The 72,089-nt window shown below is 33.8% G+C and overlaps 2 protein-coding genes and 1 pseudogene across 5 annotated transcripts; 2 read left to right on the top strand and 1 right to left on the bottom strand.

The window, feature by feature from the left end:
- Positions 1 to 27,930: 27,930 nt before the first annotated feature.
- LOC149577475 (putative plant SNARE 13) lies at positions 27,931 to 61,842 on the bottom strand. 4 transcript variants are annotated; one of them, XM_089824011.1, is made up of 11 exons: positions 61,397 to 61,842; positions 55,006 to 55,098; positions 54,576 to 54,669; positions 54,426 to 54,463; positions 49,811 to 49,908; positions 35,610 to 35,689; positions 35,360 to 35,416; positions 30,126 to 30,218; positions 29,945 to 30,019; positions 29,724 to 29,845; positions 27,931 to 28,371 (listed from the first exon to the last, which is right to left on the bottom strand). In XM_089824011.1, exons 1-10 carry the CDS (start codon positions 61,471 to 61,473, stop codon positions 29,744 to 29,746), a joined length of 807 nt encoding a protein of 268 aa, XP_089680137.1. In that variant the 5' UTR covers positions 61,474 to 61,842; the 3' UTR covers positions 27,931 to 28,371; positions 29,724 to 29,743. The 4 variants fall into 4 exon arrangements, with proteins under 4 accessions (XP_089680137.1, XP_089680143.1, XP_089680148.1 ...); XM_089824017.1 differs by lacking the exon at positions 27,931 to 28,371 and adding an exon at positions 28,976 to 29,352; XM_089824022.1 differs by lacking the exon at positions 27,931 to 28,371 and adding an exon at positions 29,483 to 29,556.
- Positions 31,762 to 34,372, top strand: LOC149577476 (uncharacterized). The gene is made up of 2 exons (XM_089815075.1): positions 31,762 to 33,858; positions 33,992 to 34,372. The coding sequence occupies exons 1-2, from the start codon at positions 33,190 to 33,192 to the stop codon at positions 34,370 to 34,372; spliced, it is 1,050 nt and encodes a 349-aa protein (XP_089671201.1). The 5' UTR covers positions 31,762 to 33,189.
- LOC149577474 (delta(8)-fatty-acid desaturase pseudogene) lies at positions 61,482 to 63,402 on the top strand (annotated as a pseudogene).
- The last annotated feature ends 8,687 nt before the right edge of the window (positions 63,403 to 72,089 follow it).

The raw sequence follows: 72,089 nt of genomic DNA, 5'->3' as shown, positions 1-72,089 counted from the left end.
TAGGAGTAACCTTGTGAAAAGATTTAGAACTATATTAATGAACCACCTAGTTAAGGGATTTAGTCTACAAACATGTTAAGATCCCACTCACCCTGCTAGGAATGACTCAGTTAAGGGATTTAGCTTGGAGAACCTATTATGATCCAACAAGGATGATGATTTATAAGTAGAATTTATCTATTTCTTGTACAAATCTAATTCAATATAGAATATGCATTTTCTTGAAAATAATCAAACAACTCCTTGACTCTCATATTGGTACATATTGGATTAACTCATATTTGAATCTAAATTTTGACATCCCCATGGGTTGGAATTAACTAGTTGAGGGTTGAATTCTCTCTTTGGAGTCTCCTCGTGTTATTGTAGCTACTTATTCCTTGGTGTCTCCTCATTCTAATGAGATTTATTTATTTTAAAAATTAGTGGAGGGGATGGAACTTCTCTCAATGGAGCCTTGTTCATTTCCTTTATTTTCAATATTAATGGAGAGGATGTTTCTCCTTAAAAAACTAAGGGTCATGGTCCCTCTCCTCTAGGTTTAGATTTTCTTCATGTTTAATGTGTTTCTTTTGTGGTGGTGTCTCCATAATCTAGTGAGACACAACCTATCCTTTTTCATAGTGTTTCTTCCTTTAAGTACTTTATGGAACCCAATGCTTCTCCTAAGTACTCTATGGAACCTAGTGCTACTGGATCAAGCTTTAGCAATCCTTATGTGGTGAGGCGAGAAGGTCTTTTAGATCTCATGGTTCCTAATTCTATCAATGACCAATTAGTTATTTGGTAGAAAAAATCTATTGTTCAAAGATTGTGGAAATCATCCCAATATCCACATTATAAGCAATCAAATTCTTCAATCTTGCAATCTTAGAAGAAAGGTTGAGGTTTATTGGATGTTGTACAATTCCTTCTCTTTTCTTTTTCCAATGAATAGAATAATTCTAAAATTATTTAAGATAGCCCTTGGTTTTTAGGTGTGAATGGTATTGTAAAATTTTATTTCTAGATTTGATTGTGTGTAATTTTTTGCATCAACATTTCAGATCACACTTTGTGATCCATCATCAGGATGAGAGAATGCAAGACTGAAATAGTAAAATATGCATATCAACCTAGCCAAGGGGGAATAAAAGGAGAGAAGAGGGGGAGCACTAAAAACAAAGAGACAACAAAAAATGAAAAATAAAAAAAATCTAGAAAAGAGTCTAAATGAAAAGAAACTTTAAAAAATATTGTAAACAAAATTTACTACGAATGCTTCTTCAAAACTAACATTGTTCACTTGAGGAGTAATGAAAGTCGCACCAATAGTTGGAGAGATTAAATCTAATCATTTTCAAATTGTAACCTTCCTCTACGTTTGAGAGGAGAAACTCCCTCATATGATAGGGGTATTTGTATTTTTGTGTACTCTTCATCTGAAAGTACAAAAGGGATACAAAAAAAAACTAAAGATAATGATTAACATGAACCCCAAAAGAAGACATATGAAGGCTAGTTGAGATCCATAATGTAGAATGATTACAAAGGGGTATCAACACAAATTATATTTGAATATGCAATAATGAACTAAGGATAAAAAATATCCACATGCAAGGAAAGAAGTTATCTTATCACATTCAAGCCTGAATACCAAGACATGGTTGATCTTCATCAACTACATGTATCATTTGAATAGAGGACTAGTGGATTGCATAAATACACAAAAACATTACCAACTTAACATATGATGATTAATTAATGATATGACATAAAAATACATCTAGAAATACTAATAAATTCATTCTTTATTCTCTTTTTGAATGTATATGAATTCAAAGATATTTTTGTACATAATGTAGATCCAAAAATCTCTAGATAAATTTCTCCATAGTATCCCCTTTGTGCAGAAAATTCTTCTCTTTTACATCACAAATGGCCTTGTATATATAGGATCTTCATGATAACCAACTTGTAACCACTTAGAAAAAACACCTAACCACTTTTCCCAACTACTTAGGATAACTACCGAGAGTAACCACTTAGGATAACTACCCAAAAAAATCACTTAGGATAACTACCCAATTGTAAGTAAGTTAGGATTTACCTAACTTTTACAAGCATATATCCTAAAAACCAACTTTAATTACAATAGATTAAAAAAAGTCACTTATACAAAAGGAAATATTAGGAAGCTCATAACATCAAAAATAAAACTAGATGTTAACCTTATTAAGGTAGCACTAAGTCCTCTTGTAATGGTGAACAACTTGATCTCAAAGGAAGTCAAATTCACTTACATGTTTTTGATAATTCTATGATGATATTTCAAGTAGCATCGACAATCCTCTATGTATCATCATAGATCAAACCAATGAAAAGGGAATTGATTTGTCCCATATGCATAATAGATTTGATGGGATATTACATAGATTATTTTCATATCATTATCATTACTTTCATGTCCATTTTCAATAACATATCATTGACACAACTAGATTAGAAAGCAAGATCATTTCTATTCTAACGAAGGAACACCTCATTTCTTGTATCAAAATTTCCTCATAATATTTCATATAAATTTCACTTCATCTCATTTGCCACAATTATTGAGGTGGTCTAATGATTCTATCTTTTGAATACATGTTTTTTCGAGCATTTATGGTCAAATATTTCTAACAAAACCACATTTTATCTACCATATCTGAACAGATGCCCATTCTATGATTCCTTCATTTTCCATATGTATTTTTCTATCTCTATGCATCTTTGAAAGGGGTCGTAAAATCTAGTTTTCTACTTACAATCCATCAATTTATGAGAAAGCACAAAAATCATTAGGAAGGTGGTGGTCAATCACATAGGTTCACTTTAGTGTTTCTACATGTTGCATATAGTGATATCACTTTATTTTTTAGTTGTTTGTGACAAGTTCCTCAAATGAGGAGTCTGTGCTCCTACACAATGCATGCATATTTACAGGGATTTAATTTTGTAGATAATAAGATGGAAATGATGGCATTTGGGTACCGATTCATTACCAATCCTTTTATTCATCTTTTGTGTCTTTAAACATACCATCATCAAACGGCTTAAACATCACACACTGAGACTTGATTCCTAGGCTAAAAGTGTTAAATAGTCAAAGTTGACTTCTTTGTCCAAGCTTAATTTCTTCATTAGTATGTTATATTAAATTAGTCAAAATTGACTTATTTTTCCAATCTTATAATCGCACTAGAAATCTTTGATAGATGCCCATACATCATCTATAATCACCAGGGAAATGGGCTCACACGAACATGGATTGCATATTTCACACTTTTTGAATTCATTGACATCAACACCTTCCCTATAATCAATCTCTTATTCATAAAGAATATTAATCATCCACTTTCAATAGTTTGAAATTTTGAATGGACACCAATGCATTGTTTGAAGCCTCCCATCAAGTTCACCTTCTAAAACTCTTCTCTTTTATCCCTTGAAGAAACATTTCTTTGATGGCATTCTTATCAACTTGGGAATGTTCATTCTGATAAATACAAGCAAATTGATTATAATATCCAACTTTTCAAAGAATCAACTTTCAAAACGACTTAAAGTCCAATTGTCGGTACTTTGTGCAAGATGACCAACTTGTGATTTTTTATTAAAATTATTGATGAAGATGTGAAGTCACAAGAATAATTCTTTGTAAATATGAGGTAACAATGAAAATGGGGAAAACATCAATTTACATGAACATAATATCATTCAAGCACTTTTTGATTGAACGATTCATCATCCCTTTATTTTCTCTTGAGACTTTAACCTTTGGGATTCCCATATTTGAATACATGTATATTATAATTATATTGATGGCTTGTGAAGATATGAACAATGTTATGATCTTGTCAAAAAGAATTATTATTAAGCTATTTATCATTAAAATCACATAGTTATAACCATAGAAGTATTTATATCAAACACACTAGACTTGGAATTATCTAAACTATGAATTCAATATGAAAGTTCATATTCAAGCTAGTTCAAAAAGGGGCTTAAAAAACCAAAAAAAAAAAAAAGTGTCGAGTTACTAGTCTAGAACAAATCAAAGAATGAAAATTTAAAATGAAGTAAACAAGAACCAAAAAGACAACAAACCTACCTCGAACAACTATAAAAAAACAAAAACTAAAGTCATAAACAAAAAACTACACAAAAAAATTTTAATAAATAAAGTTATTATATATATAACCATATACATGTACACATAAGAATTTATATATATGTATATGTCTCAATAGATCAAAACAATTATATAAATATATGTGTACCTTAAACTAGTGTGTGTTTATGTGTGGGCACATATAGGTGCACGGGTATATCTACTATAACTAAATTTATACCCAAGTGAATGTGTGTGTCTCTCTCTCTATATTTATACAATATAAAAAAAGAATCTAAATATACCTATATTGATACACTTATATCTATATAAGTATAGTCTCATGTATATATATATATATATATATATATATATATGCTCTAGTTCTCGCAAATATTTTTATATAAGTGTATCGATATAGATATATTTATATTAATTATATTTATATTTATATTCATTTACATATGTATATAAACACACACACATGTATATATACACACCAATTCACTTGGGTATAAATATAAATATAGTAAATATATTCTCATATATATTTATCAAAATACATACAAACATGTATGTATATACATATAAATGTATATGTATGTATGTTTATATACTATACATACATACATATATATTTATATATATACATGTTTATATATACACACATACATATATGTGTGTGTGTGTGTGTGTATACATGTGTATGTGTACATTTACATGTATATGTATATGTATTGTCAAAAATATTTAAAATAGATGAGAGGTCAGTTACTCAAGGTCTATATGTACCACTTGAACTATTAAACATTAAACACATCATTGTTGATCCTACTTAACTTGTTGGTCAGTCTGTATTGTAAAACTATCATAAACTTAACATGTATTGCATAATGAAAAACGTCATCACATGAAAAACATTCATAAGACATTCATCACATTTTGACACAAGGATTTTATGTGGAAACCCAATTTGGGAAAAACCACCAGCAACGTGTCACTTTTTTTTCACTATTTCAAAGTGAGCTCTCTTAGGATCCAACCCTATTAAAGGTTTATAATACACATTGTTAAATATGACTTGGTTAGAGGATTTGATCACCCTATTAGGAGTGGCCTTTTAAGAGGACTTTGATCATTACATTTAGAATGCTATCTAGTTAAAGGATTTACATAGATTGTTAAGTCTTCCAATTATTGTTAGGTCAACCTCTGTTAAAAGGATTTCAATACAAACTATTTACAATAATAAAAAATAAAATAGTAGATTTTGATCTATGTGATTACAACTCACTTTTTTTGGTTTAGATCTATGTTCATTCCTTATGTTGGTTTATTGAAAATCCTTTCATTAACATCTCTGATCTTGATTTTCTTGGACACCCTTCAAGCAATCAGTCTACACTTCTCATCAGCACTTGAGCTTCTACTCAAAATCACTTATTAATAATAGTATCACATTTGTAAGATTCTTCTTTAGCTTTGTGTTCACACTCTTGTGTGCTTCTAATCAACCTTGCTATGTATATGAACTTGCTCATACACATTGGCTGGGCTTGGCTAGGCTTGACTAGACATGGCAATTTGTGCTTTACCATTTTCTACATCTACTGTAGATCTTAGGGTTTATGATCTATTTCAACTCAATTCACTATATTTGTACAACTTCCTGATCATCCTCTAGAAACTTCTCTAGAATCCTTCTATTAGGTCTTTACCAAATCATCTCCTTGAATTCAATGATCCAACTCATTAATCTAATCTTCAACATGTTTTACATATCCCAAGAAATCAATTGAGTCAGCTTGATCTTATGATTTCTTTGAGTTTGATCTTATATTGTCACCTCGAAATCACTAAATTATGGCACTCGATCAACACTTAAATACTGAGTCGTTGTTTAAGCTTTCTAGCTTGGCATCAACTACCTTGCTCAGTCGATGCTAATACTCAATCAACATTGAATCTTCTTGGCACTAATTATAGCTCTATTGACACTAGCATTACTCGACACTCCTTAGTGATTTACTCTTTTTCTCGGCTTGACTTAGATTTCTTTACATAAATAATTACTTTGCTTTATCAAAGTTTATCTAATCAAATATTCAATGTAACTTCCTTTTTATAACTTCAACCTTTCCTCTAGGTGCTATAGTTATGAGTAACTCTCAAATTATCTTCATTAATTAAATAGATATGATATTTAGATTAGGTAGCAATATGTCTCATACATAGATTTGACATCAATGACAAAAAAAAATTGTTCTGATTGTATGTTTCCAACAATCTCCCTCTTTGGAATTGATGGCAACATCTCAAATATCCAAAGTACTAATAATAATCTTAGTTACCATACAATCCAAAATATTTCACTTCCCTAAGTGACCACTATCCTTAGTTTAATTTTGATTCTCATCCATTCAAACTGTCAAACTCCCTCTGTCAATTTTCTCTCTTTCATGATTCTCTCCCTCTAAGGTTTATATTTTGGTTCTTAGTAATCTTGAACTTTCTTAGTAATCTCTCCCTCTTTCATCTTAGATCCTTAGTAATTTCTCTCTCTTTGACAAGAATCCCAAAGACATGTAGCTGTCTCAACTTCAAATTCTTCATACTTCTAAATTATGTATATTTTGCATGTCAGGTTGATACTTGTCATTTGACTATGATTGATCTTTGTATGTTGTAATGAAGTATTCTACCTTAGACATGTCCCAAAGTAGAGTTATATTGCACTACTATGTAAAATATATTGTGTAGCATATGTGATGCAATGCACCTTGGCTTCTTAAGTAACCTTAGTTAAGGGAATGACCCCTAATTTACCTCTAAGATATTCATGATTATATTTGGGTAATGGTTTTGTGACTATGTCAGCAATTTGTTCCTTTGTATTTAGATATTCTAGCTTCACTTATTTGTCTTGAACTAGTTCTCTCAAGTAGTGATACTTGATAGTAATATGCTTTTTCTTAGTATGTGTCACTGGATTCTTTGAAATGTTAATAGCACTTGTGTTATCACAATAGATAACGACTAGATTTGCAATCTCTTCTTTCATGCCTTTCAATAATTGCTTAATCCACATTATATTTGAATAGCTAATTTTAGTTTCCACATACACAGATTTAGTTGTTGATTGGGAAATACAATTCTATTTCTTGCTTGTCCATGTGATGCAGGAGCATCTAGAGGTATAAGGGCAATCCTATGTCACCCAAAAAAATGTACTTAGACTTAGTTTTTGTTTCATGTGTTTTTATTTTTGGATACCCATTTGGGTCAAATGAAGGTTCCAACTCTCACAGTTCCACTATTAGTGTTCTAGGATAGAGTATTTGAACACCTTGGGATACGTGTAAATGCCAAAAAATAGGAGTATGTAATTAAGCCATCATTTTGGTGAACTAGAAGGTGTAAATTAGTCAGATCATTTTAATTGTAATTTAGAGCATTCCAAAAAAAGAATCAGGTCAAAAGGCCCCACGGTTTGAAAGTTATTGTAGTTTTTCAGTTTATGGAGACATCCTAAGAATGCTTCAAAGTCAGGTTAGGGGCATTAAATGACCTTGAACAGGGTCAAACAATGGGGTATGAGCAAATCTTATCTGTAGGGCTATAGAGCGCTTTGAGAGCTTTTCGAAAATGTAAACGGTTCGTCAATCAGAGCTACAATTCAAAAGTTATGCCTCCCGGAAGTTCAGTTACCATTTTTGGATTCTTCTAATTTTGTGCCGACTTCTAATGCGACTTCTAGAGCCTTATGTTTGGTCAATGGATGCCAACTAGCACTTTCTAGAATTTATTCCTAATCCTTAACCCTCTGGGGTCTATTTAAGAACATTTCTGGCATTGTAAAAGCAGTTAGGAGTGGAGTTTGAGAGAAGGTACTGGGAGAAGAATTTATCTCCAGATTTATGCTATTGTAAGCCCATAGGGCATGTTTTGGAGTCTATTTCTCTGCACTAAGTGTACTAGCATATCTTTACAGTTAATAAAATTTTCCCTTTCCTATTGTGTCCATTTTGTGCTTGGGTTGTGTCCCCATCAAGTGGTATCAGATCATACCTTTGTCAATGGTAGCAAAGCAGTACTTCATCAGTGGTATCAAAGCTGGTTTTCTTGAGTGTGTAGACAGAGCGCCAATTGTGAGGCAGTTTGCACCAGGACTGTGTGGTTGTGGGTTTGAATTAAGAAGATGCCTCCATGAAGAAAGCATGGTGGAAGGGCAGGAGTTATTAATCCTGAGGAGGTTAGAGCCCTCCTAAGGTAGGTACAAGCATTGCAGGAGGAGCTCTGTAGAGGAACAAATGTCACTGCAGGTGACGAAAGTGAGGACGATAATGAAGAAGAAGAAATTGGACTAGAGGGAGAATTTGAAGGAAAATTTTTGAATCAGGCAGAGGAAAGGCTTTTTAGGGCCATTACTAAGTTTGGGAAAAGACCTACAATTGATGTGGTGTATTTTCAGAAAATCTAAAACCAAATGAGTTGATCGACTGGATTAATGAACTGGAAGAATACTTTGAGTATGAGGATATAAAGGACCCAGATAGGGTTAAGTTTGCAAAGGCCAAACTGAAAGGACATGCCAAAATTTGGTGTCAAGAGGTTCAATTGGAAAGAAATAGAAGACGAAAGGATAAGATCACAAGGTGGGATCGCATGGTGGACAAACTAAAGAAGCAGTTCATTCCTATTGACTATGAGCTTGATTTGTTTAAAAAGATGCATGGATTAAAGCAAGCAAGGAAATCAGTCTAGGAATATATAGAGGAGTTTTATCGACTTCTGATTAGAGTAGGGCATGCAGAGGCAAATAAGGAGAAGGTTTCTCATTATATCAGTGGGTTGCAACCTAGCATCCAGGAGGAATTAAGTCTGGTAAGAATGACCAGTGTTGAAGAGGCATACCAGTTTGACCTATGAGTTGAAGAGAAGCTAAATAAAAGGTTTTAAGGGAGACAAAGAGGGCGTGGTCAACGAGGAAGGGGTAGTGGTAGGTCATATGGAGGCCAAAATGAAACCCAAAAGAAAAATGAAGATGTGGGTACTAGCAGGAACCAGAGGAATGAGGGTTTCAACCGCTCCCGAGATCAAGACTTTGGATATTAGAGAGGAAGAGATAGAGGATGTGGACAAGGAAGAGGAGACTTCCGTGGTACCTATTTCCATTGCAATGAATAAGGTCATTGTGCCTTTGAATGCCCTCAACAACAAGGAAGGATACATAAGCGAGTTGAGGATCAAGCTAGGGTTGCTCATGTGGATGAGGATGCACAATCATCACATTTAGAGGATGCAAAAAGAGGAGAGACTTTAGTAAATGAAAGGGTCCTACTAAGTGGCGAGATTGAACTAGGACAAAGGAGGAGTTTATTCTGTACCAAGTGCAAGTGTGAGGATAAATGTTGTGATGTGATCATTGATGGTGGTAGCACTAATAACTTGGTATCAGAGGAGATGGTCTCTAAGCTGAAGCTCAAGAGGGAGAAACACCCCCAGCCCTATCGGATTGCTTGGGTGAAAGATGATCATAAGGTCCTGGTAAGTGAACAATGTTTAGTGAAGTCCAAAATTGGGAGCTACCATGATGAAGTTCTTTGTGATGTTATTCCAATGGATGTTTGCCATCTATTGTTGGGTAGACAGTGGCATTTTGATAGGCATGCAGTACATGATGGTCATGTAAACACATACTCTCTGACAAAAGATGGAGTTCGCCACAAATTGAAGCCCATGAAAAAGGAAGGCAAAAAGGTATGTAGCAGTGCTAGGATTTGTCTTGTTGATGGAAGGAAGTTTTTAGATGGCATGAAACATCAGCATATGTGTTATGCTTTGATTCCTAGGAAAGATAAAGAAGGTAGTAGTGAAATACCACTTGAAGTTTCAAATTTACTAGGTGAGTTTGGAGATATCATCTCTGATAATGTTCCAAAAGGATTGCCACTGGTAAGGCAAATCAGTCATCAGATAGATTTAATTCCAGGAGCTAGTTTGCTTAACAAGGCTACTCACAAGATGACTCCTACTGAAACTGAGGAGCTAAATAGACAGGTTCAGGAGCTATTGAGGAATGGCTTGATTCAGGAGAGCCTGAGTCCATGTGCAGTACCTGCAGTACTAGCACCAAAGAAGGATGGAGAGTGGAGGATGTGTATAGACTCTCGAGCTATAAATAGGATAACCATCAAGTATCAGTTTCATTTGCCAAGAATGGATGATCTTATGGACTGCTTGAGTGGAGCACAGTACTTCACAAAGATAGATCTCAAGAGTGGCTATCATCATATATTGATGCGAGAAGGAGATGAGTGGAAAATAGCCTTCAAGACCAAGGAGGGTCTTTATGAGTGGTTAGTCATGTCCTTTGGATTGACAAACGCCCCAAGCACCATCATGTGGCTTATGAATGAGGTACTTAAGAATTTTTTGGGAAAATTTGTTATTGTCTATTTGGATGATATTTTAATTTTCAGCAAGACTTTGGAAGAACATTTATTGCATATTCGTAGTGTCCTTGAAAGGTTAAGGAAAGAGAAACTGTTAATTAATCTGAAGAAGTTTATCTTTGCAAAAAAGGAGTTAGTCTACTTAGGATTTGTTATATCACCTGAAGGTCTTAAAATGGATCCAGAGAAGGTAAAAGCCATCTTGGAATGGCCTACTCCAAGGTCTTCTACTGAGGTAAGATCATTTCATGGTCTGGTTAGTTTTTACAAGAAGTTCATTAAGAATTTCAGTGGCATATGTGCACCCCTGACTAACACAATAAGAGGGGATAGAAAAGAGTTCAAATGGACTGCGGCAGCTGCGAGAAGTTTTGAATTGCTGAAGAAGGTGACAGAACAACCTGTGTTGGCACTTCCAGATTTTAGAAAGGTGTTCTAGGTGGATTGTGATGCTAGTGGTAGCGCTATTGCGGCTGTTGCATATTTTAGTGAAAAATTAAATGATGTGAAAAAGAAGTATTATGTTTATGATCAAGAGTTCTATGCAATAGTTCAAACCTTAAAGAAATGGAGACATTATTTATTGCCAAAGGAATTTATTTTGTATACTGATCATCAGGCATTACAGTACCTAAATAGCTAAGGTAAATTGAATCAGAGGCATATAAAGTGGGTGGAGTTCTTGCAGAGCTATACATTTGTGTTGAAGCATAGAAGTGGAAAATCTAACAGGGTTGTAGATGCATTAAGTAGGAGGCAGTTGTTGCTAACAGTAATGCACGTTGAAGTAGTTTGGTTTGATGAACTCAAGAATTTGTACCCTGAGGATCCCGAATTTGCTGAAGTGTGGAAAGCTTGTAAAGAGCTTGTTGTTGTAGATAGAACCAAGTGGATAGACTATTTGATTCAGGATGGTATGTTGTTCAAGGGTAGCCAATTGTGCATTCCAAAGAGTTCCATGAGGGAAAATCTGATTAAGGAGAAACACAGTGGAGGGATGGCAGGACATTTTGGTCGAGATAAGACCATTGCCATTCTTAGAGAACATTATTTTTGGCCTGAGATTTCACAGGATGTGAAGAAGTTTGTACAGAGTTGTCAGATTTGTCAAGTTGCCAAGGGATTTAGTCACAATACTGGACTATATCAGCCATTGCCTGTTCCATCAAAGCCATGGGAGGACATAAGTATGGATTTTTTTCTTGGATTTCCGAGGACACAAAGGGGTAATGACTCAGTATTTGTGGTGGTTGATAGGTTCTCCAAAATGGCACATTTCATTCCATGCCACAAAACTCATGATGTTGTCCATATTGCAGACTTGTTTTTCAGAGAGGTGGTAAGACTACATGGTCTCCCAAGGAGTATAGTTTCTGACAGAGATACTAAATTTGTGGGGTATTTCTGGAGAACATTGTGGAAGAAGTTGAGGACAAACTTAAAATTCAGTTCCACACATCACCCGCAGACTAACGGCCAAACTAATGTGGTAAATAGAATTCTAGGCAATTTGCTGAGATGTTTAGTTGGGGATAGACCCAAGGGATGGGATTTGATTCTACCACAAGCTGAGTTTTCTTACAATAACTCTATAAACAGGAGTACTGGTAGATCACCATTCCAAATTGTATATGGAAGTAGCCCAAGGATTGCACCAGAATTGAGGAAGATAGAACAAGGGGAGAGGACAAGTGCTGAAGCTGAAGAATTTGCTGAACATATCATGCGTCTACATGAGGAGTTTCAGGCACACATTACCAAGATGAATCAAGAGTATAAAGCTAGGGCTGATCAAAGGAGAAGACATAAGGAATTCCAAGTAGGGGATCTAGTCATGGTACACTTAAGAAAAGAAATATTTCTAGCCGGTACTTACAACAAGCTGAAAATGAAGAAATTTGGCCCCTACAAAATTTTGAAGAAACATGAGTCAGGAAATGCATATGAGGTGGAGTTACCAGATGGAATTCACATTTCTCCTATTTTCAACATTGTAGACTTGACAGAGTATCATGATGATGGTGCAGATGAGGAGCTGGCGTTAGAGCCTTGTCCAATTCCTACTTCTAAGAAGGAGGAGATAGAGGAGATTCTGGATAGTTGTGTGGGCAAGAGTACCAGAAATAGGCAGTATGAAGAGTATCTGGTCAAGTGGAAAGGATGGACGATAGAGGACTCAACTTGGATATCAGCAGCTGAGGTTTCCCATTTGGGATTTCCTCTTCCATTCATAAAGTGACAGGGTCACTTTTCAATCTACCCTAGGTGTCTGATGTAGGAGCATCCAGAGGTATAAGGGCAATCTTGTGTCACCCCAAAAAAATGTACTTAGACTTAGTTTCTATTTCATGTGTTTTCATTTTTGGATACCCATTTGGGTCAAATAAAAGTTCCAACTCTCACAGTTCCACTATCAGTGTTCTAGGATAGAGTATTTGAACACCTTGGGATACGTGTAAATGCCAAAAAAAAGGAGTAAGTAATTAAGCCATCATTTTGGTGAACTAGAAGGTGTAAATTGGTCGAATGATTGTAATTGTAATTTAGAGAATTCCTGAAAAAGAATCAGGTCAAAAGGCCCCACGGCTTGAAAGTTATCGTAGTTTTTCAGTTTATGGAGACATCCTAAGAATGCTTCAAAGTCATATTAGGGGCATTAAATGACCTCGAATAGGGCCAAAAAATGGGGGATGATTGAAGCTTTTCCATAGGGCTATAGAGCGCTTCGAGAGCTTTTTGAAAATGTAAACGGTTCGTCAATCGAAGCTACAGTTCAAAAGTTATGCCTCCCGAAAAATCGGTTACCATTTCTGGATTCTTCTAATTTTGTGCCGACTTCTAATGTGACTTCCAGAGCCTTCTATTTGGTTGGTGGATGCCAACTAGCACTTTCTAGAATGTATTCCTAATCCTTAACCCTCCGAGGTCTGTTTAAGAACATTTCTGGCATTGTAAAAGGCAGTTAGGAGTGGAGTTTGAGAGAAGGTACTGGGAGAAGAATTTATCTCCATATTTATGCTATTGTAAGCCCATAGGGCATGTTTTGGAGTCTGTTTCTCTACACTAAGTGTACTAGCATATTTTTATAGTTAATAAAATTTTCTCTTTCCTGTTGTGTCCATTCTGTACTTGGGTTGTGTCCCCATCACCATGACACCCATCCCTTTCCTAGAAAGACTGCACCTCCACTATTGCTTTTGCTCTCATCAATATTTTTTGCCCAATCTAAGTCAGTGAAAACCTTCAGTTCAAATCTATCACTTCTCTTGTAGTATAATCCATAATTTTTTGTACCTTTTAGATATCTCATTAACCTTTTTATAGCCATCATGTGGTTCTCTTTAGGATTTGCTAAAAATATAGCAATAGTCCCAACTGCTAATGCAATATATGGTCTATTGTGAACAACATATTGCAATTTTCCTATCATGGATCTATATAGGGTCTTGTTCACATCAGTAGAATTATCAATCTTAGATAGATTATGTCTTGTACACATAGGTGTACTCACCAGTCTTGAATCTTCCATACCAAAATTCTTCAATCTTTCCTTGATGTATTTGGTTTGTGAAATGAAAATACTAAACTTCATTTGGCACGCTTATAAACCAACCAAGAATTTGATCTCACCAAACATAGACATTTCAAATTCCTTTTTCATTTCATCAACAAATAATTTACATAACACTTCTCTTCCTCCAAATATGATATCATCAACAAATATATAGATAACAATGCTTCATTATTATTTCCATTCTTCAAGTATAGATCATTGTTATCATTTGTTCTCTCAAAACCAATTTTCACTAAATAGTTATGTAACCTTTCATACCATGCTCTTGGTGCTTTATTTAATCCATAAAGAGATTTTTTTAGTTTACATACCATGTTCCTCTTGTCTAGATCTACAAATCCTTTGGGTTGTTTAATGTATACTTCTTTCTCTAGTATACCATTTAGAAATGCAGATTTGACATCCATCTGATATACCTTGAAATTCTTGTAAGCTTAGTATGCAAATAGATTTTTGACTCTTTCAAGTCTTTCCATAGGAGCAAACATTTCTCCATAGTCGACTCCTTCTTCTTGTGCATAACCCTTGCATACCAGTCTTGCTTTTTTTCTTATTACTTCACCATTTTCATTGAGCTTGTTCCTGAAAACCCACTTTGTCCCAATGATATTTTTGTCTTAAGGTCTTAGCACTAAGGTCCAAGTAGTTTTCTTCTTAATCTAGTCAATTTCTTCATTCATAGAATGTATCCAATCTTCATTATCTAAAGATTATTTTATTGATTTAGGATCAAGCTCACATAATAAGCATGTGTCACCTTTGAGTTTTCTCCTTGTCATAACACTTGATTCAACATCTCCAATTATTTGATCAGGTTTATGATGTCTTCTCACATATTTTTCTAATACAAGTATCTTTCTTCTTGGCTCTTCTTTAGGTTCATCTAGAAAAATAATCTCAAGTTTATTTCATCTTCTTTGTTCTAATTCTAGTTCAAGTTTTAAATACTCAGCATTCATTATCTGATGGTTGGCATTTATTTTCTGTGACTCAACATCTATAATCTATTACTTGGCACCCACTCTCTGCTACTTGGGAATTTGTATTTTTACTCCATTATTTCTTGTATGATGGGAACTTGCAGCTTGATTTGTCTATTCATTTTGAGTGTTGGGACCATCATCATCCTCATAGATGAATCTTTTATAGTCTTCAAGTTCTTCAATACATGAAGCATCACTTTTTTTTGCAAACTCATCAATTCTCACATTTGCACTTCCCACAACTTTGTTAGTGTTAGAACTTAAACACATATAAGCTTTGTTTTTTGTGGAATAACCCAAGAATATGCCTTTATCATTGTTTGCATCAATTTTTCCATCTCTATTATCTTTCAATATAAAACATCTACTTCCAAATATTTTAAAATATTTGCATTGGGAGCATAACCATACTATAGTTCATAAGGTGTAGCATTTGTACCTTTCTTGACTTGAACTCTATTCAGGGTATAGACAGCAGTACTAACTACTTCTCTCCAATATTTCTATGATATGCCTTTCTCCATCATTAGTGTTCTAGCACAATTGATAATTGATATGTTCCTTCTTTCAACTATCTCATTCTGAGGATGGGTCCTTGGTGCTGACATTTGTCTTTTGATTCCTCTATCATTGCATAATGTGTTAAACTCATATGTAATGAATTCACCACCTCTATCAGATCTCAAACACTTTAGACTCTTCCCTATTTCCATTTCAACTATGGCTAAATACCACTCAAATGACATCAGATTTAACTTTAAGAAACATTACAGTCATCATTCTAGAGTAATCATCCACAAATAGAATAAAATATTGATCTCCATGGTAACTTTTAAAGCCAATGGGTCCACATAGGTCAGTATGAACCAATTCCAAAATATCACTCGTTGTATATGATTTACTTTTAAAACTAAACTTGGTCGTCTTTCCTAATTGACAATATTTACACATAGTATCATCAGGTTTCTTTAGTTTAGGCAAACCTCTTACTTTCTTCATCTTACTGATATTCACCAAATTGTCAAAATTCACATGACATAATCTTTTTTGCCATAACCAAACATCTTCTAGTTGTGAAAACATACATGTCTCTTTAGATAGGTCTAGATAGAATAAGTTACCTCTTTGTCTACTCACTAGTCCTAATTATCTTACCATCACCATCATGTATCTTGGTCTTCCTATTGTGAAATTCAATTGTGTAACCTAATTTGTTCAGTTGTAAAACACTCAACAAATTGTAGTTACGTCCTTCAACCCAGTAAATATTTTCGCATTTTATCTTGTCAGTCAGTTGAATAGTGCATTTATGTTTTATAACACATCAGATATCATTACCAAATTTAACACATCCACCATTGCATAGACCAATATCTTCAAAAAAAATCTTTATCGCCAATCATATTATTGGAACATCCACTATCAATTATCTATCACTTTTGTTCACATAAGAAATTAATGAAATTTGCTCATCTTCATTAGACTCTTCTTTCATAGCAACATAGACAACTTCATCATCATTACACTCATATTCATTATCAGTCTTTTCTTTATCAATATAACAAGTTTCTTACCTTTTTCATCCTTTCTTCTTCTGTAGTCTTTTTCATCTTTTCTTCCTTTGTACTTTCTTTCCTTCTTTTCATCCATATCTTCTCTGTTAGGATATCTAGCAACAATATGACCAACTTTGTTGCATGAAAAACAATGATAGGTAATTTACCTTTGTATTTACCTCTTGCTCTTCCAAAACTTTTTGCAATGAGGACTTTGTTAGGAATTGATAGATCTGGAACAATATAAGAATAAACAGTTGAATACATAAACAAAAGAAGAAAACCATAAGAACATAGATAACACACAGATTAAATGTGGTTCACCCAAAACTTGGGCCACGTCCACCTACATAGTCGTCCAACCTTGCTTATTATCCATTGATTATAGTACAAACCCTTGCAGCTCAATATTGTCGCAAGAACAACCTATCTCATTATACATTGCATTATAATGATCCCTTACCCTAAGCTATCTTGTATGATATATTCCCTCTTTAGGGTTACAATAAGCCTATCCAAATAAGGCATGACAAAACAGGAGCAAAAAAATTTTTCCCATCAGAATTATGAAGTATGTATAGTACTTCTCTGATCAGTCACCACAAACTAACAAACTTCAAGTTCATCAATCTCATCATCAGAACTATCACTTTCACTCTTCACATGTTTTCCTTTCTTCTTAGTAAGAATTAGTTGTGACTTGAAAGCATATTCAATGGTATCAAGCATGTAGTTATCAAAATTAGACATCTAAAAGTAGAAAGTTTACCAACTACACCGTCTATGGTCAAATTGTTACGTGGTGTGCATCTCAATTCTTGAATTGCAAAGACTCTAATGGCATAGATAGGGAGTAGAGTCCTCAATACCTTTCTTATCATTTTTTCATCTTTAATTGTTCCATTTTCTCCTTGAATAGAATTAACAACCTCTTTAACTCTTGTGCAGTATTGTACTATGTTCTCACCTTCCATCATTCTCATATCATCAAATTTGCCTCACATGCTTTTTACTTTGGCTCTTAGTACATTATCATCACCTCCATATATGGTCTTCAGTCTATCCCACATCTTCTTTGTAGTATTGCAATCTTTTAGGTCATCAAAATCGGCATAGCTTAGGGTTGAGGAAATCTCCAGCATTGCTTGGTTGTGATCTGACTTATGTCTCAATTCTTTAGCAGTCAAAGGAGTAGTTGTTACCTCTACATATTCATTTCTCAAAAAAATTATAGCAGCATCACTAATATTGGATATGTGCAACTTCATCAAGGTGTGCCATGCAAGAAATTTTTCCTTATTCAGCTTGGGTACATCTCTCGTGTTCATCATGATCTTTAGCTTTAAGTACCTTCAAAAAATTCTCTATAAGCACTAACTCTGATACCAATTTTTATAAATATTTAGAATAGTTGGAGGGTGAATCAATTACTCAAGGTCTATATGTACCACTTGAATTATTAAACATCAAACACATCAATGTTCACCAAAGGCTTTTGAGATTTCATTATGATGTTTATTTGACTAGATGGTAGGATGTGTTTTATGATTCAAATTTGAGACTTATGTTTATGAGATTTATTTCATGAGCACTTATGATGACTTTGGTTTTGAGAACCAACTTTTATTTTTGAGTTGCTTGTTAAGGAATTGAATTCGATCATTATGGTTTTTTTGATATGGGACACAATTATGATTTGTGAGTTTTGGGAAGGTAGCCTAGGTGCATCCTTTGGGAGTGGCTTGCAATGGGGGTCGAGGCCCAAAGTGGATGTCAAGGTAACTTATTGTAAGTTGTGTAATAAGTAATAACATAGTAATTAAAATATTTAGACACATTAAAAATATGGTTTAGAGATGTTGTGTTGCCCGTGCCTTGAGTGCTTGTATAGGCTAAGGATGGGATTAGGATGATATCTAGTGAGAGGTATGACTAGTTTATCTTGTCTCCATGAGAGGGTATTATGGTTCCATATTGGTCACGTTGAGGGTCTGGGGTCCAGAGTGACTAGTCTAGGGTAACTCAACACTTGAGGGTTTGGGGTCTACAGTGAGAGACTAGTCCAGGGTAACTCAAGTAGTTTGATCATGTGATGACACTCCCTATCATGTAGCCTAAGTCTCTTCCATGGTTTTTTATATTTTCCTCAAGCGGTATACTTGTTGGATGTTTTATATTATTGATGGTTGACTTTTATTGACAAGTTTCAAATATTCATTGGTGGTGGTGTACTTGTCGATGTTCCTTTTGGTGGTTAATTTATTATGAGTTGTTCTTATCATTGGAGTTTCTATTGGTGATTTTCTCTCATTTATGATAGTTGTTTATTCGTTGGTTTTTATACTTTTTCCATTTGGCATTGGTTCAGAAGTTAGTATTCCTTCAATGATTGAATCACTTTAGTTTTGATTTTTTATGGTATTTGGTACTAGGATGTTGAGTTGGTGTGTGATATTGGTATTGGATGGGTGTTCTTTCAACTTGGTTATCTTTCTGTTGGAGTAGTTGTATTGCCCTTGAGGTAGAATTGGCCATCAAGATTCCTTGCCTATGATTGCTTTTATGATTTGATATTTGTATGTGGATCGTACATTATCTATCCTACATGGTGGGAGTGGAAGCTTGACTAGGTGACCACACAGTCAAGAGGTAGTGACTTCATACCATTTAGGCCCCACTCAGTTTGGCAGATGTTGGATGTTTGTTGATGCAATTATATCATTATCATTCTTGTTCTTGTCTTGGAGACTTCTACTTAGATGTTGCATCTATGTATTTATGTATATTGTATTTTGAGAGCTTATGGGATTGGTGCATTGTATTTGATGTACTTGTGTTTATTATTATATATCCTGTGACATGTGTAGTGGATGTTGTTATCTGGATGTTCTTTATCATATCATCTGTATTGATGTATTTTTATTCATTTATGATCATGGAACATTGTGCTTAAGATTAAAACTAATTAACCAAAATATTCTTAAACGTGACTCAACGTGAAGGAACCCTTGAGGAATGGAAACTGTATCTATAATTTCTTATGTGTACTTGGAATGGAAACATTATAACATATTAGTTTTATTTTTCTTGAGTTCTCAAGTAGGGTGTTACATTTTCAGTTGTTGGTTTGTTCTAGGCTAGTATGTTGGCACTTTTTAATTCTTTTGGTTTTAAAAGTTTCTTTGCATTTAGACTCTTTTCTAGTTTTTTTCATTTTTCTTATTTCTTCTTTTTTTCTTCTCTTTTTTTTCATGCTACCCTTCCCCCTCCTCTCTCCTTTTGTTCCCCCTTGGTTAGGTTAGTCTACATATTTTACTGTTCTATTTTTGCATTCTCTCATCCTCATGATGGATCATGGAGTGTCATCTGAAACATTGATGCAAATAAACACACAATCAAATCTAGAAATAAAATTTTACATTGCAAATGGGTTATGGAAATATGATAAGATTATTTAATGGTATTTGTATTCAAACTTAGTGTCCTAGTTTTAACCTACATTTGGAAACCTTCAAGTTTCCTAGTTAGGTTTGTCTATCAAGGCTACCTCCTTGAAATTTGGGATGGTTAATATTGTGCCATGGATAAGGTTACCAAAAAGTGCTTGTTGCTTGCTAGATTTTGTATTTATGTCAAAAAAGAATAGGTGCTCCCTTCTAATATATTCATAGCCTCTATTTTTATTACATGGGTGTGGCATATTGAATTTGAGGATTCTTTGGTTATTTGTTGTTCCTTTAGTGAAGTGGGGCATGCCTCAAATTTTTTCTCTAGTAATAAGAATTGGTGCTTTCTTTGGGAAAAAAAAAAGATTAAATTATTGTTAAGGAGTCTTTTCCCTCTACTCTAGAGGTTTAGTCCCCTTTGAACAATTCTATTGAGAAGCATCAAACCTCTACCAACATGGAGTTGTCTCCCTCTATTTAGGAGGTTTGAAAAGATTTCAAAATCCCTATTGACTTAATCAAAAACAAAGTGATTGTGTACTCTATTTTTTTAAAGTTTGTCTTCAATTAGTTTATTTTACATTTTTAAATGGGTGATTGATACATTGTTTCACCTCTTAACACAATCGTCTTGAGAAGTTTTTTTAATGTTTCAAGACACAATAGAACATGGTGATTAGTCAAAAATGGTTCATATAAAAGCAAAGCAACATTGAGAGAGCAACAAATATTGAATGGACATTCCTAGAACATTATTCATAAAATTATATGAAATTTATTTTTCATTTCATTTTGAATATAATGTATTATATTGGCATTGGACAAGCCTCACATCAACTAAATGATTGAAAATAAAATAGGAAAAGTCATAAATTCAAAAGAGAAAAATCTTAAAAATCCTTACTAACTTATAAGAACATGTGAAAGACTAAAACCTCAAACATCTTTCTTCAAGAAAAATTTTTTTTTTTATTGGAATACAATGACTATCTTTCATCTAGCTTATACTCATTATTAAAAGGTTATAAAGTTAAAATTCTTGATAAAAATTTTTAAATGTTCACATAGATTAGTACATTCATAGCTAGCAATTCCAATGAAATAATTAGATTTAAGAAAAACAAATATTATTATAAAACAAATAAATTATTGATGTTATTATTAGTAATATTTATCGTAGGCTATGTAATACTACAATCAATTTTGTTTAACTAGTTATTAAATTTTATTATTTCAATCAATTAAAACTAAATTTTTTTTTTTTTTTAATTCTTCTAGATTTTTCTAAAGTGTAGATGTGAAATAGTTAATTTATAGAATCAGCAAAATATTTTTGTCAAAGATGATTGCTTGATAGGTTTTAGATTTTAAAGAAACCCAATGCATACTGTGAGGTATTTTATATTTAATTTATAAAATCAGCAAGATATTTTTGTCAAAGATGATTGGTTAATAGATTTTAGATTTTAAAGAAACACAATGCATATTGTGAAATATTTTTTTACGAATGTCATTTATTCAAAATTTGTTAGTATCAATACGAGTATTGCTTGTTTAAATTTTTCTAATTGCTATTAAAGATGATAAAATCATAATATATTATATATAAACAAATTACAAACCAAAAATATGTACCAATATGTTAAATTATATAAGCTTTCTTTTTAAGCTTAATAAATTATTGATTTAAAATTGGCCATTAATGGGATCTCAAGGGTTAATCCTTCGAATGCAAATCAAGAAAATAGGGAGAAGGATTTCAAGGTGGAGGATGGATGGTTTAGAGTCCACTTTGATAAGGCATCAAAAGGTAATTTGGGATGCAATGGTGCGTGGTGCGCCATTTTAGACGCAGAAAAATAATGTTTTGGTAGTTAGTGTGAAGACATTACCAGAGGGGATGAATAATGTGGTTGAATGTCTGGCAGCTATTTTTACTCTCAAAGTAGCCAAGAAATATGGTGGCAAGAAAATCCATCTCTACCGTGACTCTTAGATTGTGGCATCATTATCAAAGGAAAGATGGACAATAGGTTTCTGGACAAATTTATCAAGAGGATTCAAAGGTTACTAGATGGATTTGGAAATTTTTTAGTTACCCATACTAAATGGGATAGGAATGAGTTAGCTAACAAAATGGCTAATGTTGGTGCAAACTTAGGAGAGCAACAAGAGGTGATATAGAATCTTAAACATGTCATCTTCTTAAATATTTTCCCCTAAGTCAATTAGATGTATGAAAGTGTCCCAGTAATGATGGAGTGGAGTGGTGAAGTTGGTGGTGGAGGGGATCTGCATGCACACTTGTTGAAGCTATGGGGAGAGGGATGCAAGGACAACAATTATAGGCATCATTCCCAATGATGTATGTGACTAGAGAACTTTGTAGATAAAGGTAATCTTTAAATAAGATCAAACTCCAAATGTCATTATCTTTATACAGTGAATAGAGTTAATGGTAAAAGGTCATAACGGAGGCCATTTTTTATCTAATAACACCAAAGAAAAAGAAAACTCTAGGGTTCAACAATGAGATCATGTCACACTGTCTTGCAGAGGTGTTCTATATTGATGAGGAGTTCACCAGAATTATTGGTCAGTTGTTTGTAAAGGAGTTTATGGAGAGATTTTCTCCCTTAGACAAATGTAGACATTCCTTCCCTGTTATGTGCATGGGCATTTCTCTTGGCCTAGAACAAAGAGGAGGTTGCAAGAATGGTCGAATTGTGCCTGGAACCAAAATGGCATCGAGGTTACTGATGGTCGTTGGACATGGTAGAAGTGGGTGTTGGTTTTCACACAATTGACGGTGATTGGAGATGAGTCGAAGAGTCAGAGGATGGTGCAGCCTTTCATTATTTTTAGCACTTCAATTTCAATTTGGAAAAGAACTGGTGAGGCTCAGTCTGTTTGGATGGAGTTGCTTTATTTTATGGCCAAATGGGAGGACCAAATGCAAATGGCTAAAGAAAGAAGGAAAAAGAGGAAGTTCACTCCAAGCAAATTCAAGGAATGTGATGATGGTGAAATTCCAAGGGAGGCATTGCCACTTGTGTTAGGTAGGAATAAAGTGGATATTGTTGGTGGTGTGATGATCAATGAGTCAAGGGAGGACATGATGGCACATTGGGGCCATCACAGGTGAGCCTTTGCTTGGCTATTTTTGAGCTCCCCATGTTCAGTAGAGATATATGATATTTTTGGGTTGCACTGTAATGGTAGGCTTTGAAAATTAAGGCTTTAAGACCTTCTATGCTACAAAGGTAATCATTTTTTTTAAATCAATGAAAAATTACTTATTCAACCCAAAAAAATGAATTATGATTTTTATCCCTTTATATTATAATTATATTCGTACAATTGTGTATTAAATAATAATATATCTATTAAACTTATTCATATATAAATAAATATTCTAATTTATCATTTAAATTTTTTGATATCATTATTTAATTTTTACTTTCTTATAATATCATTCCTATTATAATTAATTAAATTACACCAAATTTTTAGATATAATTATTAAATTATTATCTTTTCATGAAATCATCTTGTACCTCATTAAATTATATTTAATACTAGCACTTGCGCCATAGGAGGTGCAAGGGAATAACCGATAGGCAATTTTGTACATGTTTTCACTTAACTACCTATATGCCCAATTGTGTAAAATTGAACAAATTATCCAAGTAATTCCTATTGTGTGCATCATTCACCCCAATCAAAGACCTTCCTTGGCTCCTCTAGTCATGGCATTAAAAACAAAGTTTCTCAATAGATAGGTTACTCTACCACAAATTCTTGGCATGGCAAATAGACCCAATAACTCAAGAAACAAGAAAGGGAAAGGCATCTCAAGCTACTCGACTAGTGAAAATTTCAAGGAAAACCACCATACAGTATATTGCTTCTCAAATTTATAGGGATCATCAAGTTCACTCTTCTTCATTATGACATTGAAGGATGCCTCTAAAACAAAGGCTTATTGTCTCCCTTTTCATTTGTCATGGTTGTATTGAGGCAAGAGTGATTTTCCATTTAAAGTTTCAACACTCTTTACTATGTTCATAGGAAACTTGATGATTGGAAGTGACAAATTATCTGGTTAAAGAAAATGATTTAGAGCATAACCCCAAGCATCCTTTCATATTTTGTAGTTTCTTGCTTAATGGTTTAATATTTTGAGAATTGTCGAGTGAACCCTTCCCACATGTTGCTATCCAATCTTAGACATAGAACCCCTCTTCATCTCAAAGAAGGTATGAAAAACATTTTGATGACCAATTGTCAAAATTACTTCACATAGTTGTAAACCTATAGATGTAATGAGAAGAGAAAATCAGAGTAACACTGCTTAAAGGCTCTCATTTGTAGGAAAATAATTCTTATCGAAGTTACCTCAATTAGACCAAGTGTCTATCACAATCTACTTTTGATATCAATTATAAAGATGCTAATGAAACATTATTCATACAAAGCCATTAAGTCGTGATCAAAAAGTTCAAAAAGTAAAGATAGTAAAGCTAAGTACATCCAAAAAAACCAACCATTCAAAAAAATTGCAATATTATTCAGAGGACTAATTTAAACCTAAAATCATACCACACAATAAATCAAAAAATTATTACAATCTAAAACACAGGTAGATATTATTAGGTGACAAGTTGTCTCTAAAAAAATATCTTGGGTCTATTCGAAGAGTCTTGAAACACAAACTCACAAATCCTTAATATTAGTGCTTGCAACCTATCAGTTTTAACAATAATTAGTATATTGAATGGACAATTAATACTCAACACTATACAAAATATGCTAGTTTGTTACACGAGTCGACAGCCTCTTTCTGTTTTTAATGATCAAAAACACTATACAAAATAGAAAACTACCAAACTAATAACAATTAAAAATCTAATTTGAACTTCTTTCATGCGAATATGTCAAATATCTTTCAATATGCGAGTCTTCTCAAATTTGTGGTCATTTGAAATATTGTGAAGCTATATTTACAATCAAAAGTTCAACACATGACAAGATTTATTCATAGTTTTTAGGAAAATTTAAAATAATGAAAACTAGATTAATTTTTTTATTAATTATTTTAGAAATTTATAAGTCTTATATTGTTTATTCTATTTTTCAATTTTTATTTAATAAAATAGACAATTTATATTGATAATTATTTTAATTTCATTATCAAAATTTAAAATATATTTAATCATTTTATCATACAAATCTATTTTATTTTGTATTCTAGATATTTAAATATCTTATATTATTATTTATTTTTATTTAATAGAAAAACATACTTTATTTTGATTTTTTTGTTTATTAACAAACAAAGGAAAATTTATTGAAATAATATTTTATTTAATTTTTATATTGAAAATTTTGAAATTTAAGTTTGTTCAATTAATTAAATAGATTATAGTTTTTTTTATTAAAAAAATATTGAAAAGTTAATTATTTAATTGTTCATATAAAAAATAATCTTAAATTTAGTATATAATATTTTCTAAATATTATTATAATTAATTTTTTAAATGTAAATATATTATCATTCTATTTATATATTTTTATTTTATTCCTTCAATATTATTTTTATTAAAATGAGATTTTTTTCCACTATTATATTTTATAATTTTAATACTTCATTCAATTAATACATATATTTTTTACATAAAAAATATTATATTTTGTAATTTTATTACTTTATTCAATTAATACATATAAATTTAACCCAAAGAAAAAACAAAAATTTGAAGTTATACAATTAATTTTATCTATTCTACTATTATTTTATACAATATTATTATTTATTTAAATTTCTAAAATTATCAATATAAGAGATTAAATTAAAAACAACAATTTACCTTTTCTATTAATGATTTTTTAATGAAGGTGTTTTTAATTAATTAAATTTTTTTTTTTTAAATGATAATAAAAATATTGAAAATATATTTATTTATTTTTTGATTAAAAAAAAGTAATTTTAACTTCGGTATACAAAGTTTGATTAAATTAATTAAATAGATAATAATTAATTTTTAATAAGAAAAAATTAGAAAAAAATATTTATTTAATTCTTAATATTAAAAATTAATCTAAAATTTACTCTTTAAAATTTTAAAGATATTATTAAAATCTATTTTCTTTAAATGTTATAATTGCATTTTTATTTTTTTATTTTTTAATATTATTATTAATTAACTAATTTAAAAATGTAATAATTATTTGAATTAATTTTAAAAAAATTAACTTTTATTGCTAAACGAATAATTTAATTAAATAAGAAATAAAGTTGTTATATCATAATTTATTTATTTTTTTAAAATACATATAATTTTTTCATAAATCAATAATGATCTTCTAGTTATATTATTATTATTATTTTCCTAACAGGGGAAGATCAACATATGAGCTTCCCCCAATCTCAAAGGCCACCACTCTGCATGAAGATCAACATATGAGCTTCCCCCAAGCTCAAAGGCCACCACTTTACATGAAGCAATGGAAATCATTATGGTTTTTAAGAAAATATGATAAATATATGTAATTTGGGTCATTTTGTATGATACGTTGACCCAAAATTTTGAATTTTAGCGCTCTATTATAGGAATGTATACCCATCTGTAGATAGCTTTTTCGCCTTCACTTTCAGCCAAATAGTCACATGCAGGGCACATTTTGATAGTGTCCCTTTCAATATCAATTAGTGATACTTTGTTATTGTACATATTGATTCATATATAAATGATAATCGTTTTATAACTATAATTTAGCCTCATTATCTGGTTTTGGTTATACTCTTTGGATTTCATTATCACTTTGGCTTTATTTGCAAAACTAAAAGATTTATAATTCTGGCTCCTCCTAATTATTTATATCTTCCTTTTTTTGTGTATACATGCTTTAAATTTCAAGCTTTCACTTAAAACAATGAATAGGGAACGCGCATCCATTTTGACTCTCCCTTCGTTCTGGCTCATTGTATCACTTCTGTACTTAGACCTCTATTCTATGTTCCTTTAACATCTCTGTCTCGATGTGCTCCCCCCGAATTCATTTTTAGACTTTTTTAATTTCACTTTGTTCTTCACATTATTGACTCCTATCAACTTATTAGTAACTATCTATCTTAAACATTTTAAATAGTAATGATTCTTAAACCTAAATATTAAATATTATTAATTAATCTTAATTTTACACAATCCTTTAGTTTTCAATTTAGCTAAGAACAACTTAAATAATAATCATAATTAACTTTATTAATTTATTAGTTTTCCAATTCATTAAAATCTCTTTATTACTAGACATTATATGGAAGGGTCTCCTCCTGATCTCGTGTTTAAGGTTTCGATGGATTTTCTTTATCTAATAACCCTTAATGTTTGGTTGGTTGTGGTGACGTGTTCCCAGAGACTTGGTAACCATTCTTTTCTATATTTTCAAGCTTCTTCTGAAAGATATAGATATTATTATTTGATCCTATTATAATGTAATAAACTAGAGTATGCCCCTTTTACTGATGTATAATATAGGACTTTGATCCCAAGCAAGACTAGAAGTTTTCTTTCCCCGTTCTTTCCTACCAATGCCCGTTAGAACGGTGGACTACTTGTACTTTTAATTTTAAATTAATAAAAATTAATCATGGCTACAGCCATTTACCGATCCAAAAAAAAAAAATTTATTTTTAAATTTTATACAATTAATTTCATCCTATGTTATTGTTTATTTTAACTTTCAAAATAATTAGTAATAATTATTTTACTTAATAAAAAATAGATAAGAAACGTTTTTCAAATAAAATTAAAAATATTTAATGTTGGACATCATTTCCTTAACACGGAATTTTCAACGGCCGTAAAATAGTTTTACAGACTCTGTCGCTTTTAAAATAGTTTTACATGTTTTGTGGCTTTCAAAATAGTTTCACAGCAATATACAAATTTCCTAGGCAAAAAGTACAAGAACAATCCCGCATTAAAATCATATCCACTAATAATAGCAACACTTCATCACACTTGTTTTCATATTGAAACTATATTTCAATCATGAACATTTCGCAAATATTTACTAATGCTACATGATATTATTATCTTAATCCATGCTTCTCATCTCAATTCATGCTTCCTGCCTACTGCGCACATAACTTTTACACGTTTGTTTTGCATGGACGAACCCCATCCAAGTAAACATGCTCGATCCAGAAATCGAACCAGGATCTGTGAAAAACCGGTGTAATACCCAAACATTACAAACTTCTTATCCTCCAAGAATATGCATATACTGGAGTACGTTTAATTACTCAAAAACACCTTAAGGAAACCGAAAAAGAATAAAGAAGGAAATTAAAAAGAGCTTATGCAATCTGTAGCTAACAACGTAGCATGAAAATAAGCGGGCAACCTCTCCCATATCTTTAAAAACCACTAACCACTAGATGCTAAAAATGTGGATAGCTAAACTTAGCCATTTAAAACATATAAAATCTTTGCAGCTAAAGTATGTTCAGTCTAAAACACCCTAATTCTCAACTACCATATGTAAATTAATTCAAGTAAATGAAAGCCCAGGGAATATGTGCAAATACCATATAAAAGACATATTTATACAGTTCAAAAGGATTTGCCAGAATGGAATTCTAACTGTGTTTCTTCTGAGACATCAACCATAGATATAAATTACATTTGGAATGTAATCAATAGCAAAAATGAGTTAACTAGACAGCACATCTACAACTATTGAGATCATAATCAGATTTAATGTAGATTAATCTACAAACACAAACAGAATAAACCATAAAAGTGTGTTGCATAGACATATCTCTAAAAAACAGAAAAAATGGAAGCAAGTTCCATCAGAACCTGTAATTTCTTCAAGAAAGTTATCTGAAATACATGAAAAACTACAGGAAGAATTGTTACATCCAGTTTGACACTTGTGTGTAATCCAAATTCCCACATATTCCAGTAGCGGCAGCAAACCATTTACCATGTACCAAACAAAAATATTATAGTGTTATGTTATACTAATAAACAACTAAAACTAGCAATGTCAGCCTCCGTATAATTAGCTATAATTAATGAGATGCTAATGAGCAGCATTACCACGCACTAGTAAAAACAGTCAAACTTTTATTACTTCTGAATAGATGGACTGAGAATCGTGACTCAGCTGTCAACACCGGGTCGAGATGGTATGCCCTGAACAAAATCATGTATATTATATATAATATAGAAGAACGAACCATTCACTTACATCGATTCAAATATCAAAAGCACACAATACAACCACAAATTCAAAAAAATCAATTTTCGCAATGGACAAACATGGTTTTCGCTGAACAAGAAACTGCTACATTTTATCAATGAATAAAGAGGATAAATGAATCATCTACAGCATCTGCTCTGTTAAAGATCCAACAATAGAAAACAGATGTCAAATAGTTACTACAGTGGAAGCCCACATAGGTAGTGAAATAACAAATCAAAATGCACAAATGTAGACTATAACACAACAAATGCTAAATACACGACTCCAAAAGCCTTAAGGATCTCCAGCGAATAACATATACCTAACTCTCCCACCGCATCATTAGAAAATAGTATCATCAAGACTCCATAATAGTTTGCGGCTAGCAGCAGGTGGTGCCAATCCAGGAATATCACGAATGTTCTTGTTCTTTGGGTTTACAATCTGAAATGTTGATAGTCCAAAAACTTAATGCACCGTACCAAAATTGAATGATATTACATTTGGCATAAAACATACCAGTGACCAAATGATCTCACTCACCTTAACAACAATTATGGCTATTACGCCACACACGATCAAGAATAGAAAGGCCATAATACAACGGTCTGTGGCCATCTGCAAGATGCAAACAAAAGATAAGTAAATCTATACCGCATTATTCAAAAAATGTATAAGATTGCATATATCATCCAGAAATTAAATTTTAAAACATTGCAAGCACCTGTCTCCCAATCTCCTTCACCAGTTGAGAAGCTTTTTTTATTGAGAACTGAATCGTATCCAGCTCATTCACAATCTTGCCCATTTGTTCTGTCTATAAAGCACACAAAAACCATTTTAGAAAATTCACTGATACATACATCCATTCAAATATTAAACACACAACTTAAAACAAATATCAACAACTGATAAGCCACAATAGGTATTAGTATCAACTCATTGTCTTTACCAAGCAGCAAAATACAATGGATCATTAATTTTCCAACATCCCTTCCTGATTAGCCTCAAGACCTCAAACAAAACATTATCAGAAGAATTTATAAATGTTTTAGCACCCTAAAATTTTACTTCTTGCAAACAAAGATACTAAGACAAATTTACCCATGTGCTGCAATATGATGACAACCATTCCAAAACTAATTTCAGGCCTCAGTTCCTGGAAACTAGGAATGGAATACATATCTAACATCTTCTCAACTCGACTTCCAAATAGTATGCAGCACAACTTATGAACTATGCTTCAATATATCTGGTGAGTGGTGTTACTGAGGGAATGGATTGGAGACAGTGGATTTGTATTGAGTAAACATAGATTGAACCTAGAGGGATCCAACTGAACCACTTCAGAGACTTCACATTCCTTGGCACTTTTTATTTTATTCCATTTTTTATGCATTTTACCTTTCGCTTTGACTGGGATGGGCCGAAATGAATTTTTCAACCTAATAGTGATGTAAATGCATTGAAAGACTTAAAAAGACTAGTTGCAGTTTATTGTGCATGTTAAATAAAATAAAATAAAGCATTTTGCTTGCCGTCACACAAATAGAATCGAATATTGATAAATGAATGTTCCAAAGTGGTTGGAATATCTATGTCAACACATAAACAAGAGCCATTTGCTGTTAAATAATCATGAGGAAGATTAGCGTAAAAGAAATAAGCCCTAAAGTTTTTTTGCTTATTTTTATTTTACAAACAAAATGTATTGTTTTGTTCTCGCTCTTCTATGGATGTATGCTTTAATACTGTCAAAATTTAACAATTTTTACTTGGATACCGATTCGTGGGCGTCAGGGGTGGCTTCCGCATCCGAGGCGGACGGATGCGAGATGTGCCCAGATGTGCTGCAGGTGCTGGCCGGAAGCCAGCCGCAGACAGCCGGATGTGCTTCCACACGCATCCAGCTGCCTGCGGCTGGCTTCCGGCCAGCACCCGCAGGGCATCCGGGCACATCCGCGGACCCAGCGTCAACTAAGCCCAAAAAAACAATAAAAAACAATTTTTTTTCACTTAAACTTGCATTAAGACATGTGATGGAAAGCATTTTAAAAGTGTTTTTTCACTATGATACCCTCAAACGCCCTAGAAGTCAATATAGAAGCATTCACAAGAGTCATTTTAGAACTTTGTTTGCACCTACAGCCACTCCTTCATTGTGAAGCTAAGTTCAGCATTTTCGAAGAGGATCGATCGAAGAGGGAGAGATAGCTTTCTCAAAGAAGTTTAAACCATTTAAGGTAAGTGATCAATCCTTTTCTTGAGTATTTAGATGAATTTTTTTTAGTTTTTGATGATTTTTTTTCAAGTTCTTGAAAAAAAAATTTAAGTTTTTTTTCAATTTTTTTTTTGAAAGATATGTAGAAGCAACTTTGGGTATCTATTTTAGTCGTTTTTCTCACTTCTTTCCACTTGTATGCATGATCATTGATGTTCATAGTTGTTAGGAACTAATTAAAATTTATTTATTTTCTTATAAAATAGGTTGCAAAAAACTAGGCAAGAATGGATACCAGTGGTAGTGCTAATCAAAGTTCAATGGGGGGCCAAGGAGGGGAAGGGACTGATAATTTCAAAATTGATGTAGGTTCTCCTTTGTGGAGACATACAACACAAATATCACAGGTTTCAGGAGGTGGCTCATATTATTGGAAGTGCAATTATTGTCAAAGTAACAAAGGAAAACCTTTCAATAGCTCATATTTCCGAGTGAAGCTTCATTTTATGGGCTCTGCTGGCAAAAGTTTTGGAATGTGCAAAGGCAAAAAAGGTACTGGGATGACTAGTTGATGCATTGATCAATAGATCAAAAAAAAGCTACTATCAAGGTCCTTCCTCAAAGAGCAAGCTACAAACACCCACTAAACCAATTGCATCCTCCCAACACCCATTCTTGCAAGTACCTGTGCCAGGAGAGGTTGAGGAAGATGTGGGAATTTCAACCCGCAAAAGAGGCCCATTGCACACCGCATTTAAAATGGAGGCAAGAGACCGCGCTCATGAAGCTTTTGCACGTTGCCTCTATGCGAATGGACTTCCTTTCAACTTGGTGAGATTGCCATATTGGAAGGAAATGGTGGCAGCAATCAAAGAATCACCAGCTGACTACACAAGCTCGGTCTATGAAAAGGTGCATACAACTCTATTGCAACAAGAGAAGGAACATATAGAGAAAGACCTTCAACCAATCAAAAAACTTGGAAAACTTCGGGTCTAACTATTGTGTTAGAAGGTTGGAAGGATACAAGAAACCGGCCAATGATTAATGTGATTGCAATTTCCCCCAAAGGGGCAATGTTTTTGAGGGCTATTGATTGTGAGGGGCAAGTGAAGGATTCCGAATTCATTTCTAGAATTCTCATTGATGCCATCGAGATGGTGGGTAGTGAGAATGTGGTACAGGTGGTCACAGACAATGCCAAAAATTGCAGGGGTGCGGGTGCTTTGGTTGAGAGTCAGTATGAGCATTATTTTTGGACCCCATGCATTGTTCACTCCCTTAACTTGATCATGCAGAGGATTGGCACTGAAGTAGATTGGGTGAAGAAAATATATGAAGAGGGGGAGGACATACAGATGTTTGTGACCAACCACCACATGTCACAATCCATTTTTAGAACATACTCCAAATTGGAGTTGCTGAAGGTAAATTAATTTTTTTTAATTACTAAGTTTCATGGTTTTGTAATTTAGTTAAAGATTAAAATTTATAATTATATTGTCAATTGACATATTGTTAACTTGCTTAGGTTGCTGAGACCCGTTTTGCATCTCATACAATTGTTATGAGACGACTCCTCAAGGTAAAAGATGCATGGGGCCAAATGGTCATCGGTAATCAATGGGGTGTATGGAAGATCTCAAATTCAGAAAGAGCACAAAGGATCAGGGATTTGATCTTGAGTGAGAGTTGGTGGGCTCGTGTGGCATATGTATTGGGTTTCACCGAGCCCATCATGCCTATGATCCGTTTTGCTGATACAAACACACCTTGCTTGGGGGATGTGTATGATGGCATGGACACCATGGTTGAAAAGGTAAAACATTCTATACAAGCACATGAGAGTGACCCCACACAATTTGAAGCCTTCTGCACCCAAGTGCAAGCAATTATCCACCATTGCTGGAATAAGATGACTACCCCATTGCACCTCCTTGCATATGCCTTATCTCCTAGGTACTATAGTGAGGAGGTAGTTGGTATGCCGGGTAGAGTTGCACCATTTGCGAATGAGGAGGTTGCTGAGGGGTGCCACAAAGCTCTTACAAGACTCTTCCCATTGGAAGAAATGCATGAAAAAGTGAAGGACGAATTTGGGTTGTTTGCTTCGGGGTTAAGGCATTCTCCATTTGCACTGAAGGACCAAAATAGAATAGGAGCTATCACATGGTGCTACATGTATGGTCAACCTTTCAAGCATCTTCAACCTCTTGCAATCAAGGTCCTATCACAAGTAAGTTTTTTATTTTGTTTTGTAAATTTGTTTTAAACTTTTATGTTTACACTTGCATTTTAGAATTTAGTGTTTCACACATTCTTTAAAATTAATTTGCTTTTCATTTGTATGTTTTGTGACAACTATATAGGTTGCTAGTTCTTCTGCTGCTGAAAGGAATTGGAGTACATACTCCTTTATCTATTCAGTGAAGCGCAACCGGTTGGGCTCCAAGAAAGCTGAGGACTTGGTCTTTGTCCACACCAACTTGCGTCTTTTGTCACGTAAGAATGATCATTACAAGGAAGGGGCAACAAAGCTTTGGGATGTAGCCCCTGAGTGTGCAAATTTAGATGCAACACTTCATGATCTTATTACAGTTGGAGACGGTGATGATGATAGCGTGGCACGTGGTGCATCTAGAATAAGTGGAACCATGCTTGGTTCAAATAATCTTTCAGCAGTTGGAGATGATGATGAGAATGTGGATTTTCTTACGAATCCCTATGATTCAGAGCCAGACTCTGATTGATTGAATCTTTAGACTTCAATCATTAACTATGTTTTTATTTTGTTGGAATCTTGAACATGACCTATTTGAACTTATTGTTTAAAAATTAAGACTAAACGCTAATGTTGGACAAGCACATATTGATATTGATATTAATATATCATATGAATTTTGAAATATCTTGAATTTTGATAAAGGGTTAAGTATCACAGATTCATAGTCATATTATCAAATGATTTGTTTTTGTATATTTCTTGCATTTCTTTGCATATATAAGTATATTTGATATTTCTTGCATTTCTTTGCATATATATATATATATATACGTTTCCTCATGCATCCGCATCCAAAAAAAAAAAAATCCCCGCATCCCCCATATCCGCTTCTAGAATCTGCTTCGAAATCCACATCTGAATCGGCAACTTGAGTTTTTATATGATAACTAAATTTTAATATTTTTAAATTTATAAGATACGTATATTTTTAATTTACTAACATATTTATCATTGGTTAATATATAATTTAATAAAATATTATAAATTAAATATTATTTAATCTAATAATATAGCAATTCTGTATAAAATTGAGAATTTGGATTGAATAAAGACAGAATATATATGCATTTGTTTTTTTCCACCCAACCCCAAAAAGGAATTTGGGATCCACAAACCTTAACCAAGATACAGACTAGAGCAAGCAACACAGCGCAAAACTGATGGAGAAACTACCAATAGGTTCTCTAAATGTAATTTTTTGAATGTATTTAAGTTTATTTTATGAATGAGGAATATTTTCAAAATGCCAAGTCCCAGGTCCAAGTAAAAAAATTTACCTACCAGACTTCTGCCCAATCTGCATTTTGGAACTCTGATTTAAAGAATAATAAGGAATTCAAAATAGTAATGATGCTTATAGAAAAATAGCCAATTATTATAGCAAAACAAGCAAGCAAAGCCATAGAAGAAAATCTTATATTTAAAAACAGGAGAAAACTTCATCAACACTCACCTGACCCTTCAGTTGCGCTGCAGTCTGTGCCCCCACGTTTACAGTTTCTTCAACTACCTATGCATCACAATGTTTGAGAAAGGACTCAACAATTTATGACACGCTACTCTTATCTACCGAGACAACAGGTAAAGAGCACCAACTTTGAGGAATCATTTCAATTTTCAAACATGGCTTGCATAAGAATTAGAAGTTGGAAACACAATATGCCTCCATCTCATTTGAAATAGGTGTCCATTGATATATTTACCTTTTTGGTCCGATCTATGGCTTGATCAGTCTCATCCATCATCTTTGTTCCATGCCCAACAAGTTCTTGATTATTCATTGCTGCAACCAACATATGAATCTATTACTCTTATCACACTAAAAAATTAATAAAATATGAAATTGAAAAAAACTCATAGTGCAGATTAGTTTTCCAATGATCAAAAAAATGTCAGCATAGACTTAAAAGATTACAGACAGAACAAGGTGTTGATCATTCTGTTAGACAGCGACAGATGTGGATACAAATCAATAATGATCTTCTAGTTCTATAAGAGTATCCCAAGCAGTATAAAAAGAAACAAGAACACAACTATATAACAATAGATGAATTTTGAACACACCCATGGTCATCTCATGAAAAGTATGAATCAATACACCTGATGCAATCAAATTTGTAAAACCATGTGTAGTTATGACTTCTAGACAGTGCACATGTAATCATGCAAATCAATAGAATGCATTGATCTCTACTCCCACAGGAATGTCCCAAATAATTAAACAAAAATTAAATCAACTACATGATAATAGATGCATTTTCAAACATGCCTATGCTTATGTAGATATCACCGAACACTTTCCCAAATTAACTCACATGGAAAGGAGGACAACACTTCATCCACAAAAATAATGATCTTAACACCATAAAGTAGAATTTTTCTTTGATAAACGGAAAAAAATGCAAGGAAATGACTCTGCTTATGGTGTGTCACAATAACATCCATAACTCAAACAAATAAAGGAAAAACTCATAATATCAATACTACAACCATAAAAGGAGCTAACAAACACTACATGATACAAATATCATAGATTTAATTATGATGATTTATGAGTTAGGTAAATTTAGTTCTTTTTTTTCAATTATTATTAACTTAATTCTTTATTCTCAATTATTAATATAGCATTCCTTTTATTGGTTTTTCTCATTAAATACCCACAAAAGTTAGGATCTTTTATGGAAAGTATTTCCAACATTTTGAAACATTGAGGACCCTGCAATCCTGAGGAACTTGGATATTTTCTGCAAGAACCAGAACTAGGATCAGTACCTGAATGTTTTTGGTTTAGGTACTTGAGCTCAGACATATCTTATTTGAGAATAAGCAGTGCCAAATAAACATGAAATATAAATGGCTAGGACAGAACATGTTATTTAACAAACAAACCATTTGTAATGCCCCCTCTTTTACAGTCATGGTGCACAAGATCCATATCTGATCAGCAGCTGTTTAGTGAGTGGACTCTCAGTGTGGGAATGGCAGATGATTAGTACTATACTTACTCTGAATTAGGAAAGTTTGATTAATAGAATAAGGCAGTTCACCCAGTCTCACACCTAGTAAATATCAGTTCAGTTTGAGTTCACCATTGATTTGAGAACCAATTTGTCAAACATATTGCTAATGATTGAGAAATGCAGGAAACATTGAGTATAGAAAGCACTGGGAAGAAACACAAAAGATGATTTTCAAAATTGAAAACACACTTCATTCCCTAAAAGTGATGCAAAAAAAAGCTTTTACGCTGGGAGATGCGAACTACGCTCATGTCAAGCTGATTTCTGAAAGCCATATCACTCAGGAAGTAGTTCATTGTGTACAATTATAGCAAGATCATCGTGTGACATCCGAGTCATCAAAGCATTAAGAGTTGCAGGCTGCAGAGTGTCCAGAATCATTTTGGCATTCAGATTTATATGATGGATGCGCTCAATGAGTTGTATCCATCTAGTGTATTTCAATTGGTAAGTGTGCTTGAATTAAATGTTCAAAAATAAAACATTGTTGTTGGAATATGTGTGAGTTTTTTTTTATATAATTGAGGTTTTTACAGTAGTATCAAATCTAAGATCTAGTCGGTCTGAGGGAGGAACACCTAAAATAATTAAAATCAGATATCAGAACCATGTGTCAATGAATGACAGAGAAATCACGTATCAACTTTATGAAGAAAGAAAGCAAAAAAATGCCAAACAAGATAAAGAGACCAAATTTTTCAATGTGATGAGATCCTTTAAGGATTAACAATGACGGCTGATCAATCTTTTCATCTAGTGCATGCAGTGTAAGGGAATTGAAGAAACAAACGATGCCTCTACACCTCTGAGTAATGGCACGCAGAATTTGCATCTTCAACAAAAAAACCACAAAACCCCCTTAAAATCTATTACTGGTACCAAAGTAAAGAGAATAACTTTCTCGTAGAAAGAAGCCATGCCACAAAAAGATCATCTGGACAAGCACCAAGAAGATGGATCTTGGATGCTCTCCATGTTGAAAATGGAGCAAAGAGTGCTGATGTCAAGCGAACCCTGAATGAACCTCGCAAAGATATACAATGCAAAATGAGGATGTTCACCATCCCCTCATTTGATGAATCTAACAAAGTGTCAAACCCAGAGCATGGATCCCTAAGATAATACCTACTTCCCACTCAATCCTATGTACAAAAAGGAAAAATTAAATTTGCAATTATTAACCTAGAAGGAGTTGCACATGACTGGTTGTATAATGGGTTAGTTACTCAAGAGCATAAACTTTATCACCACCTACAAAAAGCTTTACAACCAACTCAGAAATTTGGGAGAAGAGACAATGGTTCAATAGATGCACCCATGGCCGAGTTCCAAAGAGAGGTTGAAATGGTTCTTGATGAATAAAAGAGACATCCATCTTTACTCATTGTGGATGAACTGAGAGAGTCCCTTAGAACTCTAATTATGGCCCTTGATTTAAGAGTCATTGCAGGAAACCATCAAAGACAAAAGGACCTTGAAATGGCATCATCTACCTGCCATATCTCCCCTTCCTTTAGACCATTCACATTAGACACACTACACCTAAGAAATCCTTTGAAGAGCACCACCACTTGAGTTGCAAGTACAAGAGAACAAAAGTGGCACGAAAGGAGACCCCATAAACCTTTTTTTTAGTAGAGATAGGGAGTTGCACACTCTCAACCCACAGATCACTAAAAGTGTTGGAAATGTAAGAGAGTAACTGAGAGGGGAGGGGTGAATCAATTACCACAAAAACAAATCCTTGTCCCTTAGATGCCAATACAAACTTCCACTATGCATGAAATATAGGATAGCTCGGTTAACACTATAATAATATTGATGCTCGGTTAACAAAGCAATCTTAAGATTTATTGATCTATTTTATCTTTTAGTAACTTAGTTGCAGAAACATAAAGCATAAGCAAATAGCATGAACACAAATAACACCATGATTTAACGTGGAAACCCAATTTGAGAAAAACCACCTTGCAACTAGTCGCAATAATCTTCACTCTTCTGAAGTGAACCCTATTAGGAACCAACCCTGTTAAAGGTTACAAAACATACTGTTAAGTATGACCCTGTCAGAGGATTTAGATCACCCTGTTAGGAGTGGCCTGGTTAGAGGTCTTCAAACACTTCAATCTTGAAATGTCACCTTGTTAGAGGATTTACAAAATGACTGTTAAGTCAACTCTATTATTACTGCTACAATGATTAGAGAGCAACAGCAATTTGACCTGATTTATGAAGCAACTATCTTTGTAGACTCAGATCTCTGTTCTGGCTTGACCTCTAGATACTTCCTGATCAGATGTTCTTTACAGAAAAAGCCTGTGTGATTCACCCAAACACTACAAGAAGCAGTGCAATTTAGAACGTTTATGACTTCAAGTAAGTTATCCTCCCAAGAAGTTTCGAAACAATGTTGGCCTACTGTCTGTTGAAGTTTTATAGCTGTGAGAAGAGACTATCAATCTGAGATTATATGTCCTAGTTTCTTGAGATTCATCTGCTGTTCTTTATATTAAGTGACATGCAACATGCGAAGAGACATGCATTTGGAAATATGAAGAGACTTGCATTATGAGAATGAAGAGATTTTTGGTTATGATAAGAAGAGTCTCTCAATTCAAGATAATATAATTGTTTTGTGTGAGGTGTTGAATTCAGTTAGAAGCATTGTACTCAGACCTCTATTATTTAATAAAAGAGATAGTTTGGGTGTGGCTGGGTTTTTCCCCTCAAGTTGGAGGGTTTTCCTAGGATAAATTGTTCTGTCTTGCTATGTTTTCTTGCTTTCATTTTGTTTGTTGTTTATCTTTATTTCTAGGCAAAACATTAACATGGTATTAGAGTGAACAACAAATAAGGGTATTCAAGTTTAGGTAGTTTTCAAGATTAATTGGGTCCTGTATCGGACTGGTGTAATTGTTTGAAGGAAGGAAAGAAATCTGATATCAGGTGATCACAGTGAAGAGGGTGTTTCTCTTGTAGGGGATGAGGCAACTTCATTTTCCGATGCTTGGTTTTGATATTTCTCATGGAAGTTGGGAGCTACAGGCTTTCAGTTCATAATTATTTCTGAGGAGGAACCCAATTTCGGTTGAAGTTGGTTGCCGTGACCCTAATGATAACAGGGAATAACAGGGAATAATGTGTAAAAAATTTTAAAAGGCAAAAGTTATATTTCTGAGCATTATAACATTCATGTTTGATTGTTAGCAATATCCTCTTCTAGAACCAGACTGTACTACAGTTACAGATGCTCAGATCGGATTAAAGACGGGAATCACTGATTATTGAGACACTACTGCAGCTCTGTCAATGACATCAAAAAACATTGATTTGTTGTCTAGGTGACTTGACTTCTGCTGCATCAATTATGTAATAAATGATCAGATACCAATACTTGCTGGTTTGGATTGGAATCGGAAGTGGATGCGGATGGAAGCGCTGGTATGAGTGAAGTTGGGTGGATGCCACCCACAGGCATCCAGATGCGGATTAGGCTTCCATCTGCATCCAAATGCCTGTGCGTGGCATCCAGGCGGCACCCACAGGGCATCTGGAGGCTTCCAGTCACCTCCACAGGCTGATGCCCAGAAAAAACAAATAAAAATGTCATTTCACTTGAAAGAACATTAAAACATGTGCATTTTTGCACTTTTAAAACATTTGTTTCTTTGCCAAACCCTAAAACGGCCCTAAGAGAGGCATTTCAGCCATTCAATCATCATTCTGTTTGCAGCTGGGTTCGCTCTTCTCATTTGGCTTCCATTTTAGCATTTTGAAGACAACTTGATTATTTTCCAAGAGGATTGATTGTAGGGCGCAAGTTAGCTTCTACAAAGAAGTTATTACCTTAAAAGGTAAGCATTTGATCACATTTTTTGAGTGATTTAATGAATTTTTTAAGAGATTTTGATGAATTTTTTCAAGTTTGTGAAGAAATTTTTCAAAAAAATTTTGAAAGAAATAAAGAAACAAGTTCAGGTATCTATTTGAATGGCTTTTTACTTGTATGCTTGATATTCATAGTTTTTATATTGATTTAAATTTATTTAATTTCAATTTTTTTTATTTTTATTTTTTTTGAAAAAACTAAGCAAAGCGAGAAGTTTAGCAATCTATTTAAAGTAGTTTTCTATCATTTTTTTGCACTTAGATGCTTGATGTTGATTTTTTTTTTAATTTATTTAATTTCTTATAGATGGCCACCACTGGTAGCCATAGTTCAGTGGGCCAAGCAGCTGAAAGTTCTAAAGTTGATGTGGCAAGAGAGGCAAGAGAGGCAGGAGAGCTTGCTGATAAAGCCATAGAATGATGTCTCTATGCCAACGGTCTTCCTTTCAATTTGATGAGATCACCATATTGGAAAGAAATGGTTCCACATCCCACAATCACCACAATCACGGATAATGATGCTGATAAGATCCTCGCACATGGTGTATCTACCACAAGTGGAACCATTTTGGGTTCAAATGATCTTGAACTTGCAACAGTTGGAGGAGATGGAACCTGGAAATGATGACCAGTTCTAAAAGAATCCATATGATATGGATTCGGAATGATAAAAATTGAGTGATGAACTATATTTTGATTTTGTAGTTGTGATGATTTGCTACAACCATGAACATAGACATATGATATTCATATCATTGAACCAGTTTATATTGTATAACCTTATTGAGTATTTGAATATGTATTGGTGAGGTTACAAGCTATCAAATCTTTTAATTTTGTATATTTCTTTCATTTCTTTGCATATACATAGTATAATTGTGTGTTTGTGTGTGTGTGTACACATCCGCATCCCCCCAAAAAAAAACTCCCACGCCCCGCATCTGCTTCCAAATCAGCAACTTAGAATAAATCTGATAAGGATTCAAGCTGCTGTGACATTGATGCATTTTCATAATTGATGTCGTGTTATTTGTAAGATCTATTGATGTTCCTGAATTTTGCTGGTGGTTGTTCCTATTCTCACTGTATCCGGAAATCTGAAATTTTAGGTGTAATGATCAGGAAAGAACAATTAGTGAATTGTGTGGAAGTTTAGACATTAAAGAGATAAGTATTTTATGCTTATATTTTTTAATGACGTTCATGAATAATTGATGAAATAATATTGAGAATAGTGAATCATGTATGTCTTTAGAATTGGTCTGCATATTTCTCTTCAAATTAGATTGATTCTTTGAACTATTACTAATCTCTCTAAAATACAGGATGGATAGAGGAGCAAAAGGATGATGATTTAATGATCCAAAATATTATACGGAATTCAAAGGAGGAAGAGCTTAAGATATCCAGTGAGGAAGTAATGCAGGCTGTAGATATGAACAATCTTGAAAACTCTGTTTGCAGCCATGAGACTAAGTTGATGACACATAACTTCAGAGAGGAGGAAGAACCTACAAATTGTCTTTGCATTTAGTTTCTTCGAAGAGGAAAAATAAATTTTGAAAGGGAGACTCTTCAGCTGCAGGAAATCTGAATTTGAAATTGGTAGCTCCAAAATAGGGTAATATGGAATGAGGTCAAGAAGGACAGTTCAGAATTCTAGTATGTTAGAAATTCTGGAGGTGTGGCTTGAACACTATTCCTCTAAAGAAAGAATTGCAGGCAACCTTGTAAGAAGGAGGTCAGGAGGTTCATCCAAGTGCTTGAAGATTCAGAGGGAGCTTGTGTGGCAGAGGCAGAGTGCCATGTCCTTTACGGAGGATCAACAAGCTCATGTAGCAGTGTGACTGCAAAATCCCCTTCCTTGGTCAAATATTGGAGTCAATTAATTTATTGTGATGCTGCCCCTGCCGAGAGGGAGTCTCAGCATTCAGTTGTTTTTATTATGTAATATAATGTGTTCTTCTCTATGAGGGAGAAATTCAAGGTGCAATCACTTGTTAGTGAGTTATTTTCTAAGGAGTTCGAGATGCAATCCCTTGTTAATGAGTTGTTTTCTAAGGAAAAGTTTGAAGTGCAATCCCTTGTTATGAGTTCTTCTCTATGAGGGAAAAGTTCGAGGTACAATCCCTTACTAATTTCTTCTCTGTGAGAGATACATTTGAGATGCAATCCCTTGTTAATGAGTTCTTCTCTAAGAGGGAAGAATTCAAAGTGCAATCCCTTGTCAATGAGTTCTCTGCGAGAGAAGTTCAAGGTGAAATCACTTGTTCATGTGTTCTTTGCGAGAGAAAATCGAGATGAAAACCCTTGCTCCATCCTCTGCGAGTAGGTATGGTGGATCCACCCTCTGTAAGTAGGCATGGTGTAAGTTGTGTGAGACTCCATGAGTTAGTTTTCTTTTATTTCACCCTTTGGGAGTAGTCATGGAAAATGTCATGCTGAGATGACAATTTGATGTGGGGAAAGTCTATTATGAGATTTTGTTACTGATTAAGTCTATTATGAGATTTTGTTACTGATTTTTGTTGCAGCTTCTTATGTCTGTCATGTTAGAGATGGCAAGACATTAATATACTCTATTGGTAAGCGGAAGCGTTGAAGTTTTATAGCTGTAAGAGAGAATACCTACCTGAGGTGATATGTTGTTGTTTCTTGAGATTCATCTGCTGTTCTTTATATGAAAAGACATGCGAAGAGACGCACACTTGGAAATATGAAAAGATATACAACAGCAAAGGCACATGCATTTGGAAATATGAAGAGACTCACATTTGGAAAATGAAGAGACTTTTGGTATGATATGAAGTCTCTCAATTCAAGATATATATGATTGCTTTGTGTGGTGAGTGTTGCATTCAGTTAGAAGCATTGTACTCAGACCTCTATTATTTTATGAGAGAGATATTTTTGGTGTGGTTGGCTTTTTCCCTTTGAGTTGGATGGTTTTCCTAGGATAAATTGTTGTGCCTTTCTATTTCTTATTGTTCTTCATTTTGTTTATTACTGTTTATCTTTATATCTAGGCAAAACATTAACACTGTCTTCCATCATTAATATATAACCTTCTAGATTTAAGGAGGCAACAGCTTGACAGATTTTGCAGGATATCGCAATGCAGGTATAACTCCATCATGAAGAATGATATGGAAGATAGTCTCAACCAAAATGGAAATTAGTTATTGACTCTAAGTGGTTATACAAGATCAAATAATACCAAAAAGTAGAGTGGAAAAATTCAAAACTCGGTTTGTGGCCAGGAAATTTTCCCAAAAAGATGGGGTTGACTATGAAGAAACTTTTTCTCTAACTACCATGTATACCCCTATTGGATTTATCCTCACATACTGATTCGTCTTGGTCATAGGTGGATGCGGAAGCTGGTGCGTGTGGATTCCTAGTGCAATTGGAAGCCCTATGGATGCTTCTCAGAAGCCATCCACAGGGTTTTGGATGCAGATTGAAGCCAGTATCTGGCTTTCGGATGCATCTGGGAGCCCGTGGATGGCTTCCAAGAAGCATCCACAGGGTATCTAGTCGCATCTGGAGGTACCCACGGGCCCAGCTCCCAGAAAAGTAATACAAACATCAAACAACTTACTTTTTTTATTTACATGCGATGTAAAGGGGTTTCTAAGTCTTTTTTTGCAAGGAAACTCTAAAACAACCCTAAAACGATTCTAAAGGTGAATGTTGAAGCATTCACAAGTCATTCTGTAACTTTGTTTGCAGCTACTTCTCTTTTGGTCTCCATTTTGCATTGTGAAGGCAACTTGACCATTTTCAAAGAGGATCAATCATGAACTAAGCTTTTTATTTGTTGGAATCTTGAACATGACCAATTTCTTTAATGTTGAACAAGCACATATTGATATGAATTTTGATAAAGGGTTAAGTATCATACCAGTCATACTATCAAAAGATTTTTTTTGTATATTTCTTGCATTTCTTTTATATATACACACGCGTGCGCTTCCTCCCGCATCAGCATCGAAAAATAAAAAATCCACATCCCGCATCCGCTTCCCAAATCCGCATCCGAATCAGTAACTTAGGGTTTATCATGTCTTTAGCAATCTTTGATTGGCATTTATAATAAATGAATGTAAAGACAACATTGCTTAACGGATTTGAGATTAAGGCATAAGTTTGTGTTTGTAGATTGTGAAAGCCCTTTTAATATACATAGAATGATGAATACCATAGTTGGAAAAGTCGCCAAATCCAAAAACTCGCCGAGCCCCCCAAAAGTTTAATCGGGAAAAACTCGGCCATTTAAAAAAAAAACTCGGGAAAACTCAGGAACCTAAAAAAACCGCTAAAATTTAATTCAAAATACATTTTTTTGCAAATTTCAATGAGAAGATGCATCTAATGAGTTCATTATAGAGAACACAAAAGAAAGAAGCAGGAGTTTAGATATATATAAATGCATAGTGGGTACAAAATCACATTCTGATGCTGAATGCTGATGGCGGGAAACATAATAGTAAATAATTTGTGTCAAATTAGAAGTAAAAACATCATTACAATCACATTTTCCTCTTCCTAGCTCTACTAGCATATTGTAACTCTCTATCTTACATAATATATATAGGCTTTTTGCCTTTTGTTTTTAACAAAAAAAATTTTAAAAAAAAAAAAAAAAAAAAAAACAGAGTTTTTCTGAAAAACTCGGCGATTAGTCGGCGATTTTTCACAAAAACTCGGCGATTTTTTCTTGCGATTAAATTTGGGAAAAACTCGCCAGTCTCAAAAATCGGCGATTAGTAGAAACTCGCCGATTATTCGGCGATTATGCCAACTATGATGAATACATTTCAAGCTTGGGTTTCAATAAGACAGATGTAAACTTCAATCTTTATCATCCGGTTGATTATTATGAACTACTTGGTTTGTTATTGTCTGTAGACAATTTAATTCAAAGCAGTTGATAGAATGGTGCAAGAAAAAGTTGGCAAAAGAATTTGCTCTGAAGGACATTGGCTTGATGCTTCTTGGGTCTATAAGTACAGGGAAATCCAGGTGCAGTTTACCTTGCTCAAAGAAAGGATAAGATTCTAGAGAGAATTCAAATGATGAACTGCAATCTTATGGCTGCTCCTATGGTTGGAATATGAAGTCATGTGTATAGCCAATTAATAGGTTCCTTAACGTACTCAGTAAATACCAAGCCTGATAATTGTTTTGCAGTCAATATGTGGCTTAGCCCAAGCAAGTTCAGTGGTTCGCCACAAAACACATCCTCTGGTACTTGAAAAACATAGTTTGTTTCGGTCTGATATATGTCAGTGATGAAGACTTAGTGCTATATGGTGTTTCATATTCTGATAGAGCAGTCAACACTGATGATGGAAAGAGCACTACAAGGTGTTGCTTCAGTTTAGGTTCAGGTATGGTTTCCTAGTACAGAAAAAAGTAGATCTCAGTGGCACTCAATTCAACCAGGCAAAACATATATCAGCTAGCTTTATCTAGGTCTACATGTTATTAGTAGAGCTAACAAATGAAACTTCGGAAACAACAATAAGACACTGGACATCCAAAGTTGTATCAAACTCTTTGAAAATCTGTTTTTATCATCAATCCAAACATATTGAGATCAGAACCACTTCATTAAATACAAGGTTCAACAGGGAGTTGTGGTTCTACAGTACATTTCAACAAAGCAACAAGTCCCAGACATATTGACCAGGCCTCTTTCAAAAGGATAATACAAGATGTAAAAAGAACAGCTTGGAGTGAAAGAGAACAGTTTCCTTGATAAGAGGCAGTGTTACACTTGGAACAGACAGCATACCTTCCTCAGCATTCTTTGGCAGCTGCAGCTGAAGAGATTATGGTACTTTAGGGCACCAGCTTTACGATAAGGTTGTCTCTTAATAGTAATTTGAATGTTGGGTTTTCAATTTAGTGGTCTTAAATATATTTTCCGACTGTCGTTAAAAAATTGGCTGCAAGGTAAAGAGGATAACAAATTGCTGGTTACCTTGGGCAAATGGACATCAAATGGTGAGGGTTTGAATTACCTACATGAATTAGAAATTCCTCACCTTATATTGAATATTCAAAATTCAGTGCACTGATTAAAGGAAATTCAATTTACAGATATTTTTAATACAATTGAAGTTTGAACCCTTCAAAAGAACTTTCATTGTTAAACATTCCAAAGGGAGAGATATTGATATCCAAAACTTGCATTCGCTTGGATTCAAGTCTTATTGCGTGATATTGCTGATAATATCAAGCACAAGGATGCAGCCAATAATCAATAAATGTGGCACTCATCTAAAACAATCTTGAATTCCCTCTGGCATCTCTCTACAATTGAACATTATAGTCCTTGGAAAGATGAAAAGCATTACACAAACCAAAGAGAATTCTATTGAATGTGTGTATTCGCTATCTTGAATTAAAAAATTTATGCTTATCAATGTAAATAGGGATGCATACACATGGGCCTGAGAGACATCCTGAGGAACTGGGGACCTGGAAGGGAAGTCCCATACCGATCTCCTTTCTTTAAAATAAGTTAGAGATGGCCCTCTTTTATTGGTTTCCTTGGGGCTTTCCTTGTGTCGCTGAGCTGTCCCCAAGACTTAGGACATGTCCCACATCAAATGCATAAAAACAACAATAAATTAAAAACACTCTATAGTAAGTAAAGCCATATATATGGGGGCCCACAGCCCCCCAACTCTGAAGAATTTTGAGACCAATGCCAATTGTTGTTCTGTATTCACCAAAAGTAAAGAGGACACGAGATGGGAAAGAGAAAAGAGTAAAACGATGGTTTCTAATATAACAATCAGAGGATGCCTCCAATTTCCATGTTTGTTGCTCAAAATTTCTATGGATCGTGCATGATGCAAAATTTCTACTTTTGGCATCTCTCAGTACAAATCATGTTTCATATGATGCCTACGAATATTGGTTTATGAAATGGATTGTCAAGTCAATAAATTGCTATCATATTTTCTATCAACACTTTTAACATCTTTTGGTTTGTCTAAGTTATTTTGAAGTATTTTTATATTTAATTGTAATTTGAAGTTTTAAATATTTAATTTTCTATCTTATTTAGAAGTCATCCTCAAACTCCACAAAAAGTTTTTCAATCCCTGAAACATGTATCACCGTCCCAAAACTTGGAAAAATGCTGAAATTTATTTAATCTCCCTTTCAAACAGATATCAATTCATATAGAATTTAAATACTCAACTAAAAATAAATTGCTATCATATTTTCTATCAACACTTTTAACATCTTTTGGTTTGTTTAAGTTATTTTGAAGTATTTTTCTATTTAATTGTAATTTGAAGTTTTAAATATTTATTTTTCTATTTTATTTAAATGGTCATCCCCAAACTCCACAAAAAGTTTTTCAATCCCTGAAACATGTATCACCATCCCAAAACTTGGAAAAATGCTGACATTTATTTAATCTCCCTTTCAAACAGATATCAATTCATATAGAATTTAAATACTCTACTAAAAATAAAGTTTTCACTTCCTAACACATTCTAGAAAGCTACAAATCTGACTGGAATTGGAAGGGGATGTTTTAAGGTTACATCATTCTACCTCGTAAATTCCAGCTAGCAGCTTAATTACTTTCTCTACATTCAGGAAATCCAAACTAGAGAAACGCAAGCACTGGCTTTCCATAAAAACATGTTTTTTTCAATCACCTCAAGGGGTTTTCAAGAACATGGGAGAGATTGGGCATTTTCTAAAGAATTTACTAATTATATTTCAATATTGGTCCACAATACTTCTACTTTTCTGGTACAAAGATGGCTAATTTTTAAATTCTCCAGTAATGTGAATATTTTCATTTATTAAGATTGTCCATTTATTAAATAAAAGAGAACTTGGTAGGTTTCCTGTTAAACAAAGCATACTATATCACTTCTGTCTTTCCTTGACCTACAGTTTCCCATAGAATAGATATAGAAAAGTAAGATTTCTTTAGATCCTTCACCTACAAACTTCACAAAGTACTGAATGACAAATTTCTCTATAATCTTGACGATGCTCTTCAAGTCTTCTTTGCTTAATTTTTTTTTGCTTGGATACAAAAGTCAAATGGAGTAGAAACAATCAACACCCAATATCGATATATCTATATCTAGTAACTTGCTGATGCATGTCATACAATATTGTAATCTATATTTAAGGAAAGCAAATCGGAAGCAATGCAAATCTTCAGCTTACAATGAGGGTGGATGGGAAAAAAAAGGGGTGCAGGAATGAAATTGAAAGGTGTGAAGCGCAAAAGAAAAAATATGAAATGGCTAAAAACTCTACGAAATAATACTTTGCTGTCTTGTCAACTCAAAAGGCATAATCTGTGTCAATAAAAACAATAGCAACTGTTCTTGTAATTTGTGATATCATTCTAAAAACTATTGATACAAGTTCAATAAATATCAAACTTAAAAATAAATTGTTTTACAAATGTATATAAAAAACTGCAATACTAAACAAAAATGCATCTATGATTGCTGAGATTATCCCAGAGCTTTGAAAACTTGAGCCTTTCGAAACAAAGTGAGGGCCAAAATCTAAGGTTTTATATTTCCCACTTTTTTTCCATTTCGAACATAGCATCAAGCTCTTGTGAAAGAACATCAAATGTGCCTACTTGAAACCCAGCACTAAAATATTTTGAAAACATAGAAATCTCGTTCCTACCCCCAACTCCTCTACTCACAGCAAAGCTGTTTTAGCTACAAATTTGTCAAGAGCTACATAACAGGATTTACCATGAAAAAAAAAATTGCAAAAGCTTATACCAAATATGACAAAACCCAACATTTCTGCTTGTTTTTAGTCGTACTATATCACTAAGCTGATACCAAATGTGACAAAACCCAACATTTGTGCATGTTTATACTTGCATTATATCAATAATGACCCATAACAATATTTTTTATTGCAAGGTAAACTGAATGACAAAGAAGATACTAGAGTAATAACACAAGATTTCTTACTTGATGCTGCTATAACATTTTCTTCTGCAAAAGCCTCACCACCACCAGTTCCACCTTCAAAAAGATCTACTCTTTTATTTCCAACAGAGTTTGCATACCTGCATGTATCAGCTAGAGTTAAAAAATCGAAAAATAATGTCCACAATGTACAATGTGCCTTAAATTAAAAAAAACTTGTCTCATTTGACTCCTTACAGATCTTGAGGACATTTTATTTTGCATCTTCTTTTTCTTTTTACAATATAAATGATGCATAAAAGAAACAAAACTTCTCATACTTTTCTATATAGAAAATATCTTACAATTCATAAGTATGCTTTCATATTAACCTTTGAACTATCATTATGAAATAATTTAAATTTACTCTGAAACAGAAATATGGGAAGTACAATTGATTATCATGGCCAATTTATACTTAATTGGCTTTAATAATTTCACAACCTTAATTCATTCAAAAGCATGCCAATTATACAAAGCATTTTATCACCCCTTTAAACCTGTTAAGATAGTATCTTGCAAGTTCACTAAACGTCCTCGGCAAAATTAGCTTTCAATAATATGCAGATTAACAATGGCATGCAAAAAAGCAAGGCACATATAAAACTCGGATATTTCCTTGAGCTTTTAGGACCAATAATCTAAAAAAAGTCTATGAAATTCTATTGTTAGGTTAATCTAATTGTTGTCATCTTCATAAGAGCGCATATATCATCTTCATAATTCATAGGTAAGAGTATATAACATTACGTTAAGTATTATAAAAGTCAGTCAATTAAAGATAAAAGACTAATGCAATAATGCAATAATGCAATAATACAATAATAGTTAACAGTTCAAGGTGGACCAACTTCTGTCATAGTATAAAAACATTTGGTCTTGGGTACCAAATTTATTGTTTTTAATAACACTTTCTCTACATCTCTGTACAAAAATTCTTCATTTTTATCTAGTTAAATAGCCACCACAGAATCTAGAATGGTAGTGATACAATACACATAAAGGTTACTAATCCTGAGGGAAAAGATGACCACTGAAAGTGGCACCAAAAATTTATGGAGAAGACTGTCAAAGAATATGTTAAAATACATTTCATTGATGCAGCATAATTGATGGACATGTTCTACATAGGACATCAGTTAGAACTGTAGTTGCAAATTCAACAAAACATATTTTTGAAATGCACTGATCTACAGTAAAGAATTGTAGCCCGCAGGAGATATGGAATTAAATAAATTTAAGACAATATCATAAACTCCAAAGGACTTTCATTTCGCCATAAGAAATTTGAACAAGAAATCAATGTCCGTTTTGATTTAAAACCAACTTATCACAAGCAAGCTGAAAAGCTTGATGCATGGGAAAAACCAATCAACATTACATATTTAGCCTTTGTCAATAAAGGAATTCGGGGATCAATTGGACCCTCCAGACCCATTGGTACAAGTGAGTCTTTCAAAACGAAAAGAAAGGATAGAAGATGAGGAGATTTTTTATTGAAAAATTTAATGGACCGCCATTCAAGTTTTGTTAATTTTGGCAACACATACCGAATGGACATTAAAATTACTTTTCTCCAAAATTATCTCAAAGAAAGAATTAGATGTCTTTGAGTCAATGCATTCAAATAAGAAAGACAAGCAGGCTAATGGTACACATAAACCTGTAGAGTTTGAGTCTACTTCAGTTGTAGATGACATTCTATCATGTACTACATTCAACATGTGAATACAAAAAGTTGATGAACATTAAAAACTTACATGGAGGCAGAGCTCACATTACTATTTTACATTAAGGTGCAAGAGAAAGGTAAGAAGTCAACTCAGGCTCTCAAGCCTATCTTCTTTCTAATAGGCTGTTAGCAAAGGTAAAATTGGCTATTAGGTATGCCTTCTCATAGCCATTTGCTAAAAAATAAAGGCAATTGTATCATAAAATAGACAGGACGTTCGTGCGACGGGCTAGACTGGGGGTTTTTTCCCCATCCTTTTTCCCTTGGTGTCTGTACTTTGAACGAGGATAACAACAATGTAAATTTCAAAAAATAATAAATATTGGCAGAAGCCTTTTACCAATTTAAGAAAAAAGGTTAGATTGGCTAAGCTACAGATTTACTCAAACAAGCCACTGAATCTGCATCCTGTTTGTTCCTGATCCTAGATCAAACCTGAGTCCTCTGTAGGTCTTGCCAGGGCCCTACAAAATGGAGCAAGATTCATTTGTATTAACTCTACAACAAATGAAGGCAAAATCAGGTATATTCTATAATCCACAGCAAATGCACAGACTTTCTGTTGTTTTCTTGTTTCACCATGTAGCTTGACTATTCAATCTAAAAAAGAACCTTAAAGACCTTAAAACACAGAAGCAAACTTATTTGAATCCCTTTTGAAAGCAAAAGACACAAAGGAAGTACACTTCCTGAACTTTCATTCTTGCTTATCATTTGACAAACCGTGGTGAAGATTGATAATTAAAGGTTCCAAATAATGCAATTGTTGTTCTTATATGTGTGTAAGAATCGTGGAGAAAGATTCTTGGAATGGAAGTCTTTTGACTCTTTGAGTTATTTCCTGCATTTGCCATTTTTTCCCTTTTAAAAACAAACGCTTCTTTTTCATTTCATTCTTCTATGTGTGAGTGTGTCTTCTATGTGTGAGTGCGCGCATATGCATGTATCTGTCTTTTCATTCGTTTGGAACATGTTGTTTTAACAAACTTGTTACCACAGGGATCACAATTGCAGCCAATTCTAGTTCCATGGTCAGCCCAATTTCAAAACAAGTAGCAAAATGTTGACAAAATACAGTAGCTTCTAAGTGGTGATGGATATGTTTCAGTTCACAGCAGGTGTCGTATGAAATCTCCAACCTCATATAATCAGGTGAAAAAACATTTTGTGGTACTCATAAACTGGGCATTGAAGCCTGCCCAAGCAAGAGGTATGCAACTATCCATCTAAAGAGTAAAAGTATATTAGATAGTGTTAGAAAGAAAATGAAGCAATTGTCCATAGAACAGGCCATTTTTTGGCAAGGAAAAGATTCCAAGTCATAATACCCCCCCCCCCCCCCCCCTCTTCCTTGTGTATTTTTGATGTTATGGTAAAGAACCATTCATTTTTTGGCCACACATTGAGAAGAGCCCCCCTTATGAGGGGCCATTGGAAAAGTTGCTTCAAAAATCCAAAAGATGGCATGCCTATCACTATTGCATGATGCATCTACACTAATGGTTTTGACTTTCAATGTCGTTTGCTTACCATATTGGCAAGAAATGGTGAGAAAAATTATTTATGCTCTAGAAGGGGACAAGCTCCTAAGTTTTGAGATACACACTCCTCCAACCACTCAGTAAAGCACAATCAACTGGCATTAAAAAGACAAATGTGTGAGTTTACCTGCATTTCAATTATGCATTTTTTACACCAACATAATGACCACAAGAAAGGGAACACAATTACCAGGTGTAGGAACAAAACAATGTGACATGTAGACTTCTGCAGTCCAACAATTTTCATCGTTTGAGGAGTCAACTAGACAACAAACTTTTAGTGAGTACAAATGACACTCATTTCTTCAAATCGACCTACATCTTATGTTGATGTTAACAATGAAGATCATTATGAAGACCCATATAAGGTTCAATGCTGCCATTCTTATTTCAACATTGAACTATGAATATCTATCATGACATTCAAGTTTGAAAAATTTACGATAAAGTGCAATTTTGACTTTTAAGTTGATTTAGTTTTTTATATGCATCCTAGGTGGCTGTCTGAACCTAATTCTTGTTTTCAGGCTACAAATATGTATATGTTTAAGATTTTTATATATTTTTCTATGGATGTTCATTTGGTCTCATCTAGAGTTGAGACTTAAATCTGGTTAAATACCCATTCAAAAAGAGTCAATGGTAGAGGAAAGGATTAAAAACTTCCTAGGAACCAGTTAATTCAGAACCAGAACCAAACACACATGATTCAGGCCTTTAAATTCAACACTATTCACATATTGGATTTAAAATTATCTGGTCAAGGAAAGGAAACTGAAGACATTATTAAAAAAATTGATTCAGGCCTTTAAATTCAACACTCTTCACACGTTGGATTTAAAATTATCTGGTCAAGGAAAGGAAACTGAAAACATTATTACAAAAATTGCAGGAAATTCTAAAAACTGGACTAATCCTGATTCCTGTCATTCCAGGTGATTGAATAAGCAATGGATTATCAGCATTTAAAATATTATTTTTAGCCTTAGATAATAGGCTAAATTGAAAAATTCTTATAAGTTCTTCATTCTCAATCAGTACGAATAGACACAATAAAAGAGCAAACTTTTGTAATCTTGAGACCATTCATACCAACCTCTAGAAACTTATTACATTTCCAGAAATTGGTTAATTAGAACAGTCCAGATCAAATTACTCAGAACTTAAGCACTTAAGTTGATTATTCTATTCTCACTTTCCAGAAAGCCTTTGACCAAAACTAGGCTATTAAATTTGCATGGTTGTCTAAAGCAGGAAAGTAGCTATTATATTCACATTAGATACAGAGGAAGCTTTTGGTTCCTGCACAAATAGAAATTCAGAACTGGAGAAATCACACACTTACGTCTTCCGGAGTGCAACATAAGAGTTCAGTTCTTTGATCTGCATCAAAAATCTCGATTATAAGGCAACAGATGACAGAAGTGCAAACAAAGACCTACAACTTTATCTTCCACTATTACCCAAGCCAAGATAAAAGATGCAAATAATTTACCATTGATTGTTTTTTCTCATTTAGTTGCCTATTGATCTCAGGCGGATTTTTACTCTCTTCTTCCTTGAATTCTCGATCAAATTCTTTAATTAGCCTGCAATTAGAGTTCGTAATTTGTTTCAAAATGAATAGATGGACAAATGTGGAAAACATATAAAATGAACCAGAATAGAAAACAGTGAACCTATAATTGATGAATACATGACAAAGGAAAGGAATTGACAATAGCCAGAATTTTTCTGTCTGCAATATTGAGACACTCTGATCTGGACCACAAAAAGCCAGGGCCCTCCCAAAAAGTTCAAACCAAATCATATGAACTGTTTCCATTTGGTACTATCCATGCCCGTATATTCTAAATTTCTTTGATCTCTAAAAGTAAGTTGCAAATATACCTTGTAGTGAGACAAAATACAGAAAAAGCACCCACCGTTTGCATTCACGCATTTTTCCAGTAAGCTCCTCAAGCTGCTTGCTCTGCCTGTTTGGATCTTTAATCTTGTCCAGTTTCTGAAACCCATTTCTGTAAAGAAATGCCAAACATTAGGGCTATATATAGAACATTCTCAATTCACATATCTTTTGAAACAAAGAAGAAAATATTACTTGGCAAAAAGATGAGTCGGTTAGTGGAATCCCCTCTACTACACAGAGACACACACTCTGACACATATTATTCATCTCCTGAATCAGAATTGTGCCCATCTCAGAGATACATCTGGGGACATCTCCAGATGTTAGAAGACTTCAAATGGCACTTCCTAGCTTATCTATACATTATATAAATTAAATTGATTTTTTCTTTGGAAACTAATAACTGGTCGACAAGACTTGAACCCAAAAAAACAGCTTATAAAAATTCTAATTTTTGTGTAGCCTATCATTTTCTTGAAAGATCCAGACATACTAGAAAGAAAAGAAATATTAAGAAGACTTAAGATGCCTGTGTGGAAAAATAAAATTATCGATTGTTTGGGAAAGAGGGAATAACTTGTGGCAATAAACTATAAGCTAAGGATAAAACACTAACCACAAATTTTGAATTTACATATTATTTATTTTAATACTTTATCGTCTCAATTACACCCATACAGTCTTTCTTTCAATAGTGTCTCCATCCACAGAAGCCTTGTCTATTTCCTGTGCCTAGAGAGTGAGGGAGCCTCACAGCCAGCTTCTTCAAAACCTATGAGAAGCTGCTGCTACACTGAGATTCCAGTGACATCTCATATATTATGTCCCAGACTCCAAATGCTATCAAAGCATAGATTTCTACATTGCAAGGTTGAATTATCAATATCTACTGGTATCACAATTGGAACAAATTAACACGGATGAGATCAAGAAGTAAAGCAATGAAACTTTCTTGATAGGACATCAGGTTAAAATCTCCAAAGACATATTTGTGGGTTAAATTTGAGAAATATGTATAGTTCTGCATGTAGGATATCTGAAAGGTAATAAATTCAGTACTGGGTGAATTTAATGGAATAATAACACCCAATCATTGCATTTAAGCTCCATGTTTACGCCTAGAGACCACTAATAATTGTCTCGATGTCCAAATGCTATTGAAGTACACAACACTGTCACAGGCAATTACTACATGAGTAAAAACAATGCTAGTAACTCACATGATCTAAAGAAGTAAATGAATGGGACTTTAGTAGCACTATCCCAGGTTTAAATCCCCCCTCATGTGCTAGACCTAAGTGACTTTGATTGAATACATGGTGAACTGTATTTTGCACTACAGATAATGGGAGAGATTTACCCAGGAATATGTAGGCGAATTGTAGGGCAAGATCAAATATTACGATGGTGAAACCAGTGTGAATCCTTATTTTACTGTGCAAATGATGACAATAACAATAATAAAGCCATACAGAAGAACTTCCGACTGCACAGGGCCTTCCATGAGCAAGAGAGAATAGTAGGCGAATTGTAGGGCAGCTATTTTGTTCAAAAGATGTCGGCCCAGCTAGGCAAGGTATAGTGTGGTAGACGGGTTGATGGTGCCTCCTTCCCTTCCCTGCCTGTAGATGTTAATAAAGGGTTTCTGTGACTGAATCGGAGCTGGGGGTTGAAAGGTGAATTTTGGAGAATGAAAATCTCCCGATTAGTATACTGTAAAATTGTCAAGATTATGAAATTTATCATTCCATTCAAGCAAATTACATTGACCCAATTGAATTAAATACAGTAGACCTGGCCTACTGGCAATGACACTGTGATATCAACAAGAAAGCCAAGTTGTGAATCCTGCTAAGGTAGCTCCAAATATGAGGGCTAGACAGTAACTGAGGCCTTAGAAATGGTCAAAATTGTAACACAAGAAACAAGTAATTTTGACGGAAATCTGTGTATTGGAGTATATGCCAAATTGATATCCGAGATTGACTAGCTCTCTAGTCAACTGGTCTTATGACACCCTTGGGTGACGAAACAGTGGAGGTTACTATCATCTGTTTTTCCTCAATTAAAACACAATTGAATGATGCAAAAAATAATAGCAAATCCTCTGGCAGAAAATAATTGAATAAAGCAGAAGTAAAATGCACAATACAGAGAAAGGAAATAATCTTTACACAAAAGAAATGCTTGTGCCATGTTAAAAGGGTGGCAGTTTGCCAACAAAAAAAACCAAACAAACCAAAAGACTAAATTTTATAAATAAAACAGCATTAGAGAATGCAGAGTCTGTAAGGGAGGTTGGAAATCTACTACCTATATGTTTGGACCTATTTCAAAAACTGGTTAACAAATGCCAAATGGTCTCAAAGTCAAATACCACAGAGCCAACGAGGATTCCAAACAACAATGTTATTATTTTATAACAATAATAATAGAAATTCCATTTTGCTATTATCACTATAGCGTGTACTACTGATCAAAATTTAAAAAATCCAGTATCCATCATTGGCTTCCATTATTAAATTAGCATTTCTGGATTTGGCATGTCAAAAGTGATGCCATATCTATGGGGCTTTCCAAATAAATTCCCAATTTGAAATCTCTTTCACAGACGAGTCATAGGGGAGTTTGACAGTACAGATGGTCAATGGTAATATTCCCACCATGGTTAAAAAAATACAAATTCACCAACATAAAGAAGAAGAAATCACAAACAGTGAATAATCATGCTACCCAAAACTTCTCCTAAAAAGAGTGTGCTTTGAGAGCTGTGGCTGGTGAGCTGATGAGTACAAGGTCAAAACTAATGGATCCAATAAGAATGTCTATAGTATATACAGTAGTAATATAACACATGTATCTATACTGTATTAATAAAAAGCCAAGTATAGCAACAAAATCGTGCACACTGACACTATTCGAAGAAGCTCGCTTAGTGGAAGAGATGGAGCGCCAAGTTGGCCAAGGTGCAAACCCTGCCAAGGTTAGCTCTATTCCATTCAGACTGAAAAACATTCATCAAATGTCTAAAAGTGCTAAATAGAGCAATCCTAAGGAAAGCAACAGGCAATTTCGCCACCAAAATTTCCCTCTATCAATTGGCATCTTTAGCTAATTCTGATCTAATCTTGAATGGCTCTCCAATTTACTTAATCTTAAGACACTCAGCAAGTAGTAGAGGTCGTTGCAGTTTGTTATAGAAACAAAATTGAATAGACTATAAAGCCACAAGAATAAAAAACACAATGGCACTGAAAAATAATCAAATAAAGCAAAAGTAAAATGCATGTGAGTCAGTCTAGGAATGATACTTGGTCCAAGGTATTCTCAAATTATGTTCAATAATGAGGCATTTTACCACCAGACTATCAAAATGAACTAAACATTGAAGCACGCATGTTCTGCAAAAGAGTTTGCAAATTGCAAACCTATTCCCTAGAAGTGTCAACTCTATTTCCATGGCTAGTTAGCTGATGATCTTGAAGGCAAATCCCACAGAGCTAGTAACTACTCCAAAAGTTAAGGATAGCAGCAGTATTAACAAAAAAATACCATGCAGAAACAGTTAGATAAATAAACTCTAGCAGTGCTCAGTTAGTCATAATAACAAAGCGATCAATTCCACCACAATGCAGAAAACCAACCATTAATTAAGGTGGAAGATAGTTAACATCAGGTTTGGACATGGACAAACTTTGCAGGCATTGTGGCCCACATCGTACTACATATCAAATAGGGATCTAAGCTCACTGGAACTCTGTCTAACTCTTGCCAATTGGAAAATGTTCTGCAAAGGGGATTTGCAAACTTATAACCTAGAAGCGTCCACTCTATTTCCATAGCTAGTTAGTTTATGATCTTTAAGGCAAATCCCACGGAGCTACTTGATACTCCAAAAAGTTGATAACAGCAGTATTAATACAATAAATACCACACAAAATCAATTAAATAAAGCAACTCTAGCAGGCCTTATTTAGTCACAAAGACAAAGCAATGTCACCATGAGAGCCAAGGATCTCAGAAGGACCAATTCCCCCACAATGCAGCAACCTAAACATTAAGGTGAAAAATATTCAGCATCAGGTTTGGACATGGAACAAGTTTGAGAAGAACTACAGCCAACATCCATCCATCGTACTACATATCATAGAGGGGTCCAAGCTCACTGGCACTCTAATTAATTCTTGCCAATTGAAAAATGGGTTCTGTCAACTTTTAGTATAATACTCATCAGCCATTAAGCACTGGCACAGGTGGAGTGGGATAGAGGGTGTCATGAGGTACGGCATCCCATCAATAAAAAAGAAAAAAAGCAATGCTTCCTATTTCTGTATATGGATCATGGATTTGTTCGGAACCGTCCAGGGAATAAACTCACAATTAAATGAGAAACAATGCATAGAAAGCAAAGAATTCAAATAACAAAACCAAAGACTCTCAAATAGCCAAGGTTACCGGAAGACGGGGAGACTTGGAGGTCTCCGGTACTGGTATTGCTACTGGTACGCTTATTTTTCAAATAATAGGAGATGGGGGTAGTTGGAGACAGCAATTTTTTAATAGTTTAAGAGTCTAATACTCAATACAAAATTGTAAAACTATAAAACTAAAAGACTAAATTGAATACTAATAGTAGTGTCACATTAATATAAAGTCAAATAGTTCAAAACTCATATAATCACAATATTGTATCTCATAGTCATATCTGATTTCTGAATATCGCATATGATAATCATCATATCAGACTAATAATTGCTGAGATTATCATTACATATTCAAATTTTAAATTCAAAAAAAATATAGTTTCATGCTAAATCATTGATATGCAAACAAAAATGAAAAAACTTAATACTGTAAACAAAAATCAGAAATCTATCGAGTATCTAGTATAACAATGATACTATCATCTACTCCACAAGGTTGTGATCATCCATATCAAGGTTTTCAGCTACCATGCTCTCCATGTTGGATTTCAAGTTATTATTTAAATAAAAAATTTAATATTTCTGATTATTGCTGGTTAGGTTGGATTTTGGAATTAGAATAATAAAAATAATTGTTTCTAATGTTTTTTTAGTTATTAAATAAAATATCAAAATGATTAAAATAATTAAATCATTTAGATTGTCATTGGTTTTAATTTTTGCATTTAAAAACATCAAAATCAGGGCCAAAATACATAAAATAATTTAATGTTATATTTTATATTTTTTTTATCTGGAGACATTAGGGAGATTTTGTTTTATTGGATTCGGAGACTTGGAGACTACAGAAGACTTTGTCATGAAGTCCCCAACCTTTTTTGAGGTCTCTGGAAATGCAAAAAGTCTCCGAGAGGTGTCTCTGTCTCCAAGATGTGTCTCCTAGAGGGGGAGACAAGTCTCCCGTAACACTGCAAATAATAGAATTAAGGGGAAAAATGCATACAGGAGAACAGAAATAATCCATAAACCAAAGGTATGCTCACTCTATGTTTAAAGGGGGGCAATTAATCCACAAAAAAAAAGAAAAAAACTATAAACAGGAATAAAAAAATCAATAGGGCAGAATTGAAGGATGTCGATTATGCCTGGGAATGTGAGCATTTACAACTACTGCAATAACTAGCTACCAATTGCCTTCTTCACTCCCTAGGCCAAATCTAACAGAGCAACTGAGAATTTCAAAAAACTTAATCGTGGTAACAAGCCTAATGCACTAAATGTAGTTGCGCTTATCTACTGCAATGTTCAACTGACCAATGAACTGAAGGTCAAATCTTATGGAATTGCACGAATTTTACAAGTTACAACAATAGCAAAACCTAATCCACGGAAAAAATCGAAAAACAAGTTTAGCAGGCCTAACTTAGTGGCAAAGACAGAGTGATGAGAACAAAATGGGGAGGATTCATACCCATCCGAGACTAGCTCCCAGCATTATGGTAATGCAAACTGTCAATTGGCATCAAAAAAAGAAAAAAGGAAAAATAGTCAGGGTGCAGACACGAAGTAGTTCTGATAACGTAGGGTGCCCTCCGTCCATCTGGGCTTATGCTAATCAGAGATCCAAGCTCAACTGGCAATCCAGTCAACATATTAAATGACGGTCTGCAGTCAACAAGTGAAACATCGGGCTAGGATTTGATAAGACTGAACAATTGAAGTTCAAAACCCAGCAAACGCAGGCGCCCATTTGAAAGTGAGCGTGCGTGTGTGAATGGGCTTAACGTAGAACCTCACATTTCAATCAAACAAACAATTCAACGAAGGAAAAAAATAACAAAATCTAATGCACTGAAACAAATGATAAAGAACAAAACCTCTCAATTCCATAAAAACAAAGTCTGCACAAAACTAAGAACCGGAAAAAACCCTAGTACTCAGAAACAAGTGAATGCGGGAAAGAGTAAGAAAATGAACACATACGAGAGGGCACGGAAATGATCCTTGAGCTGCCCATCAATGTCGGCGAGCGTAGAGCTCAGGTCCATGCCTTCCGCCATCTGATGCGATGGCGATGGCACTTCGTCGAATCGCACGAAGCGACCCCTCCCTTCTTCTATCCCCAGTTTGCCACTTCTCCTATACCCTTCCCGAATTCAATTCTCGTTTTTCCCGCACAGATCTCATACAAATTCAATGATCGGGAAAAATTTCGTCTCTTTTCGCCTGTTTAAAGTGTGCCTCCAGATCCAGCACTATTCTGCATTGCTTTCCACCATTTTAGGCCCCAAGTAATGCAATTTACAATCTAAATTTGGATCGTGCCAGGAATGTTTAGCTCTGTACAAATTTGTTTTGAAAGACAAAATACAGGCTGTTGATTTAGCTGTAATATTTTATGGAAAGCCCAAAGAGGTTTACCGTCTGTCAGGGAGGAGATTAACATATATATATATTTATATAATCCGTATTTTTTTGGTTTATTTTAAATTCCTTACGCGTTTGTTCTGGCTTTTCGCCGTTTTAGTTGGCAACTTCTTTTTAATATTTTTATAAACAAAACATAAATTTTGACATTTATTTTTAAGTTTTTTACAGATCAAATATAACGTTATAATATCATTTATAAAAGATTATATTATTAGTTCCTGCCACAAATACTATAGCATTCATTGAAATGCAATTCTTCAATTTAATTCTCCAATTAGATGACATTATTTTTTACAACTTTTTGAACTCATATAGTTTATATATATATACAAATTTTTATAATTACAAAAAAAATATTTATCCTCAAGTTGATTGGATGATTTGTGCTACAGTCGTGTGTTTGGATTCACGTAATAATTTTAAAAACTTTGTAAGTCAAAATGTTGGTGACAGGACAACAACACCATTAATATCTTGTACCTATTCTTCAATACAACCAATAAATTTTTAATATCCCACACATTCTAGAGTATAGTAGAGGCGATGATCAACATCATGGTTTGTTGCCAACAAAACTACAAGACCACACATCAGAAGCCCAGTGAGAACGATAGCGAGGAGTTTTAGGTGTCAAATTGCAGCTCTTCTGGTCTGGCACATGCCTGCTCAAAGAAGATCTACACAAAGTAGGCATGTTTAATGGTGGTTTGAGCTTGTATTACAAGATTACAACCTGGATTATTGCAATGCTTACACTTTATGTCTACGGAGTTGTTTTTAGCTCAAGTATTTTCGTTCACATGATCTCGACAGTATTGTTAGGGATTGCCTGGATGTAGAGTGGTTTCATTGGTCACGATTCAGCATATTTCAGGCTGTTGAAAAGTCACTGGAGATTGCGATTCAGCTTCTAGTCAAGAATGTCATCACCAGCATGAGCATTGTGTGGTGGAAGAGGAGCAGAATATGACTCTGATTTGCAATATTTGTCACTTTATATAGTTTCCATGAAGCTTTTCCAAGGTTTGTACAGTAAATATTATGAGAAGAAGATGGATTTCGACTGCCTGGCCTGGTTTCTAGTTTTCTACCAGCACTAGACCACCTATTTGGTGATGGTCATTGCCAGATTTTTGCTCTTAGCTAAGTCTTTCACATTTTTTTTGACCTAAAGAAAAGGTGGATTACAAAGTGCAAGAGATTCTAGCCATGGCAGTTTTGTGGATCTAGTTTCCCGCCTTGGTATTTTGCCTACCTACATGGATCAAATGTGTGACATTTGTACTGTTGTGCTTTGTAGTTTCTGGGATCCAGCATGTACATTTTTGCTTGAATCATTTCTCTACATATACCTTTGTAGGGAAACTGAGCAGCAAGGAGTGGTTTTTGATGCAAGTAATGGGGATGGTAGATATCACTTGTTCGCCATGGATGGACTGGTTTCATGGGGTTTTGCAGTTCTAGGTGAAGCACCACTGTGTGAAAAGCATGGCCTGCCTTACATGAGCGCCACATTCTGGGAGGCTAATGTCATGATGATAAAGACCTTGAGATGTTGAAGCTTATGTCCAAGTGCTTGCTTTGGGAGACCCTAAACACCCATGGCTGAAAAATGATAAGAACCCCCTGGTGGTGTTCATTTACTTAATTTTGATATTTAGATCTATATTTTTGCATTGTTTTTTCTTAAAAGAATTTAAGGTTTCTATTTTCAAATTCGTCCTGTATTTCACAATCTCTATTTTTGAGTTCTAGATTGATGGGTACATATATAATTGGATTGTTCTTGGTTTTATCAGTTTCTTTTTTCTGAGGTCTAGATCGATGGGGGGCATGTATTATGTGATCATTTGTTTACAGTTCGTGGTTGCAATTTTCAAATTTCCATGGATATGCTGCAAATTTTATCTCGTGCTTTTTAATTTTATTTTCTGCAACCCCAGTTCAAAATTGTCTGAAATTGTTAATTTGTATGAGCCTCCTTTGAAGGAGATTAGATAGATTGTCTCAGCAGGCAGGGAGATCCAGTTCTGCCTGGAGATTTTTAATCTACATGAAATCCTTCATTGGTGGGGAATAGATAAATTTGTCTTAGCAGGAAGTGCATTTTTGTGGCTGTATAGACGTTGCCGAAGAAGATTGAGTAGTTTTATGCAAAAACAATGTGGTATGTAGTAAGAAATTAGTAGGGATGGATTAGTTGAATGCATAAATGAGGTGTTTTGGGAGATGGAGTAGTTGAGTGCATAAATGAGGTGTTTTGTATATCATAAATCAAATCCAGGACACGAGAGGCTGAAAGCCAACACAACAATGCATTTGCAAACAAGGACAGTACACTGTCCAAATGCATAGATCCATGCATACACAAGTTTTGGTAAGGTCAAAATTTCTTAATTATATATATATATATATATAGATTGTTAGCTTCAAATAGTATAATACTACTTCTTTCTACTACATTTTATATTGATTTTACTATTTTATAATTTCAATACATATTGTTTTTAGTATTTTCCAATGTAATACCTTAGTACACTCATTTTTCTAATTTCATTTGTAATTAATAATAACTATTTCTAAGTGAAGGGACATTTGTTTCGAACATTTTTTTGCTTTCTATTGAACTCAAAACAAATACAACTTATATTCGATATTAAGTTGACAATTTCATTGTTTATTTTAACAATACTTAACATTTTTTACTATAGTCTAATTACGCAATGGCAGGAACTAGACGCTATGCGTCCTTGTTTGTAATGTTATATCGGTAACATCATAATATTAATTAAATTGTTTAAATATTACTAAATATTATTAATATAATTATAATGTAACATTTACTAATATTATATTATAAACTTGTAACAAAAATGTTATGTTCTATTGAGAAAGTTTTCACTTTTTCTTCCATAATAAATAATGTTGATTTGGGACTCCTTTTCAAGTATGCAAGCAATGAAATGTAGGGATGCATCTATCATTTCACACACAGCCAAAAATGTAACTAGAAAACTACACATGGTCATGGTGTTGCATTGAGCTCTCTATTAAGGATGCCTAAACCTAGTACCATTTTGCAATCCCTAACTCATTACAGCCAACAAATATGTCCATATGACAAAAGGACTCTTGACTAATCTGTATGGGAGCAATTTGTGTAAGGTGCCTCTAAATTGAATAAATGGTGCAATCTAATTTTACCCCTAATCTTCCATTAGGGTCCATTTGGTTGCAGGGATAGGAATTGCAAAATAAGATTTGCTATTCTCGAATTTCTATTATAGAATTGCTATTCTAGAATAGAAATTTGTTGTCTCTATTTGGTTCAGCAAGATAGAAATTAGAATTTGATAGACACAGCTGATTCTGATTCATTGATGCGCTTTGTTCCCTTGCAGGCCCTGAATCATTTTGCTTTGGGTAATTTATTTATCTCTCTAGATCGATAAATCACACCTCAATAAAACCGACATTTGGGATTATTAGTCAAATACAGGAGATATTCTTTCATGGCACTGATACAATCACTTTAGTAATATAGTGGGAGTTGGTATTGAACAAGGAAATACAACGTAGAGCTCAAGCCGAGTTGGACGAAGTCGTAGGGTGGGAGAGAAGTTTCCAGGTCGAAGCTTCCATACCTACAAATAGTGGTGAAAGAGAGTTTACAGATGCATCCGCCTGGGCCTCTCCTATCATGGGCACGCTTCTGCACACAAGTTGTGTCCCTATCCAAATTCGACTATGTTTTCTAGTCCCTCAATAGAGTTCCAACGCTCACCCCAGATCAAAACGGATTTGAAAATTAAATCAAATTTGAGAAAGCTAAAATGAGAATAGAAATAGCAATTCTAATAACAAGTTTTTTTTTGAATGGACAAATGCTCGTTTTGGGTCTCAAGTGGGAATACGTATTCTTATTCCCCATTCCCATTCCACGCACCAAACAAAGAATAAAAATCATATTCTAATTTTCAATGACTATTCCAGTCGTATTCCAGCAACCAAATGGACCCTTAAGGGTTTCTTGCTCTAATCCCCCTTCTCACTATACTTGGTTCTTATCAATGCCCCCTGTTTTACCATTTGCCACTCAACCTTCATTCTCAAAATGTGTTTGGATAGCATCACATGTGACAAATAAAAATCTATAGAGGATGACACCCTAATTTGCAAATTAATGAAAGTCTAGCCAAACTTATGCAAGCTTTGCTCTTGGATAAGCAAAAAATAGAGAGAAAATACAAAGCCAAATTTCCACATTCACCTCTGTGCCAAGGGGTTTTATCTTGGAGTTTAATTCTCTAGAAGATAAGAAATTAGGTCTCAAAGTTGGCATGTGGTTTTATTAAGGAGATCGTTTATGCACTATGACATTGTTCCCTTATTTTGACCCACAAAACTAAGATATTATCTTCAACGTATTTTTGGGTGTGATTATCTTATATATCTCTACAATTTTAGGAAATTGAGTGCTTGAAGGCTGTTAGCAATTGACTAGGTAAGTATCACATCACATCAAAGGATGTAATTAGTACAAATACTATATGTGTGCATTGTAATGCATCATGTTGATTTGTCCAAAGGCCTTCTAACAAAGATTTCATAGAAGTTTGGAAATAGACAATGGAGACAAACTATATATTACAAAACAAAGATGTAGAAAATGTTTTCCAACTAACCATGTTACCTACCAATGCATAAACAAAGCATGCACTTGTGTAGGCCATCACTACTCCAAATGATGAACCCACAAGTGGATTAGGGTTGAGTCTCACCATTATGTTATTATAGCTAATGAGAATTTTGATTCAACCTCTTCATAAGCACTTGAGGGAGAAGGCCCTTCTTCATGTGCCAATCTATCCACTTGGCTCACAACATCAAAACCATGGGACCATGCTAGATATTAGCCTAAATGTTGCTTTCATAGAGACTTCTCCAACCTCATTGGAGAAATCAAACTCATAGCGTAGAAGTCATGCAATCTCTTCAAGGTCAATAGTAACTCCAATGATCATGAGTAACGAAAGAACTTTGAAAGGGGAAAATAGAAATGAAAAGAATGTATCCTCTAGGACAAAATAGGAAAGGATAGAAGTAAACAGCAAGGAAACCCCTCCATCAAAGCTCAAGCATCCAATGACATTAAGATCGTCAAAGAAATGAGAACTAGTATATGCCTGTATGTGCATGTGCATATGCACACATTTTATTCAATATTTTTAAAAAAATTATCATCTGTGATTACTAAATATATTTTTAGTAGTCATATATTGTTGTATAATTTAAAATAAAATTATTTTTAACATTGTAATAAAATGATTTTATAAAATTAGCTTTAGGATTATGATTAGGGTTTGAATTAGTCTAAGAGTGAGGATTGTGGTTAGAAATAGAGTTCGAATTTTCAAATAATTATAATTAAGGTTGGGATCTTGATTATGGTTGGATATAGAAATAAGATTTGATTTAGCATAAATATAAAGTGAGGTCTTGTATTAGGATTAGGTAGTCATGCTTGAAAATACAATTGTGATTAGGGTAATTATTAGGAAATAGTTACAAACAAAAAAATGATTGAAATTTTAGATGAACTAGTGGTTGGGTTAGGGCTACGTTTATAGTTAGAGTCAAGGTTATAGTAAGTGTTAGGTTTACACATGCATGATTAAGTTTAGGATTATGGTTAAGATTAGTATTGGAAATATAAATAAGATTCAAGACTTAAGGTTCAGGCTAAGTTAAGTGCCAAGGTTAGATTTATGATTCTAAGAGATAAAATTATGATTATATTTAACATTATAAAACTAGGGATATGGTTGAAGGTATAATTATGAATTAGTTATAGCTACAAATATATATGCAGATAAAATCACGATTAAGATATTTTTGATTCAAGGTTAGTGTGAGGATTATGACTAGAGTTACATTTAGTATTAGGGTTAGAGTTATTGTTGGATATAGAATAATAAATTTGGTTGTGTAGTTAAGGTTGTGATCATAGATAGAATCAAAGCCAAGAGATTAGATGAACTAGGGTTGGGGTTTATTTAAAATTAGAGATATAATTAGATTTAGTGTTAGGCTTAGGATTGGTGTTATGACTAGAATTAGAGTTACGTGTTTAGATAGGGTTACACTCATGGTTAGGCTTAGAAATATAATTATGATGAATACAATAGAGGATTTAAGGGTTTGGGTTAGAGATATAATTATGTTTAGTCTTATGATTAGTATTACGATAATGATTAAGATTACAAACAAAATTAGTATTTGGAAACTAAAAACCTAACCAATTCCAACTTTTTAATCAAATTATTTTAACCCCAACCCTAAAGCTAATTCAAGCATAGCTTTAATAAAATTGTTTTAACCTCAACCCTAAAGCTAATTCAAACATAGCTCTAATAAAATTGAAATTCATTTTTCAAAACCTAAAATTTATTAAAATCATTTTTCCTTTGTAATAAAATAAATGTTTTTAAACCTTAACTTTTTATTTTAGAACTTAACACGCTATCCTTTATCTTTTACTTTTTTTATTCCCATAATCTTCAACTTTCAAGCTAATTTTTTCAAAACATTAACTTTTCACATGTTTTTGATTCCGTACTCTACTTGCATCTCTAACTTGCACATTTTACGAATCCCGAACCTCAACTTTTACATTTGTGATTCCCAATTCCTTGTGATTCGGCTTTGAAACGGCGACATATCCCATCAAGTAGATAATGCAGGTAGTGTCTTAGAACAGATGATGGATGTCCATCAAATAGTCGGAAAGGATTTTTGTCAAATGTTGTAGTTATATTCTACACCTAAGCGGTGGAGAGTTGATGATAAAGCAACCGTTTGACAAAATGTCCGTAGGTGCTCCCACTGAATATGGAGGTATGGACAAAGGCAAAATGACATGTTTCACAACGTGTTTGAAACAAGTTATTAACCTCCGCAAGAGGCCTATGGTTAAATAGGGGAATATATGCACCAGATTTGATGTTTTATTTCATTTATTAATTAATTAAAAAGTGACAGAACAATAGGTCAAATCTGGTGGTTTTGTCATTTTTTAATTAATTAATAAATGAAACAAAACGTCAAATCTGGTGCATACATTTTACTTGATAGATGTTGTCTTGCAAGAGCATGTCGAAATGAAGATTTTTGTCAGATGTTGGAGTTTCCAATGCTCTACTAGATAATGAACAGGCACTCATAGGTAATGTACATGAACTATTCAACATAATGTCCAAATGCAATGTTGTTTGAAGGAAATGTTCACAACAGTTGTGTGTTTGAAAATATGGAGAAAGACACAATATGCACTTATTGTTTGACATAATGCTCCAAATGTTCATTTTGGCATTTTCAATCAATAATGTCTACATATGGGATGGTTAATCAATAATGTCTACATATGAGATGGTGAGAAATTGCAAGTCAAATACGTCACATAAGCAAAGCGCATCAAAAAGTTGAATATGAAAGTCAAAGTCGATCCAAGATACAGTCAATCTAATAAATCCATTCCATCAATAAGAAAATATACACAAACTTGATCGACATGTCGAACTACCTAAGAATGAACAACATATGAATTCAATTTAATAAAAGAGTCAACCATATTTTCACTCACCCAATATCATCACTTGAATACTATAAATATAATCAATTACATCGAGGAAGTCGAGCTACACTTCAAGCATTGATACATCTTGAGAATATATCATACATAAAATCATATACATTATGTATGTCATATATTCAAGAGCAAGTAGAGGGTGGTGATCAACATGTTAAACATCAAATACAACATAGATCAATGAATACATCAATAAAGTACAAGGCCATGAGGGTTGAATCATATACACGAACAAAAATTTCATTAGATCTCTATCCATTTGCATGTCCCTATCTCATAAGCCATTGAACATATGTCCATCTACTATCTCAAGACATGTGTGTGACTTAGGCGCTCTTTCTACCCAATCATGGAGTAGTTAGCTACCCTGAGTTCTTCCTGACACAAGGAATGCATTGACTCTACTTGAGAAGCCTAGCAACTCAGAAGTGTTGGATCAAATAGATCTGATGTAGTTATGAAACTAACTTCATGCCCTTAAGCCTAAAGTAGAACATATTCACGAGTGTGGTAGAGAGATGATACATAACCATGAATAGAAGTAAACATATGCAAAAAATAGCTTTGGTCAAAACATTTTAGTACCAAATTTCTACCTAGCCAGGTAGAAAGGAAAGTACAACATTTCAATCCTACCTTTTCCAAGTTACTCCACATTCAATACCTTGTCATTTCACTACCATTCTCACATAAAGAAAATAAAATTATAAACACAAGTTAAGGGCAATTGAATTACAACAAGGAAGACATCACTCATATATAAGAAGGTAAGGTAATTTGATATCTAATCCACACATTGGCCACAAAAAGTAAATGCATCAAAAGTGCAAAAAAAATATTTCCATCTCAACATTTGAACAAAGGTAATGCACATTACACTCATATAGTTCTCAAACATCAAGTTCTCGACACATACACTAGCCTTCCTAAGAATATATTTAGAATTTCACTCTTCATAATATGTACCACCATCAAATCCAATTCTATAATTATCAAGGAACAAGAGATTCAATTTTTTTATTAATATGAAAATTTGACTTATAACCAACTCAATTTCAACGAGGTACTCACATCTTGTTCATAGAGAATCATAACATGAGAAAATAACAATCTTACATAAATACAATCTATGACATAATGTTGTTATTGATTTCTTGACAAATTTATGTAAGCTTTGATAACAATAAACAACACGATGACTTCTAGAACACATAAGTTTTAAAAATAAACATAACACTTTCCCAAATCTCAATGTCACGAGCATAGTCATGTAATCCAAAGAAAGGAATGTTAATGAAATATTCAACTACTTTGCTTGTTCATTAAAAAAAGGGAGTAATCAGCTTTTAGCTTTTTCTTAAATCAAAAACCAAGGAAAAGTACTTAAGCATACAATTACAATACTCAACTGTTATCCTTTTAGCTATTGAATATATTTCTTGGTTCTAATAAAAATTCATTAATTGGATATGTAGAAAGGAACAAACCATAGTTTTAGAGTCAACAAAAAGTTGCCTTGATCCATCTAATGATTCGAAAATTGGGCATATGAAGAAAACCGATGATAATATTTTAAGAACCAGTTATTCTATAATTTAACTTGCATTTAAACTAAACATAAGTAGTTGCACACCTTTCGCTCCATATTCACAGTAAAAATTATAAGAGTTCAACCCAAATTGTAAGTGTCATAGAACTTTCAACTAAGGGATATGCATAAGAGAAAGGCTACAAGTTTTTCTATTTCAATAAGAGTTTATTGATTTTATGAGACTTTTCTTTAATGTCAATAACCTATCTGTTTGTGAAGATAGCTCACTCTCAAATTTAATGTTAGCCTAATTCTTTCTTATCAACCAATAATCAATTACCATACATATCATATATGTTTGTATCTTGTTCTTCTAGCTATCACAATAATATCCATCAAATTTAGGACTTTCCTTCCCACATGTCATTGTATATTTCCTCGAGATGTTGAGTTTCCTTCTCAAAGAGAACTCGATGCTCTAATACCAATGGTTGAGAAGTAAAGTCCACATCTCGCAAGTGAGAGATGCCATTTGTGCACAAATGTGTTACGATTAATAGGTATTGGGAGGGTGGGGGTGGTGGTGGTGGGGGGGTGGGGTGAATTAGTATAATAAGATATTCCCAAACTTTAATTGTCAATCTATAAAATTGAATTGCTAACTTCCAAATAACTAAACATATAACTGGTATCAGCAAATAAAGCATAATAAGATCAATTCACCACACACATAATGTAGGACACAATAATTTTGCTCACACAAAAAACCTTGTTAGAAGTAAAAATTATGGTGAGGATGGTACCCACAAAGCTTCACTATAGTAGTAAATGAATTGCCCTATTAGGAGCATACAACTAATCTTTTTGAGGGTTCACCCCATTAAGAGTGACTTTGTACCTTGTTAGAAATACAAACAAATATGCTAAGATCTACCTTGTTAAAGGTTTTATGAAACTCTTTTGAGAGTCTACCCTATTAGGAGATTTACAACTTAGAACCTATTATGATCCACCCAATCTAGGGATTTACCAGTTGTAATCATTAGGAAATAATTAAATCTCTTATT

This window comes from Cupressus sempervirens, chromosome 1 (genome assembly GCF_028749045.1).
Source record: "Cupressus sempervirens isolate cs-2001-9-10 chromosome 1, ASM2874904v1, whole genome shotgun sequence".
In the NCBI taxonomy this organism is placed as follows: Eukaryota; Viridiplantae; Streptophyta; class Pinopsida; order Cupressales; family Cupressaceae; genus Cupressus; species Cupressus sempervirens.
Note: the sequence above shows the minus strand (reverse complement) of the source record. Positions and strands in the feature narration are given on the sequence as shown.

Coding starts and splice junctions, on each gene's coding strand:
- LOC149577476 (XM_089815075.1), top strand. CDS start 33,190: ATGAGACGACTCCTCAAGGTAAAAGATGCATGGGGCCAAATGGTCATC. Junction 33,859..33,991: donor CAATCAAGGTCCTATCACAA/GTAAGTTTTTTA, acceptor ACAACTATATAG/GTTGCTAGTTCTTCTGCTGC.
- LOC149577475 (XM_089824011.1), bottom strand. CDS start 61,473: ATGGCGGAAGGCATGGACCTGAGCTCTACGCTCGCCGACATTGATGGG. Junction 35,417..35,609: donor CCATAGATCGGACCAAAAAG/GTAAATATATCA, acceptor TGTGATGCATAG/GTAGTTGAAGAAACTGTAAA. Junction 29,846..29,944: donor TAGCCATAATTGTTGTTAAG/GTGAGTGAGATC, acceptor TCAACATTTCAG/ATTGTAAACCCAAAGAACAA.